Genomic DNA, 71,720 nt, shown 5'->3' with positions numbered 1-71,720 from the left:
TACTTCCTTGGGTTCCAAGTGAAGCAACTCAAGGACGGCACTTTCATCTCCCAAACGAAGTACACGCAAGACTTGCTAAAGAGGTTTGGGATGAAGGACGCCAAGCCCGCAAAGACGCCGATGGGAACCGACGGACACACAGACCTCAACAAAGGAGGTAAGTCCGTTGATCAAAAAGCATACCGGTCAATGATAGGTTCTTTGCTTTATTTATGTGCTAGTAGACCGGATATTATGCTTAGCGTATGCATGTGTGCTAGATTTCAATCCGATCCTAAGGAATGTCACTTAGTGGCGGTGAAGCGAATTCTTAGATATTTAGTTGCTACGCCTTGCTTCGGGCTCTGGTATCCAAAGGGGTCTACCTTTGACTTGGTTGGATACTCAGATTCCGACTATGCTGGATGTAAGGTCGATAGGAAGAGTACATCAGGGACGTGCCAATTCTTAGGAAGGTCCCTGGTGTCGTGGAATTCTAAGAAACAAACCTCCGTTGCCCTATCCACCGCTGAGGCCGAGTACGTTGCCGCAGGTCAGTGTTGCGCGCAACTACTTTGGATGAGGCAAACCCTCCGGGACTTTGGCTACAATCTGAGCAAAGTCCCACTCCTATGTGACAATGAGAGTGCTATCCGCATGGCGGAGAATCCTGTTGAACACAGCCGCACAAAGCACATAGACATCCGGCATCACTTTTTGAGAGACCACCAGCAAAAGGGAGATATCGAAGTGTTTCATGTTAGCACCGAGAACCAGCTAGCCGATATCTTTACCAAGCCTCTAGATGAGAAGACCTTTTGCAGGCTGCGTAGTGAGCTAAATGTCTTAGATTCGCGGAACTTGGATTGAATTGTAGCATACATGTGTTTATGCATTTGATCAGGTTCATTCTGCATTTTGTTGCTTATTGTGGTGCTCAAGTTGTACAATCACTCCCTGGACCTCACAAGTCCGTTGCAAAGTGATGCACATGTTTAGGGGGAGATGTGTTACAACTTGACCCTTTGAGACTAACCATTTGCTTGAGTTTGCTTGATTTAGTCTCGAAGGTGAATTGAAAGGGAAAGGTGAACTTGGACCATGCAAGACTTCCACTGCACTCCGATGAGAGGGTAACTTATTCCAAGTTCATCTCTATGATCTTCTTGCCTTTGTACTCTTAATTGACGATTTTGGTGAGGCAATGGGGTTAAAGGGCCAAGATTGATCCCGTTTTGGTGCTTGATGCCAAAGGGGGAGAAAATAAAGGCCAAAGCGATAAATGGATCAGCTACCACTTGAGAGATTTTGAAAATAGTAGAATAGAGCTTTTGTTTTTAGCAAAACTCTTTTATTGTGTCTCTTGTCAAAAGTTGGCTTCTTGTGGGGAGAAGTGTTGATTATGGGAAATAGGGGGAGTTTTTGAAATCTTTGATCAATCTCTTTTGGAATGACTCTCTTTATACTTCAACATGTGTGTTTGACTTAGAGATAGAGATTTGAATTTGATTTGCAAAAACAAACCAAGTGGTGGCAAAGGATGATCCATATATGCCAAAATTGAATCAAAATCAATTTGAGTTTTATTTGAAGAGTTTTTGCACTTGTTCTAGTTGCTTTATGTTGTGTTGGCATAAATCACCAAAAAGGGGGAGATTGAAAGGGAAATGTGCCCTTGGGCCATTTCTAAATATTTTGGTGATTGAGTGCCAACTCAAGTGCTTAAAATGTGAATTTATGCAATGGATGAACAAAGTGCAAATCAAGAGCAAAGGTATGTTTCTAAGTCTTAGTACATTGGTTTTGTGTACTAATATATTTGTCTAAGTGGTAGAAACAGAAAGAAGAAGAGAAGAGAAGACTTGGCTGTGTACAGCCAAGGGGCTGTCTCGGTCTGGGGCACCGGACTGTCTGGTGGTGCACCGGACAGTGTCCGGTGCGCCAGGCTGCCTCGACCGAAGAGGTCGCTCTCGGGAATTCGCCGACGACGTACGGCTATAATTCACCGGACTGTCCGGTGTGCACCGGACTGTCCGGTGAGCCAACGGTCGGCTAGGGCCAACGGTCGGCCGCGGATTCTGCGCGCGACACGTGGCCAAGGCAACGGTCGGAAGGGGGCACCGGACTGTCCGGTGTGCACCGGACATGTCCGGTGCGCCAACGGCTCCCGCATCTGCAACGGTCGGCTTCGCCATTTAAGGAAAGGAATCGGGCACCGGACAGTGTCCGGTGTGCACCGGACTGTCCGGTGCGCCCGACGACAGAAGGCAAGATCAGCCTTCCAGATTTGCTCTCAACGGCTCCTAGCTGCCTTGGGGCTATAAAAGGGACCCCTAGGCGCATGGAGGAGTACAAAAAAAGCAACCTTAGAGCATTCTTGATCATCCACACTCAGTCTTTGCGCATCCGTTTGTGATTCTAAGTGATTAGAGCTCTGTTCTTGTGAGAAACTGTGAGATAGTCTTTGAGCTCGATTCTTGGCCGTGTGTGTGCGCATTTCGCTGTGGATTTGTGTGTGTTGCTTCCCTCCCTTACTCCGTGTTTCTTTGTGAATCTTAAGTGTAAGGGCGAGAGACTCCAATTTGTGGAGATTCCTCGCGAGTGGGATAAAAATAAGCAAGGCATAACACCGTGGTATTCAAGTGGGTCTTTGGACCGCTTGAGAGGGGTTGATTGCAACCCTCGTCCGTTGGGACGCCACAACGTGGAGTAGGCAAGTTTTGTACTTGGCCGAACCACGGGATAAATCACTGTGTCTCCTCTGTGTTGAATTCTCTGTGATAGTCGTATTGTGCAAGATCTCCTCTTTAGCCACTTGGCAATTATTGTGCTAACCCTTAACAAGTTTTTGTGGCTATAAGTTAAGTTTTTACAGGATCACCTATTCACCCCCCCTCTAGGTGCTCTCAGTACCCTAGGACATTTCCGAGACCAGTGGGAGCGATCTTGTAACGGAATCCCATCGGAGGGAGGCATCGAGCCCTCGGACCCTGTCGCCAGGGGACCGGGTCCGGCAGATCACCCGCAGGTACTTTTGGGCGTGCCTCTGGGCCCCTAGCCGACCCCTAACGAACGGGGCACGGACGTCCACTCGGATTACCCGCTTGCAGCTCACCGGAGACACCATGTTCGGCGCCCATCGAGGGTAACATGGCGCTCTCCCCCCTCCTCCTTGCGGAAAGGCGACGCAGGGGCGTATGTAAAAAAGCCGAGTCTGTCCCTGATCGCCCTCTTGCCCTGTGCAGAGGCTCGGGGGCTGCTCTCGCAAACCCGGCTCCGGCCAAACCGTTGACAGCGTCAACATACCAGCCCGAGAACTTGGGCCCCGACCGTACACCCGGGCTACGGCCAGCTCGCATGAGGGAACAACCAGGCCAGCCGAAGCATTACATAAGGCAATAAGACCTCGAAGGAGTGAAACCACTCCTCCGAGGCCTCGGGGGCTACACCCGGCGGGTGCGCTCGCGCGCACCCATCGGAACAAAATGCAACCGAGAAAGGCTGGTCCCCTTGCAAAAAAGTGCGACGAAAGCCTCCAAGCGAGTGCTAACACTCCCTTCGAGGCTCGGGGGCTACTGTCGGGGACCATAATTAGGGGTACCCTCAAGACTCCTAATTCTCAGCTGGTAACCCCCATCAGCATAAAGCTGCAAAGGCCTGATGGGTGCGATTAAGTCAGAGATCAGTCCATTCGAGCGACTCGATCACGCCTCGCCCGAGCCTAGCCTCGGACAAGGGCAGCCGACCCCGGAGGATTTCCGTCTCGCCCGAGGCCCCCCTCCAACGGCGGACACATCTTCGGCTCGCCCGAGGCCTTGCCTTCGCTAAGAAGCAACCCTGACTAAATCGCCGCACCGACCGACCAAGTTGCAGGAGCATTTAACGCAAAGGCCCTGCCAAAGGCACCATAGGAAGCTCCGCCCGACCCAGGGCTCGGACTCGGGCTCAGCCCCGGAAGACGGCGAACTCCACTCCGCCCGACCCAGGGCTCGGACTCGGGCTCAGCCCCGGAAGACGGCGAACTCCGCTCCGCCCGACCCAGGGCTCGGACTCGGGCTAAGACCCAGAAGACGGCGAACTCCGCTCCGCCCGACCCAGGGCTCGGACTCGGGCTAAGACCCGGAAGACGGCGAACTCCGCTCCGCCCGACCCAGGGCTCGGACTCGGGCTAAGACCCGGAAGACGGCGAACTCCGCTCCGCCCGACCCAGGGCTCGGACTCGGGCTAAGACCCGGAAGACGGCGAAGTCCGCTCCGCCCGACCTAGGGCTCGGACTCGGGCTCAGCCCCGGAAGACGGCGAACTCTGCTCTGCCCGACCCAGGGCTCGGACTCGGGCTCAGACCCGGAAGACGGCGAACTCCGCTCCGCCCGACCCCAGGGCTCGGACACCGTTCTGGCCTCTGCCGACGACCTCCGCCTCGCCCGACCTAGGGGCTCGGACTCGGCCTCGGCCATGGAAGACAGACTCGACCTCGACTTCGGAGGAGCCTCCACGTCGCCCAACCTAGGGCGCAGGCCAGCCACGTCAACAGGGAGCGCCATCATCACCCTACCTCGAGCTGACTCGGGCCGCAGAGAACAAGACCGGTGTCCCATCTGGTTGTCTCCACCAGATAGGTAATGATGGCGCCCCACATGGCCTGTGACGACGGCAGCTCTCAGCTCTCTTACGGAAGCAGGAGGACGTCAGCAAGGACACAACCGCTCCGACAGCTGTCCCTCTGCCAGGCTCCGCCACTCCTCCGACGGCCACGACATCACACTAGTTGGGTTCCAGGATCTCTCCGGCTGCCACATTGGCATGTACTCAGGGCACTAGCTCTCCCTCGCTAGACACGTAGCACTCTGCTACACCCCCATTGTACACCTGGATCCTCTCCTTGTGTCTATAAAAGGAAGGACCAGGGCCCTCTTAGAGAGGGTTGGCCGCGCGGGACGAGGACGGGACAGGCGCTCTCTTGGGGCCGCTCGCTTCCCTCACCCGCGTGGACGCTTGTAACCCCCTACTGCAAGCGCACCCGACCTGGGCGCGGGACAAACACGAAGGCCGCGGGATTCCCACCTCTCTCGCGCCGGTCTCCGGCCGCCTCGCTCTTTTCCCCCCTTCGCGCTCGTCCACGCGCTCGACCCATCTGGGCTGGGGCACGCGGCACTCACTCGTCGGCCTGAGGGACCCCCCGGTCTCGAAACGCCGACAGGTTTCACACCATTTAAGTTATTGTTCGGTGACGAAGCCATAACCCCCGAAGAGGCTAAAGCGGGGGTCAATAAGAACAGTAGCTTTGGCTGAAGACGAAGCTAATTATTCTTTGACAAAAGATACTATAGAAGGGACCAGACTTCAGGCTGTGGAAAATATCAACAAATATCAAGCCGAAACAATAAAATGGCACGATAGAAAAGTTTGATTGAAAGACATTAAGCCAGGACACTTGGTGCTTCGGAGAGTAGCCAACCCTGACACAGTAGGCAAGCTTCAGCTGAAATGGGAAGGACCCTTTCTAGTAGTATCTTCGTCAAGACCCGGTTCTTACAGGTTAAAGGACATGGACGACAACGACATTCCTAGATCCTGGAATGCGGATGAGCTTCGATGATATTATGTATAAATTGATGTAATCTTTTTTCATTTTTCCTATGGCACCCTTTTCCTTTCCAAAGGGGAGAAATTTTTTAATGGGGCCATAGTCTGTAATTTCTCCTTTTTAATTCAGCCCTACGAGGGCAAAATCCCCCAAGATATGTAAATGTAAAATCTGAGCATGCACCATCGAGTGCAGAGAGAGAAAAAAATAGGGAGAAGCTCGAAAGTCATCCCTGAGGGGATGCAGAGCACGATGAAGTTACAAAAAGCCGTTCCTAAGGGAGCGCAGCGTAAGTTTTCTGCTCAAAAGTCGTTCCTAAGGGAATGCAGAGCCAAATACCGCCGAAATATATGGCGAAACGCAAAAAGTCAACGCAAAAAGTCAACGCAAATACCACCGAAATATAAGGCGAAGCGCGAAAAGTCAACGTGAATACCGCCGAAATAGAAGGCGAAGAAGTTCAAAAGACGTTCCTAAGGGGATGCAGAACTTACACCGAAAAATAAGCGGTGCAGCCAAAAAATAAACGGCAAAGAGATTTCAGTCATTCCTAAGGGAATGAAGGTTATGGATGAAGCTTCGAATGTGTGTGTTTGGGCATTCATTGGCACGATACATTACATCATACATTGCATTCATAAACATTCATTTAGACATACATAGGATCATCATCATCATATCATACAGAAAGACAGTTGCTTCGGCTCTAAGAATACGGCTTCGGAAGCAGATTAATGCTTTGTTGCGTACGAAAAGAAGGGAAGGTGTTTTTCGCCTTCGGCTCAAATAATACAAGTTTCGTCCACATCAAAGCAGTTCACACATTGACGGAAAGGTAAAAATATATTACAAGGTATGGACAAATTTACAAAGTAGAATCTTGTTTTCAAATTATAATATTCTTTACAAAGGATAATACAAGAGTTTTTCTAGAGTTTTTTTTCACGGCTAGATTTTCAGCTTCATCATCATCTGCTAAGCTTCGGATTGTCTGCTAGGCTTCGGCTCAATGCTCCTCAGCTTCGTCATCCTGTACATATCGAAGCATTATAAGGTAAATTCAAGTTTCAAGGAAAAAGGTAAGCACAAGGTATGAGTTTATTACCGGTTTAAGGTGACTTCGAGCTTCATCACTAGCCAAGTCTCGCTAGCCCATTACCCACATTTGAGTAACGAATCTGTTTCCGATGCTTCGGGCCAGACCGAGGATGTTGTCCAAGTCTGCCGGTGACAGGCTGAAGTTTGGTCTGTTTACAATATTTCCATGTGTACAGCCAGCCTTCATGAAAGTGACAGTTGTGCCTCGAGAAGCTAGCAGGGCACAAAAGTCACCATGTACAGCTATAATTTCGTCGAGAGCATCAACTTCACCTTCAATATGATCAAATGTGCCCGACAGGTCTTCAACCGAAGGTTTAAACTTTTCGGAGCTGACCCCAACTGAGTTAAAGACTTGTTTCAGCCGTTGAATGCACCGGGTGCCGAAGCCTAAGCATTTTTCCTGAAGATCTTTGAGTGATTTCTGTAGATTTGAACTTTTTTCAGCCTCGGCTTCGAGTTTTATTTTGAAAATTTTCTTCTCTTGCTCAAAGCTTTTTGACTATAGGGAAAGTTCACCGTTCAATCTAGCGATCTCGGCTTGAGCTTCTGCCAGAGAACATTGCATCGTTTGAAGCATGAAGTCTTTCTTTTCTAGGGCAGCTTCATGATCTTTAATCTTCTTCTCTAAACCCTCAATTATAACTTCATTTTTCTTATCCTCGAGGTCTTGTTGCATCCTCAAGGCCTTGCTTAGCAGTAAGCTCTAACAAAATAACCTTCATCAGAAAACATCTTCATATCAAAACAATAAAAAGTTAAAGAAAAATTTTACCTTAAAGTTAGAATAAAACAGGCTACCGGTGATATGTTGTCGCCGGTATCTGCTCAGATCAGCTTCGAGCTTCGGGAAGCCAACACTTTTCGATAAAGTGCTGACAACCTTAGTGCTGACAACCTTCACGCCAACTCGGTCCTGAAGGCATCCTAAGCTCTCTTCGGCAACACCGCCGAAGAGCAGTGCCCCTGGCTGGTACCCGCACAATATGGCATAGTCCTTCAGCTCTTCTTTTTCAGCCTTTGACAATTCTTGCCCAATTATGTTTTGAAAGTTGAAATTTTCTTCTTCCGAAGTATCTTCGACAGGCTCCTTCTCTTTTTCAGGCATCTTTTCCCCTTTTTTAGGCATTGTGGCCGGGATTTCCTCAACAGCTGCAGCAGTTTCTTCCTCAGCCATATTCAAAATCATTTTGTCAATATCATTGAGTGTGTTTTCCAAATCTATGGCTTCGGCTGCTACAGCTTCGGAAGTAGAAGCTTCGGGAGGAGGAGCTTCGACTGCTGCTGTTCTCGGTGCTGAGGCCGGTGGCGGTGTTTCTTCAATAGCCTCAATGACAGTAATAATTCTTCGCTTTTTTGGTTCAGCACGCTTCTCGGCAGCCGAAGGCTTCTTCTTCTTCTGTAAAAGCTTCATCAGTTCCAGTCCCAGCGGACTTAGCTTATTAGGTAGAGATTCAGTCATTACCTTTAAAATTTCTTCTGTGTCAGTGATAGAAGGTGTTGACAGAGCTTCTTCTCCTAAATCAGCTTTCGGCTTCGAAGCTAGAGCCTTTCTTTTCTTCGGCACAGCCACCTTCGGCTCAGGACTAGATTTTTTCTTTTTTGCCAAATTTTCATCCTCTTTTATCATCCTGGTAGCTTGTCTTTGTATAATACTAACAACCCTTTTTCGTTTTGGCCCTTCCGTACCTTTGCTTAACCTTTCATAGTCTGGGTATTCAAATTTCAAAGCGTCCACTACTCGGTTTAACCTTCGTTTTGGCCGGGTGCCTAAGGCTGCAGTCATCAGTTGATCTTCTTTTTTCGTATAATTGCCCAAGATTTTATTGCACATAACTTCAATTGTATCCAACCATTCTTGGCAGGGTTCTTTGAAGTGTTTCTTGAACTTAAAATGATAAGGCAGGCGAACAAGTTCATTCTTTTTCTTCTCTCCTTTAAGCTTCGGCATACTCCATTCCTTTAACATTGAGAATACCCTATTGGCTAAGTATTCCTGAACCAAATCCCTAGTACCATTATGCTCAGACACAACTCTAAATTCGCCCACAGCATCTGGGCATGATGTCCCTGGCGTCATGTTGCACTGAGGCCTAGTCAACCTGAAGGTTAGCTCCAGCGGGCTCTGAACTAGCTTCTCCTTTTTCTCATCAATCTTAACATAAAACCATTTAGTTTTCCAACCGGTCAGCCATTTGGTGCGGTAGCTAACCACCGGTGTCTTCATGTCTTTGCGATAAGCAAAGTTGTAGCAGCCAAAGTTCTCGTGCAGTCCATCTTCTCTAGCCTTCGTCTGATAGTGAAGTTCGTGTACCCGATAGAAGGCTTCGACAAGTGGCTCCGCTCCTTGGCTTCGAAGAGCCCAGATAAAGACACTGAGCCTAACGGTAGCATTAGGAGTCAGCTGATGAAGATAAACTTTGAAATTTTCCAAAACATCTGCAATCATCCCATGCAGAAGAAACCTTAATCTTGCTTTAAAGAAGCTTTTGAAGACTACCACCTCATCGTTTTCTGGCTTCGGAGTGGTTTCTTCCCCGCCAAAGCGAATTAGCTTCTTCTCGGCTTCCCCGAAGTAGCCTAGTTTTGTCATCATCGGCATATCAGCTTCGGAGACAGTCGACTTCCCAAAATCCAAGTGGCTGGGCTTAGATGGCACGACGAAACAATCTATATCTTCCTCGTCAGCCTCACCTTCTTCAATATCTGTCTGCTCGGCTTCGGCAACAGGTGCACCTTCGTCAGCAGTACCCTCTGGCGTAACCAGTCCCGACTGCCTCATTACTTCGGAGATCAGGGCAGTTTCAGCAGCTTTGGCCTCCTCTTCGTCGCGTGTAACCCTAGCTGTTGAACGGACCCTAGCCATTTGATCCTGAATTTCTAGCATTTTGACGAAGTTGAATACTTTTTATCTTTGCCGAAGCTCCCTCTTGTGACAAAGCTTTGATTTGGAATACGGTGAATAGGCTTCGGCTGTGGTCAAATTTTTTGGCAGCACAACAGTGCAATAGTAGTAAATGCTGTGGTAACTTCACACCTACCCGTCTGTATATATAGTGTTGCAGGTGGGAAGGTAAATCGACAAGATGATCGCACCCGTTGAACAGCCGCCCGCACCCACTGAATGGTGGACCATACTGCGCGAGGAGACGAATCACCAGATCGAGTGTACCCGTCTTATGGTGGGATCGCCTTGCACTCGAAATATTTAAATCGTTTCTCGGCAACGAGCTCAGGGAAGGTGTTTTTCGGACCTTCGGCATTCCGAAGCATAAAAGAATTTTTCACGGGTCGAGCTCATTACGAAAAACGATCTGGCACCATGAAGGGGCTACTGTTGGGGGTCTGCTTCGTCGCCGAAGGTCCTGTAAGAAGAAACACCTTTGGAAGGCCAGAACAGGAATGATGCCAAAGCTACCACTCAGGGAGCTTCATAGTATATTTCAAAATGCACCGACTTAAAGATGAGATGACCAATCGGCCCATGATAAACTATGTAATAATTGTAGTCATTTGTATAGGACATGAATGTAAATTCACACAGCTGCACCCTGTGCCTATAAATAAGTGAACAGTACTCCCGTACTGTTCACACTTTCACATCGCATCTGTATCTTCGTATTCAGTCAAGCTCAAGGTACAAATGTTATTTAGTTTAACTTTCATGTATTCATGATTATTTAACAATAAATGTTCATATTTCAATACTATGTAATTGTTTATGTTGTTGTCTTATGTTACATAACCTTCATCTTCTGATTATACATGTCGTATCTATGAAGGTATGACCTTCGTAACCTTCGTCCGAAGATCATTATATTTTAAGGGAAATAATGCTTCGAAGGATGAAGGGCATTAACATTTAACATTTTTTGTGTTGCCTTGTTCTTAATTCATAGCATTTGAGAACAAGTCCCCAACATCGTGATTACTATTGCACCTGTCTTTTTGCCTATTGGGACATTTTATGATCAATTTGATTGTGAACCGTCACAGGTACTGCATTCGTGAATACTAGTCAGATGATCGTGTGTTGCTACAATTTCTATATATCACATGAGTAGAATTTGTTTTAATAAAATACAAAAATATATTTGTTATGTTGGTTAGATAGGTGTAAATGTGGTGCCAACAATCAAGGTTCGAACTCTCACTTATGCATAATTTTACCTTATTTTTATATAAAGCGGAAACAAAACGGGTAACACATGACAATTGTGAAACCATAAAAACTGGTGCTTTATATACTAGATAGATAGATAGATAGATAGATGGATGGTTGTGCTACTGCGGGCTTTTGTCGGTGCAAGAAGGTGGTCAATTTGTGTGTAGTGGTGATGTACGGTACTCGGTATAAAGGGTAAGGGAGTGTTCCGATCTCATGACTAAAGTTTAGTCTGTGTCACATTAGATGTTTGAATGTCAATTACGAGTATTAAATATATTCTAATTACAAAACAAATTACATAGATAAATGCTAAACGACGAGACAAATTTAAATCTAATTAATTCATTATTAGCAAATGCTTACTATAGCATGACATGGGCAGACTAATTAGGTATAATATACTCGTCTTACCGTTTAGTTCTTATTTGTATAATTAGTTTAATAATTAAACTATATTTAATACTTTTAATTAGTATTCAAACATTTGAGACCTGGCAATTTAAAACACCAGAGCACCAACCAAGTTGTTTTACACGAGCGGACTGTCCGCCTTTCGAGGCCGGACCGTCCGTGCCTAGGAGTTAGTACTGTCTAGGCTAAAACCTTGGACAGTCCGTAGTTCAAACGCCCAAAAACACAGTCTCTGCCCAAATCCAATTTGGCACCTGCAGACGATCCGCTGACCCCGACCGGACAGTCCACACAAACACACAAGGACTTGTGTAAACTCAGGTTCTCTCTAGTCAGGACCGCGGACGGTCCGATCTCAAGGCCTAGACGGTCTGCAGTACAAACAAACCGGACCACCCCAAAGTGAACACACTTCGGACCCCTCTGGATGGATCGCGGACGGTCTGCCGACCCCAATACTTAGCCACTTTTCAAACACGCTTTTGAAAAGATTTTAACTCTCGAAATCGGAAGCGCTGTTAGTCCTCTTGCAAATGCAATTACAAGATGCTCTATGAGACACTAAGTTTTACACAGACCAAATTCATTGACCCCTCTTTATAGTACGACTATCTAGCCTACTAATCCAGTCAATTTCTTCTCTAAAACACCTGATGACTGGCAAAATCAAAACCTATGTTATACCTTTGCCTTCACTTGATCCACAACCAATACTTTAAGTCTCCAAGACATACTTTCCTATATGGTCCAACCTGCATTCATATTTCTCCAAGAATTATTAGTCCACAAATGGTTGTCATTAATTACCAAAACATCACTAAGAGGCCTAGATGATTCACAAGGTTGTGCATCTTTACCCACAAGACATGTATCCCGTCTAGCCAGGGTTTGCAAGGCACTTAGACACTTTCGAGGTAAATGGCTAGGCATCCACTGTGAGGCCTTTACAAAGTTCCACTAACATGAGAGAAGCCACTATAGTTTCAGGTAGAAGGGGGCGATATAGGAATCACTCTTCTGAAAAGCCATCGCAGCATGATCGACCCGAGAACTTCCCTATACCGGCATCTTCCCACAGCCCGCTTGCCCCTTTTGGGAAAGGATTAACTGATACTAGCTTTCTTAATTAATTGGTCAAGGGCGTCCCATTCCACCCTTGTGGTAGCACTATTGTCTCGTGTGGTCGCTCCATGGTCCAATTAACAAAATGATCTTATCATGCATAATAATAAATAATCCAGCAACATATCATAATGAAACATGATCATAGTTCAGGTATAATATTAATCTCAAAACCAGGTATACTACCCAATCATTCACTTGTTTGCAAGGTGTAGGGTGAACAAAACTAGGTAACCTATTAGGTCCCATCAATTTAGCCTAAGCATGTCACGGTGATTATTATGAACATTATGAGATAAAATAATATGATCAAGGACACAACTTGCCTTTTTGGTGCAACTCCAGGTACTTCTCCAATGTAGGATCCAGGTGCCTCGCAATCTCTCTTCTATATAGCAATGCATATAGATAGACAAAGAATAACTAAAAATAACGTTACACCAAAGATGGAAACAAACCATACAGTAATATCCTACGCATCACTATGAAACCGTAGGTTCGAGAATTACTAAAATAGGAGTTAAAATGAATTAGTTTTGAAGTTAACAAGATTTCAACTTTATTCCTATACTCAAAAGTCAATTTCATATTTGTTTTATATAAATTATAAAATCCTCGGATGGCGGCCACAATTCTCAAAGAGTTCGGGGTCTATTGCACAAAGTTCTGGGGCAGTTTGCAATGAAACATGAACTACACATGACTATGAGATAATTGCGCAAAATCTCGAGGACTCATAATGGAAAATACCCCACGGCTATCACGTGATTGGCTCTGGGCCATCTGTTTTAGGAGCTAAGGCCTAGATTCCACCACTGAAACGTTATCCGTTACTGCTAATCTCAACCGATCTTATCGTGATCAACGGACATGGAGTTGCCTTCCACACTGATGCCCCTGGGCAGTGGTGCTGGGCACTTATCTGATGGAGTACCGCCGGCGTGCAACTTGCCCGACACCCTGGTGCATGATTCTTAACTAAACCTAGTGAGAAACGATGTGGAGAATGCAATGGACGGGTGAGGTATACTCTCACCAATAACTAAGACATTTCAGAGTCGGGTCACGGCGCATGGCGTCTCAGCAATCGCCAGCGAGCGAACCCCGGTACTCCACCAGCTATCTTCGCTCGACTATCATCTATAAGCATGCATCACGTCTTAGCAAAGGTCACTAGTGCTTCATCCACACTAAATGCCCACGTTGATGAGTCGCCCATGCAGCAGCTCCCTTCTTCCCTTCGACTCTCTCTCTCTCTCTCTCTCTCTCTCTCTCTCTCTCTCGTCGGTACATTACCAACGACGTTCATCTCCCATGGTAGTCACCCATCGCCGGAGCCATCCAACCTCCACTGCCATGCCCCAACCTCGGATGCATCTTCATGTAGGAAAGAGAGGGGCACAACGAAGAAGGATGGCTCACCGTAAACTATGCAGCAACAAACCCTGACGTGTCGAAGGAGACATCCACGATCTATGTGTCACATTAGTCAACGTCCACGAAGGCGACGCAGATAGGAGTCTGGCTAACTCCTCCACATGCATGGTCTTGAATATTCGCTAGAACGTCGGCACTAGGATTTGGGAAGGTGGATACGGGCTTGGGGCTCTCAACTCTCTCTCTCCTCGATCGCTCGGCGCAACGACAATGGCGCCCGGACCTTCAACTCACACGATCGGTGAGGGCTCGAGGGGCTGGCGGTGTGTTGACGCCTTTTCGGAGCGCCAAACACTCAACAAGAACCGGCGGCGGTGCTCTCTGGTCAGGCGCGGACGGTCCGCAGCACAGGGCCGGACGGTCCGCGACCTGGCGCAGGAGCTAAGGTTCCCTGCCTGACGGCCGGACGGTCCGCGCCCTAGGGCCAAATGGTCCGCGCGTGCGCAGGGGCGGCGGAGGATCACCGGCGGCGCCTGGATCTCGCTCCCGGGAGGGACCCCGTCAGGGAGGAGAGATCCTAGGTGGTGTCTAGGCTCAGGTGGACCGACCTAGACTCCTCTAATCGACGTAGAGTCGAAGAGAGACGGAGAATTTGGGGATTGGAAGGCTAAACTAGGGCTAAACTAGAACTACTCCTAATGCATAAGGTAAAACGAGTAATAGACTTGATTTGATCGATTGTTGGGGGGTTCAATCGGTCGTAGCCCTTCATCTATATAAAGGGGGAGGTCTGGATCCGCTTCCAACTGATTTCCGAGTTAATCCCGTGGTTTTAGGTAACCAATCCCGCGAGAAACTAGGAACCCTAACTGATTCTGCGCACGCGCGGACCGTCCGCGCCACCACCGCGGACAGTCCGGACCGCGGACCGTCCGACCTCAGGGCTGGACCGTCCGCGAGACACATTTGGTGTCCAACATATGCCCCCCTGCCTTTTGGTGAAGGTTGACGAACCAAAAGCATATGAACTAAACCTAATGTAAGTCACCGGCTTTTCAATATTGAGATCATTTAATAAAGCACCAATGTATAACGGCCGTTTCAGATTTTATCTTTCTCGGCCATGATCGTTTGATCACTGAATCAAAAGGAATAGAATGGAGGTGTTAACGGCCGTTTCAGATTTTATCTTTCTCGGCCATGACCGTTTGATCACTGAATCAAAAGGAATAGAATGGAGGTGCCCCCCAGTATGGATAGACAAAGGGACTATACATGTACCATGGATTCATCATCGTACCATTCCATGTTTGAACAGGATAATATACCGACGATGAGTAAACGGGTGGAAAGTACCCTGGTCTCATAGGATGAATAGGCGATGCTTGTTGTGTCGCCTTTCGGGCCGTTTTGTTTACCCGTTTTATTTTAGCAGGTGACCGAGGTTTCTTCGTTGACCGATCACGTAGAACGGTCTTCTCGCTAGTATTCTTGGAGAGCAACTGATCAACAATAGAGTCAGCTTTGATCAGCCGGCCATTTGTGCTTCGCCGTTGTGTCTCCTTCCCTTTTAAGGTTTTGTGTGGAGGCTGACGCCTTTGGGCATAGGCGGACTGTCCGTCAGAGTTAGCCGAACCGTCTATCTGAACACCGGACCATCCGCACGTAGGTGCCAGATCGTCCGTGATGCTCAGGACAGGCTGTCGTGCTTGACTCATTAATTGTGCCTGCCCCCCGGTGCCTCCGGACTTTTTAGCCTTATCGTCCGGAGCCTTTCGAACAATCTCCTTTTGTGATATATTTGACATGCGAGGATTGCCAATGATGATGTCTTTGCTTTTGCCTTTATCGGCCATTTCGGGCCGAACTAAGATCTTTTTGCATGCGACATCTATTGTATTAATAGGAAATGGCTGTGTGTCCACTTGCATTTCCTGAAAAGCCAACCGGCCCTCATTTATGGCTGATTGTACCTGTCGACGAAAAACATTACAGTCATTGGTGGCATGAGAAAAAGAATTATGCCACTTACAATAAGCACGTCTCTTTAATTCATCTATAGGAGGGATAGTATGAGTTAATTTAATGTTGCCATTTTTAAGTAGCTCATCAAATATCTTATCGCATTTGGCAACATTAAAGGTAAATTTAATCTCTTCTTGCCGATTCTTTTGAACCGGCTGTAAGGAAGAACATGCTGAAGATTTGGCCTTTGTTGGCCAAATAAACTCAGCGGTATATACATCTGCGGATTCATCATCTGAACTATAACGCTCTATTAGATGTATAGTACGGGCGGCCGATTTTGATGTCTCTTTAAATCAGCTTTCACAGGCTAAAGCCTGCTGATGTAGCTGGGCTATCGAAAAGAACTGGGTCCCATCTCATTTGTCTCTTAAGTAGGATAGCAACCCATTAAAAGCTAACCCTGCTAGCTCTTTGTCTGCGACATGGATCCGAAAGCATCGGTTTCTAGTGTCCCGGAACCTCCGGATATAATCATTAACCGATTCTTCGCGTCCTTGTCGAACTGAAGCTAAGTCAGCTAGTCCTAATTCATATTCCCTCGCAAAGAAATGTTCATGAAATTTACTTTCTAACTCATTCCAGGAATTAATGGAATTAGGAGGCAGGACGACGTACCATGCAAAAGCGGTACCAGTAAGGGATAGAGAAAATAACCGAACACGAAATGCTTCTCCATCGGCCAATTCACCTAGGTGTGCTAGGAACTGGCCTATGTGTTCATGTGTGCTCCTCCCATTCTCACCAGAAAACTTAGAAAATTCTGGTATCCTTGCCCCTTGTGGATATGGGACAGTGTCAAACCGGTGATTATACGGATTTTGGTATGATTGCCCTACTCTAGCTACACTAACTCCGAACTTATCTCGAAATAGTTCAGTCATCTCTTCCCTAAATTTTTCCATTGCACACGGTGGCAGACCACCGGATCCTGGGCTGTGGGGCTCATTTGGTCGGGTATTAGTATACCGACCTTCTTGTCGTGATCGATCGATAGTGTTGATCGGTCTGTGGTTGTATGGTACTATCGGCGTTCCGAGACCGGGGGGGTCCCTGAGCCGACGAGTGAATGTCGCCGCGTGCCCCAGCCTAGATGGGTCGAGCGCGAGGCCGAGCGCGAAGGGGGGAGAGCGAGGCGGCCGGAGACCGGCGTGAGAGAGGTGGGAATCCCACGGCCTTCGTGTTCGTCCCGTGCCCAGGTCGGGTGCGCTTGCAGTAGGGGGTTACAAGCGTCCACGTGGGAGAGGGAGCGAGCGGCCTCAAGCGAGCGCGTACCTCGTCCTCGTCCCCGCGCGGCCAACCCCCTCTAAGAGGGCCCTGGTCCTTCCTTTTATAGGCGTAAGGAGAGGACCCAGGTGTACAATGGGGGGTGTAGCAGAGTGCTACGTGTCTAGCAGGGGAGAGCCAGCGCCCTAAGTACATGCCGTTGTGGCAGCCGGAGAGATCTTGGCACCCAGCTGGTGTGATGTCGTGGCCGTCGGAGGAGCGATGGAGCCTGGCGGAGGGACAGTTGTCGGAGCTGTTGAGTCCTTGCTGACGTCCTCTTGCTTCCGTAAGGGGGGTGAGAGCCGCCGTCGTCACAGAGTATGCAGGGCGCCATCATCGCCTATCTGGCGGAGCGAGCCAGATGGGACGCCGGTCTTGTTCCCCGTGGCCCGAGTCAGCTCGGGGTAGGGTGATGATGGTGCCTCCTGTTGACGTGGCTGGTCTGCGCCCTAGGTTGGGCGACGTGAAAGCTCCTCCGAAGCCGAGGTCGAGTCTGTCTTCCGTGGCCGAGGTTGAGTCCGAGCCCCTGGGTCGGGCGAGGCGGAGGTCGCCGGCTGATGCCGGGGCGGAGTCCGAGCCCTGGGGTCGGGCGAAGCGGAGTTCATCGTCTTCTGGGGCTGAGCCCAAGTCCGAGCCCTAGGTCGGGCGAGGCGGAGATCGTCGTCTTCTGGGACTTAGCCCGAGTTCGAGCCCTGGGTCGGGTGGAGTTCGCCGTCTTCCGAGACTTAGCCCGAGTCCGAGCCCTGGGTCGGGCGGAGTTCGCCGTCTTTCGAGACTTAGCCCGAGTCCGAGCCCTGGGTTGGGAGGAGTTCGCCGTCTTCCAGGACTTAGCTCGAGTCCGAGCCCTGGGTCGGGCGAAGCGGAGCTTCCTATGGTGCCTTCGACCGGGCCTGGCTGCCTGTCAGCCTCACTCTGTCGAGTGGCACTGCAGTCGGAGCGGCGCAGGCGGCGCTGTCTTTCTGTCAGGCTGGTCAGTGGAGCGGCGAAGTGACGGCGGTCACTTCGGCTCTGGGGGGCGCGCGTCAGGATAAAGGTGTCAGGCCACCTTTGCATTAAATGCTCCTGCGACTTGGTCGGTCGGTGCGGCGATTTGGTCAGAGTTGCTTCTTAGCGAAGACAGGGCCTCGGGCGAGCCGGGAACACATTCGCCGTTGGAGGGGGGCCTCGGGCGAGACGGAGATCCTCCGGGGTCGGCTGCCCTTGTCCGAGGCTAGGCTCGGGCGAGGCGTGATCAGGTCCCTCGTATGGACCGATCCCTGACTTAATCGCACCCATCAGGCCTTTGCAGCTTTATGCTGATGGGGGTTACCAGCTGAGAATTAGGAGCCTTGAGGGTACCCCTAATTATGGTCCCCGACAGTAGCCCCCGAGCCTCAAAGGGAGTGTTAGCACTCGCTTGGAGGCTTTCGTCGCACTTTTTTGCAAGGGGACCAGCCTTTCTCGGTTGCGTTTTGTTCCAGTGGGTGCGCGCGAGCGCACCCGCCGGGTGTAGCCCCCGAGGCCTCGGAGGAGTGGTTTCACTCCTCCGAGGTTTTAATGCCTCGCGTAATGCTTCGGCTGGTCTGGTCGTTCCCTCACGAGCTGGTCGTAGCCCGGGTGTACGGTCGGGTCCCAAGTTCTCGGGCTGGTATGTTGACGCTGTCAACGGTTCGACCGGAGCCGGGTTTGCGAGAGCAGCCCCCGAGCCTCTGCACAGGGCGAGAGGGCGATCAGGGACAGACCCGGCTTTTTTACATACGCCCCTGCGTCGCCTTTCCGCAAGGAGGAGGGGGAAAGCGCCATGTTGCCCTCGATGGGCGCCGAACATGGTGTCTCCGGTGAGCTGCAAGCGGGTAATCCGAGTGGACGTCCGTGCCCCGTTCGTTAGGGGTCGGCTAGGGGCCCAGAGGCACGCCCAAAAGTACCTATGGGTGATCTGCCGGACCCGGTCCCCTGGCGACGGGGTCCGAGGGCTCGATGCCTCCCTCTGATGGGATTCCGTTACAAGATCGTTCCCACTGGTCTCGGAATTGTCCTAGGGTACCTCAGGAGCGCAGCCCGAGCCTTGGTTATGTATCGAACGTACCCATGGTCATCCCTCGCTCGGCGTCTGAGGCGGCTGTGAACCCTTCGGGGGCCAGCCTTCGAACCCCTGATCAGTAGTGGGCGCAGAGCCCGAGTAGCCTGAGGCGGCCGTGGAACCCTTCCGAGGGGCCGGCCTTCGAACCTCTGACCAGTAGTGGGTGTAGGGCCCACGCGATTTGAGGCGGCTATCGAACCCTTCCGAGGGGCCAGCCTTCGAACCTCTGATCAGTAGGGGGGGCTCGGAGCCTGGTTCCTTCTCGGGGAAGGATCCTTTTCGGGGTATCCCCCTTTCCCGGTCCCTGTTGCAAGAGAGAGAAAGAGGAAAAAAGGAAAAGGATACGAAATTGAACGACGCGGCGTACCTTTTTTGACGCGGTCATTATGGCGAAGGCGAAGCGTCGCCCGCTTCTCCTACCAGAGGCGCCGCCTGTCACGCCGCGGAGTTAATGCGACGGGGCGAGTGGTTGGCGAGGCGGCCGTGGCGCGTGCGCGAGCCGTTCGGGGAACGGCTGTTTCGCTTTGCGTTTTTGAATCCGGCGTCCGGTCCGGGCGGAACGTTTGGACCGGTCTCGCCTGAGTCCTTATATACTCAGGAGAGGGTCTGGCGATGGTTCTTTGCTCCTCTTTTTGCCTCCCTATCAGGTTTTCGCAACCCGAGAGACTTAGCCAGAGAAGAGGAAACCGCCCTCCCTGTCCCTTGCGCCGCCACCCCTTCCGCTCGGTGATGGCTGACCGGGTGACCATCATCTCGCCGCGCGACCCATGGCCTTTTTCCACGGTGACGGCGAGTGATCTGGAGGATCTTGTCGGCGAGGGTTTACTCCGCCCTCTCACCGATGAGCAGCGGCCGGAATGGATTCCCCCTGTGGGCGGAGCCGCTCCGTCCCCACCGCCGGGGTACATCGTGAGCTTCTACTCCTTCCACGAGCGGGGATTTGGTGTGCCGGCGAGCCGATTCATGCGGGCAATCCTGCACCACTACGGGGTGGAGTTGCACAACCTCAGCCCCAACTCCATCTCGCAGGCCGCCATCTTCGTAGCGGTGTGTGAGGGGTACTTGGGGATCGCCCCCCATTGGGATTTGTGGACCCATCTCTTTTTCGCGGAGCTTTTTGCTTCGCCGACGGGGGAGAGGAAGGTTCGCGCGGCGGTGCAGGCCGGCGGCTGCACCCTCCTGTTGAGGCAGTCGCACTGCGGTATATTCCCGCAGTCCTTGCGTCCTCGAACAAGGGGTGGCAGCGCCGGTGGTTCTACCTCCGGAATGACGGCGAGTTGCTCCCGCCGTTCTCCCAGCGAGTAGTCACCACCGCCGCCGATGCTTGGCGCCACAGGACCCCGCACGAGAGGCAGAAGAACCTTGAACCCCTTCTCAAGGCCTTGGAGGCGTTGCGAAAGGGGGGACTCACCGCTGCGGGAGTGATTGCTGCCATCCACCGCCGGAGGGTGCTTCCCTTGGCGGAGCGACGGCTGCCGCTTTGGGAGATGACACCGGAGGCTGACTTGGAGGGCTCGCGGATGTCCTCTGATCCTCTTCCCTTCGACGTTCTCCACGGGCGGGTGTCTGTTGCGTTGGGGAAGCCGGACCCCGGCGCCTTCTCCCAGCCTTTGATGCGCCCTGACCAAGGGTGCGTGACCCTAGTGAGTGTCCCCTCCTTCTTTCTTCTTGCGTCGGGTTGCCCCTGGTTTTTACGGTCAGGATTTCCATCCGTCTTCAGAAGGTAGGGTGGCACAAGCCTTCCCTGCCACGGGTCCCGCAGGATGCGGCGGACCGAGCAGCGCGGCGGGTCGCCGCGGAGGAGAAGAAGAAGAAGAAGGACGCGGAGAAGGCCCGGGCCCGCGAGCGGAGGCGGGCTCGGGACGCTTTGGAAAAGCTTCGTCGCCGGCAGGAGAGGGAGGGGCTCCCAAGGGAGCCGTCGCCGGAAACGCCCGATGACAACGACGATGATGAAGATGATGACGAGGAAGACGACATGGGTGTCCGCCTTGGACTCAGCCCTGGCTTGGGGTCAGGCCAGGAGCCGTCAAGCCAGCCCCCGAGCGGGCTGATGCCGTCAGTCCCTGGAGTCGGGATGCCGGGGTCCCGACCCGAGGGACTGGGGCAATCCGAGGGGGTACTTGACCCCTCGGCTGGAGGAGTTGAGGCGACCCCGGGGGGCCAGGCCGAGGCGTCTGCTCCCCGAGAGCCGCCGCCCACGCGGGCAGCGCAGGGGAGCGACCCTCAGGTCGCCGTGGCGGTGCCTGGGCAGTCCGCCCCTGGGTGTTCAGGGCGCCCAAAGCAAGGGTGGTGTCGAAGCTGCCGGCGAAGCGGACCTCGGCGGTGGCTCCGGGGATCGAGATCTGAGAGACCTCCCCCCAGGCTCGGTTGGTCATGGCCCGGAGCGGGTAAGTATCTTGGAATGTCTTCGTCCTGGCTCTTCATTCGCATGTCTCGGTCGTGATTTTTCTTTTTTCTCTCAGCAAGCGAAGTCATGGCCTGACTGACCTGGCACCCCGGAAGGCCCTTAAGACGGCGCCGGCTTGCGTGGCCAGCGCCGCACCGGGCCTTGCCGTTCAGCTGACCTTCTCGCAAGGTGCTCCACAGCAGGGGGCTCAGGCGGCGCCAGCCGCCATGGAGCGGGTTCCCGAGGCTGGCTCTTTTGTTGAGGCGGTCATTGTGATAGGGGAGGTGGCTGACGCGGGCACGGCCCCGGGCCCACCGGACGTGCCGGCGATGTCGGCACATGTCGCTACTGAAGTCGCCGCCGTCCCGGTCGGGGAGCGACCGGTTGCTGCCGACGTCAAGACGGCTGAGGCGTCGGCGCTCGGTGCCTCGGAAGAGGGGGGCGTGGAGACGCGATCCGTCCCACCGGGCGGCAGTCTTGTCGCTGTGCGGCGGAGCTCCGAGGGCCGGCGCCAGTTGCTCCGGTTCCGGACCCGTGAGGCCTCGGATCCTGACTTCGTTCTTGACGATGAACGGGAGGACCAGTCCTGGGACGAGCTCCGCGAGTGTGCCGAAGCAACGGTGGGGTCGCTCCGGTCGTCGCTGGAGGTTTTCTACAGGGACGTCCCCAAAATCCTCCAGGTAACGGTTTCAGGCATACCTTTTCTCTTTTGTGACCAAGGTGTCCTTCGTGACGCCCCGCTTCCTTCCCTCAGGATCTGACGGATCGGAGCGCCGCCAAGTCGTCGTTCATCCGGCGCGAGGTTGACGTCTGGGGCTCGTTGCGATCCCTGAGGACCTCGCTCGTCGGGGCTACTGCGCGCCTCTCTCAGCAAGGTGCCGAGGTAGCGGACCTTCGGTTGCTCTGCACCAATCTGATAACCGAGGCGGCAGCGGCGCGCGCGGAGGCGGCCGCGGCGGGCGCAGAAGCGCGACGACAGCAGTCGGAGTTCGACCGGGTCATCAAGGAGCGGGACCAATCTCGGGGCCGGGCTGCCGAGGCCGAAAGTCGGGCCGAAACCCTTGCAGCCGACCTAGCCGTAGCCCAGGTCGCAGCCTCGGAGCAACGTGCCCGAGCCGGAGGTACGCCTTGGCCATCTTCGGTTTTCGTTCCTACTTGTTTCCTCTGCTCGTGTTTGAGGTCTTTCTTCTGGCTGTTCGTAGAGCTCGAGTCCGCCCTCGATGAGTCCGCCAAGGCGCTTGCCGAGGCGCTTGCCGAGGCGCTTGCCGGGGCGGCCGAGCAGAGGGAGGCCGACCACGCGGCCATGTCTGAGGCCGTCTCGGACGTTTACCGGGTCCTTGGCTCCGGCGACGTCCCCTCAGGAAGCTCCCCTCACAGTCGCCTTCAGGTCTTGGGCGATCATGTGCGCGACAGACTCCGCGAGGCGCTACACCATGGTGTCAGGCGGGCCTTCGCCGTGCTCGCTTCCCACTACGTTGTGGACCTGGAGCGGGTTAGCGAGGGGTATTGCCTTCCTGACGAAGATGAAGCCGCCCTGGCAGAAGTCCAGAGGCTCGATGCGGCCGCCGCAGGTCCGAGCGCAGTGCTGGCGACCACCTTTGAGGCAGAGATCCTCCCACCTACGCCGTCGCCGGAAGCCGTGATGGACTTTGCCGAAGGTGGGGACGAAGCTGAAGGCGCGGCTCCTTCCCAAGGCGACGCCTAACTCTGTTGGAACAGTTTCTGTTGGATGCACGTGTGTCTTTCTGCGGCCGCTGAGGCCTGAACACTTTGTTACCGTCGCATGAAGTCGTACTCCTTTCCCTTTTATTTTGCGTGTCCGGCTTCGCCTGTTAGTAACAGGGTGGCTTCCCCAAGTAGGGGTCACTTTTCGTGGCGGGTGACGAGTGAGGTGTCCCTAACCCGGAGGCATAGGAGTCCCTCGGCTCAGTCGGCCTTGCCACTTACATGCACCCGCGTTCGCTCCTTCGGGTCCTGCTTCCGACATAGCCGGGGGAACGCAAAATCCTTTTTGATTGAAAATTTTGGACGCAGAGAGGTTCCCCAATCTTGACGCAGAGAGATTCCCCCCTTTTTAGCCCCCGAGGGAGGGTCGGGCTCTGCCGAGGCGAGGCTGACCCTTCCTTGACGACTAAGGCTTGCGTGGGAGCGAGGTATACGAACAACTTGAAAACATCTTAAGGGTAGAAGTGACGTAGCTGTTGGATGTTCCAAGCGCTGTCGTAGACCTCGCCTTGACGGTTGGCCAGCTTGTACGTTCCGGGCTTCAGAACTTTGGCGATGACAAGCGGCCCTTCCCAGGGGTGCGTGTAGCCCCCGAGTGCCCCCAACAAGGGCTCGGGGTGCTGCGCGATGGTCGCGATCTTCTCCGGGTTGGCTTCGATGCCCCGCTTGGAGACGATGAACCCCAAGAACATGCACTGGGGCATCCCGAAGACCCACTTTTCGGGATTGAGCTTGACGCCTTTTGCCTCTTCGATGAACCCCGCCGCCACTAGCTTGTGGATCTCCTCGCCTATGGCTCTGCGCTTCTTCCCGTCGAATCGGCACAGAGGCTTCTTGACAGGTCGGGCTCTGGCTCGGATGTCCAGCGAGTGCTCGGCGACATCCCTCGGTATGCCGGGCATGTCCGAGGGACTCCACGCGAAGACGTCGGCGTTCGCGCGGAGAAAGTCGACGAGCACTGCTTCCTATTTGGGACCAAGCTCGGAGCCGATCCGGACTTGCTTGGAGGCGTCACTACTGGGGTCGAGGGGGACGGACTTAACCGTCTCCGCTGGCTCAAAGTTGCCGGCGTGACGCTTCACGTCTGGCACCTCCTTCGAGAGGCTCTCCAGGTCGGCGATGAGGGCCTCGGATTCGGCGAGGGCCTCGGCGTACTCCATGCACTCCACGTCGCATTCGAACGCGTGTTTGTACGTGGGGCCGACGGTGATGACCCCATTGGGGCCCGGCATCTTGAGCTTCAGGTAGGTGTAGTTGGGGACGGCCATGAACTTCGCGTAGCATGGCCTCCCCAGTACCGCGTGGTAGGTTCCTCGGAACCCGACCACCTCGAACGTCAGGGTCTCCCTTCAGAAGTTGGAGGGTGTTCCGAAGCAGACGGAAAGGTCGAGCTGTCCGAGGGGCTAGACGCGCTTCCCGGGAATGATCCCATGGAAGGGCGCAGCGCCTGCCTGGACAGAGGACACATCGACACGCAGGAGCCCGAGGGTCTCGGCGTAGATGATGTTGAGGCTGCTGCCTCCATCCATGAGGACCTTGGTGAGCTTGACGTCGCCGATGATGGGGTCGACGACGAGCGGGTATTTCCCCGGGCTCGGCACATGGTCGGGGTGGTCGGCTTGGTCGAAGGTGATGGGCTTGTCGGACCAGTCTAGGTAGACTGGCGCCGCCACCTTCACCGAACAGACCTCCCGGCGCTCTTGCTTGCGGTGCCGAGCCGAGGCGTTCGCCGCTTGCCCACCATAGATCATGAAGCAGTCGCGGACCTCAGGGAACTCTCCTGCCTTGTGATCTTCCTTCTTGTCATCGTCGCGGGCCTTGCCACCCTCCGCGGGCGGCCCGACCCTGTGGAAGTGGCGCCGAAGCATGACGCACTCCTCAAGGGTGTGCTTGACGGGCCCCTGGTGATAGGGGCACGGCTCCTTGAGCATCTTGTCGAAGAGGTTGGCACCTCCGGGGGGCTTCCGAGGGTTCTTGTACTCGGCGGCGGCGACAAGGTCCGCGTCGGCGGCGTCGCGTTTCGCTTGCGACTTCTTCTTGCCCTTCTTCTTGGCGCCGCGCTGAGTTGACGCCTCGGGGGCATTTTCCGAAGGGCGGCCCTGGGGCTGCTTGTCCTTCCGGAAGATAGCCTCGACCGCCTCCTGGCCGGAGGCGAACTTGGTGGCGATGTCCATCAGCTCGCTCGCCCTGGTGGGGGTCTTGCGACCCAGCTTGCTCACCAGGTCACGGCAGGTGGTGCCGGCGAGGAACGCGCCGATGACATCCGAGTCGGTGATGTTGGGCAGCTCGGTGCGCTGCTTCGAGAATCGCCGGATGTAGTCCCGGAGAGACTCTCCCGGCTGCTGTCGGCAGCTTCGGAGGTCCCAGGAATTCCTGGGGCGCACGTACGTGCCCTGGAAATTGCCAGCGAAAGCTTGGACTAGGTCGTCCCAGTTGGAGATCTGCCCCGGAGGCAGGTGCTCCAACCAGGCACGAGCGGTGTCGGAGAGGAACAGGGGAGGTTGCGGATGATGAGGTTGTCATCGTCCGTTCCACCCAGTTGACAGGCCAGACGGTAGTCCGCGAGCCACAGTTCCGGTCTCGTCTCCCCCGAGTACTTTGTGATAGTAGTCGGGGGTCGGAACCGGGTCAGGAACGGCGCCCGTCGGATGGCCCGGCTGAAGGCCTGCGGACCGGGTGGTTCGGGCGAGGGACTCCGATCCTCCCCGCTGTCGCAGCGTCCCCCACGACTGGGGTGGTAGCCTCGGCGCACCCTCTCATCGAGGTGGGCCCGACGGTCGCGGTGATGGTGCTCGTTGCCGAGGCGACCCGGGGCCGCAGGAGCGGTGTTGCGCGTGCGCCCGGTGTAGACCGAGGCTTCCCGCATGAATCGGGAGTCGAGGCATGAGGTTTCGAGGGGTACCCCTGCCTTCGGGAGGCAGAGCTCTCGGCCCGTCGGACCGCGGCGCCTTCCAGGAGATTCTTAACCTCCCCCTGGATTAGCCGCCCCTCGGTGGTTGATGGCTCCGACATCGCGCGGAGAAGCATCGCTGCTGCTGCCAGGTTCTGGCCGACCCCGCTAGATGCGGGTGGTGGCCTGACCCTGACGTCGTCGGCGACGCGGTGCTGGAAGCCCTGGGGTAGATGACGTATTTCTCCGGCCGGGGGTTGGCCCGCCCATGCCTGCCCGACGTCCCGGTGGATTGGCTCAAGCGCTCCTGCTCCCTCGTCGAGCCCGGCCTGCACCCCGCGGATTTGCTCAAGCTGTGGGTCATGGCCCCCCGCCTGAACGTGGACCACAGCTAGCTCCCGTGGGATGTCAACGCGAGGCACCGGCCTAGGGAGATCACCGTCCTCCGGCATGCCGAGATGGTTGCCTTCGGAGGGACCCCCTAGATCGACGTGGAAGCATTCGCGACTTGGGCCGCAGTCCTCGTTGCCGAGGCTACGGCTACCGTCGGAACAGTCGGAAAGGCAATAGTCGCATGCGGTCATGAAGTCCCGCATGGCACTGGGGTTGCCAAGTCCAGAGAAATCCCAACAGATGCTGGGCTCGTCGTCTTCCTCGGACCCAGAGGGCCCGTAGGTCGAGACGTCCGTCAGCCGGTCCCAAGGTGACCGCGTACAAAACCCCAGAGGGTTTGGACTTGCCTCTACGAGAGCACCCGCCAAAGCGAAGCCGCTAGGCGGGTCGAGGCTGAATCCGAAAGACGTGGGATGGGAATCGGTCGGTACCTTCTGGTCGACGGGCGGCGATGAGGTCACGTCGGGGACTGACTGCACCGTCGTCTCAGGTACGAGGGTGACGTCCAGCAAGCTTTTCGCGAGCGTGCTGGCGTCGTCCGCTTGCCCGGGATTGGCGTGTCGCGGGGAGATGGCGCTCGCCTTCGTCTCAAATGCGGGGTCGATGCCCGACGCGCCCCCCGTTGGGGCGCTGGGGCCGTCGACTCGCTCGACAGCCGACGAGGCGCTGCCTCCTGCTTGGCCTTGGTTGCCCCGCCTCCTCCTTCGTCGGCGGGGGAGAGGACGGGGTGAGCTCGAATGTTGTTCTTCCACCACGCGGGGAAGACGTCGTCGATTCCGCCGCCGGCGGGCGGGCTGTCGGCCGCCATTGTCGTTGCCGCACGGCGGTGGAAGGAGTATCATGTCGTAGCTGCCGTCGAGGGACATAAACTCAAGGCTCCCGAAACGGAGCATCGTCCCGGGTTGGAGAGGTTGCTGGAGACTGCCCATCTGGAGCTTGACGGGAAGCTATTCGTCAACACGCAGTAGGCCCCTACCTGGCGCGCCAACTGTCGGCGTTCCGAGACCGGGGGGACCCTGAGCCGACGAGTGAATGTCGCCGCGTGCCCCAGCCCAGATGGGTCGAGCGCGAGGCCGAGCGCGAAGGGGGAGAGCGAGGCGGCCGGAGACCGGCGTGAGAGAGGTGGGAATCCCGCGGCCTTCGTGTTCGTCCCGCGCCCAGGTCGGGTGCGCTTGCAGTAGGGGGTTACAAGCGTCCACGCGGGAGAGGGAGCGAGCGGCCTCAAGCGAGCGCGTACCTCGTCCTCGTCCCCGCGCGGCCAACCCCCTCTAAGAGGGCCCTGGTCCTTCCTTTTATAAGCATAAGGAGAGGACCCAGGTGTACAATGGGGGGTGTAGCAGAGTGCTACGTGTCTAGCAGGGGAGAGCGAGCGCCCTAAGTACATGCCGTTGTGGCAGCTGGAGAGATCTTGGCACCCAGCTGGTGTGATGTCGTGGCCGTCGGAGGAGCGATGGAGCCTAGCGGAGGGACAGCTGTCGGAGTTGTTGAGTCCTTGCTGACGTCCTCTTGCTTCCGTAAGGGGGCTGAGAGCCGCCGTCGTCACAGAGTATGCAGGGCGCCATCATCGCCTATCTGGCGGAGCGAGCCAGATGGGACGCCGGTCTTGTTCCCCGTGGCCCGAGTCAGCTCGGGGTAGGGTGATGATGGTGCCTCCTGTTGACGTGGCTGGTCTGCGCCCTAGGTTGGGCGACGTGGAAGCTCCTCCGAAGCCGAGGTCGAGTCTGTCTTCCGTGGCCGAGGTTGAGTCCGAGCCCCCGGGTCGGGCGAGGCGGAGGTCGCCGGCTGATGCCGGGGCGGAGTCCGAGCCCTGGGATCGGGCGAAGCGGAGTTCGTCGTCTTCTGGGGCTGAGCCCAAGTCCGAGCCCTGGGTCGGGCGAGGCGGAGATCGTCGTCTTCCGGGACTTAGCCCGAGTTCGAGCCCTGGGTCGGGTGGAGTTCGCCGTCTTCCGAGACTTAGCCCAAGTCCGAGCCCTGGGTCGGGTGGAGTTCGCCGTCTTCCGGGACTTAGCTCGAGTCCGAGCCCTGGGTCGGGCGGAGTTCGCCGTCTTCCGGGACTTAGCCCGAGTCCGAGCCCTGGGTCGGGCGAAGCGGAGCTTCCTATGGTGCCTTCGACCGGGCCTGGCTGCCTGTCAGCCTCACTCTGTCGAGTGGCACCATAGTCGGAGCGGCGCAGGCGGCGCTGTCTTTCTGTCAGGCTGGTCAGTGGAGCGGCGAAGTGACGGCGGTCACTTCGGCTCTGGGGGGCGCGCGTCAGGATAAAGGTGTCAGGCCACCTTTGCAGTAAATGCTCCTGCGACTTGGTCGGTCGGTGCGGCGATTTGGTCAGAGTTGCTTCTTAGCGAAGACAGGGCCTCGGGCGAGCCGGGAACACATTCGCCGTTGGAGGGGGGCCTCGGGCGAGACGGAGATCCTCCGGGATCGGCTGCCCTTGTCCGAGGCTAGGCTCGGGCGAGGCGTGATCAGGTCCCTCGTATGGACCGATCCCTGACTTAATCGCACCCATCAGGCCTTTGCAGCTTTATGCTGATGGGGGTTACCAGCTGAGAATTAGGAGCCTTGAGGGTACCCCTAATTATGGTCCCCGACAGGTACATTATGATTTAAATATGTAGAGGGCGAAACATACTGCTGCTGTGGTGTGTAATAATTTGGTGTATGGTGTGCAACAACAGGTTCTGCGTATGCGTATCCAGCTTGTCCGGTGGTAAATCCGAACTGACGGTTGCGTTCGCCATTATCGGGACGCCATGTGGTAGTCCTGGTGCGGGCCCGGACTGTCCGGCAGGGAAAGCCGGACGGTCCGCATAAGGGCCGGACGGTCCGGGCAGAAGCTCGGATGGTCCGACCGCGTCCAGGGTCACCGGTCTGCCAAGCAGGGACGGCAGTGGTCCTAGGGCGGCCCCAGACTGTCCGGCAGAGCAAGCCGGACGGTCTGCATATGGGCCGGACGGTCCGGGCAGAAGCTCGGACGGTCCGACCGTGTTCATGGGCGCCGATCTACCAAGCAGGGATGGCGGTGGTGGTACTTGCCCTGTATATGAGTTCATCGGCATACCATATAATGGCTGGGGCTGCAAATCCCCATTTGTTGCCGATGTATTAGACATAGATATCCTGTTACTAGTCTCATATGATGGAAAACTAGGAGCAACAGACTTCTCCAACGTACGCGTTAATTTTCTAATTGACTCTTCTAACCCTACAATCTGTTGTTTCATTTGATCCTGCTGCTGATCTACATAATATTTAATAGATTGGATATCGTCGGGTTTACTAACGTTGGGGACTTGAAGCGAAGACAGAAGAGATGCAACGTCAGTCTCTCCATGTTTGATAACCTTCTGGTGGCGATCCACCGTGTATTGCGACAAGAATTTCTCCTTCGCTTGGCGCATGTAGTCCTCGTATTGCTGTTGCTCATCGGCTGTTAGATTTTCGACAGCCGTCTTCAGGATATTATCTGGGGAGATATCGGTGTGATCTTTAGAACCGGCCATTTGAGGGCCTGATTTTTAGTAGATCTAAATACCTGTCCCCAGCGGAGTCGCCAAAAAGTATGTTGATGCCTTTTCGGAGTGCCAAACACTCAACAAGAACCGGCGGTGGTGCTCTCTGGTCAGGTGCGGACGGTCCGCGGCACAGGGCCGGACAGTCCGTGACCTGGTGCAGGGGCTAAGGTTCCCTGCCTGACGGCCGGACGGTCCGCGCGTGCGCAGGGGCGGCGGAGGATCGCCGGCGGCGCCTGGATCTCGCTCCCGGGAGGGACCCCGTCGGGGAGGAGAGATACTAGGTGGTGTCTAGGCTCGGGTGGACCGACCTAGACTCCTCTAATCGACGTAGAGTCGAAGAGAGACGGAGAATTTGGGGATTGGAAGGCTAAACTAGGGCTAAACTAGAACTAGACTAGAACTACTCCTAATGCATAAGGTAAAACGAGTAATAGACTTGATTTGATCGATTGTTGGGGGTTCAATCGGCCGTAGCCCTTCATCTATATAAAGGGGAGGTCTGAATCCGCTTCCAACTGATTTCCGAGTTAATCCTGTGGTTTTAGGTAACCAATCCCGCGAAAAACTAGGAACCCTAACTGATTCTGCGCACGCGCGAACCGTCCGCGCCACCACCGCGGACCGTCCGGCCTCATGACCGGACCGTCCGCGAGACACATTTGGTGTCCAACACGGTGACCACGAGTTTGATGGGGGTATACCTCGGTTGCTTATATAGGGTGAGTACGAGTCCAGATCGTTCGTTCCGTCAGTGTCTCCCAACAAACCATGGCTTCAAATCTAGGTCGGTATCAGGGTGGGACAAGGATCCGAACAATAGGGTCCACACGACAGCGGCACAATGAAACGTGAGCGCGCACAAGACCACTGGCCGACGGTCCCTCCTGCAGCATATGACGATGGCATAGGTGATCGCATCCCTGATGTGGGCTGCTGCCTCCACGGACCCACGCGTCTAGGTGCTTTTGGGCTGGCCGCGCTGAAACAGGGGAGTGGGCTGGGGTGTGGGATTCGGGCCAGGTAGGTTTAGGGTAACTTTCTTTTATTTTCTGTTTTCTTTTATTTCCGAATCCATTTTTCAAATTCCTAATTCAAATCCTAGTTTCAAGTTTCAATTTAAATGCTCAATAAAAAAACAAAACATGTATGCAAAGTTTCATATATCAACTATTTATTCATGTATTTAGGTACATGTTTCATAATGCAATACAGAATAGGCCACACCATTAACTAATTAAAGATGCCATTAATTTAGTCAATAAATTTTTAGCCACATTTAAAATCTAATGTTCAAATCTTTAGAGAATATTTCTAAATCCCAAAATTAGGTTTTTGAGGTGTTACATTATACCCATACACTTGCCCGTGGATAATAAATTCCACATACCCATGCCCCGATGGATAATTACCCATAGCTATTTACCCATACACGTACCCATTGCCATCCCTATATGTGAGGTCTAAGAATGCTCATGCATTAGACCTAGTGATGTTGTAAGGAAGCAATATACAATGTTTTGAAAATGCTAACTATAAGTGCTAAAAGGTGTTGTTGTCCACTAGGACACATTTGGAGTTACCACATTAAAAAGGTTAAGAGAAGGGCTTACAGCAGGGTTTCCACGCTCATTGAATTTCTCTAGTAACCCTATGGAAAAAGAACTAGAGTTTAGGCTCCATAGAGTAAGCATGTGGACTTAAGTGTTTTAAGGGTAGCGGGTCCTCCTATTTTTTAGGGATGATCCAAGAAATGTCACAATGAAATACCCCTAATACATTGTGGTGAGTGGTGATAGAGTAGTTGTGCGGGAGTTTTTCAAATGGGTGTCGCCTTGTCTAGTGATAGGCCACAATTTTTTTATGGTGGCTCCCTAGATATTATGTAGAGAGCTCCCAGACCCATCAAAGCAAAGATACAATGGTGTTATTCTCTAGAGTGAGTTCCTAGACTAATTGTCTAGTGGGTCACCGAAGAAAATAAAAAATTTAGTTCACTATGGTTTTTCCTAGGAGCAAGAACTTTGCATCAGATTCCTATGATGTTTTTAGGGGAGAACTATAGCTTAGGGTACTCCAATGACTAGATTTGAATAGAGTTAGTGCATATTAAGCTAGCCATTGGGGAAACTCAAGTGAACTTCACTACTAATCAATGGAGTTTTCCGGTGAATGCACAGAAAGTGGGTAACGACTAGTCCTTGAGAGGACCTTATAAACAGACGATGTTGCAAACATAATGTTGATATTGCTAATGTGTAGATGACTGATTGGACTAACTATGTTGTGAGTATGGAGTTGTGTAACATATCTCTTTATGTGTGGTGTAGGTGTGGAGCATAGAAATGGTTGATGGTAATGGAGAAGATCAAGTGAGTTCATGCTGATGGACTAGGAATGGTGAAGGACATACATGAAGGCTTTGATGAAGGGATCGAGTGCCATAGGATAGACTATGGATGGGTAACTCTAGGAACATTGACAAGCAAGTGTACATGTGGAGCTACATAGATCATGCTCACCAAGTAAAGATGGTGGTTAACCAAGTAAAGAGAAGATAAAAGGACTTAGTGATGGAGTGGTTAAGCACAAACGATGACACATGTCGATATCATGAAAGAAGTGTAGTAGGTGTGCTTCTCAAGTTGGATTCAGGTTTGGGCCATTGATGGACTTTAGGGTAGCATGTGGCATCATCAAGATGCTTGCATGATGCGAAGCAATCTCGTGAAGGGCTCATGGTCATTAGATGCATGTATCTCTACTTGCACCATTTTTCTCCTAGGGTTAAGTGCCTTAGGAAAAGTATCTTATGGCAAGATTAGGAATGTGTAATAGCTATATAAATAAGAGAATGGATATCCCAACCTAGCTATCTCATTGAGTTTAGTCTTTAATCTCTAGGCATTTAGTTTTCTTAATTCTATACTATTGTAGGAGATCTATAAATGAGAGAGTGCCTCTATGTTCTCATCTAAGAAAATAACTTGAGGCCTCTATAAGAACTAGGTCTTATAGAAATAAATATGTTTGATTTGGTTTTTACCATCTAGGTTCCCCTCTCTTAGGATTTTGTTCGATTTTTTTAATTCTGAGGCTTTTGAGGTGTTTTGGTTAAATAAATTCATGATAGAACCTCTAAGGAAGATCCCTACCAAATAGATTGGTAGATTTTGCATATATGAGCATGAAGATTCGTCATTTCAAACAAATTTGAGGAAACCCTATCCTCATAAATGAATTTCTAGATTTGCTTTGATTCAGAGAGTTATGTGTATCAATACCCTAAGGATATCTTCTAAACATCCCTTTTAACCACTACAAAAATAGGAGTCCATTTGTGTTCATTTTATGTAGTTTTATCTTTTGGGAGGATTGGCTTGAGGGCTATTTTTGAAAAACCAGCTAAGCCATTTTATAGACCCAAACTAGCTAAGCTAGCTTAAAAACTAGCTAATCCGGTTTTGCATATGTGTGTTAACTCCCTATCACATTTTCACTTGTTGTTCAATGCTTTGCATGGCTTCTATGGTGGTTTCACTATGATCTTGGCTACCTCTTGATCACATACTGCCACATGTTGGCTTGCATGTGCTCACTTTGAGAGCTTTGGTATTCTAGGCACTTCAAGGATTGAGTGGAGAAGGTATCCAAGATCACATAGTGAAAAAATTTATTTTTGTCGTCCCATTCACCCCCTCTAGTAACCATTTTGGTCTTTTAATTAGTATCAAAGAGGTTTAAGTATCAACCCACCATAACTACTTCTATGATCCATGAAAGGAAAAATTCACTTGTAGTGGGAAAGGTCCATTCTTTGATGGGACTAACTACCCATAATGGAAGTTATGTATGTATAGATATATCTAGAGAATAATTAAGCTCTTGGATTTGGGAGATTTTCATGGACTTGACCATTGTGGTTCTTGTTATCCAGTTTGGTTAGGAGCAAATTGACCAACATGAAGTCAACATCAAGATCATAAATGATTTGTTTGCATGTCTTTCACTTTCTAAGTTTGAGCATGTTTCCATCCTCAATACGACTCAAGAGATGTTGTTGACCCTCAAGTGATGATATCATGATGGTTCTTCTCTTATCAGAACTAGAATACTTGAGAAGCACCATTGTGAGTACAAGAACTTTTTGCAGTTGGCTAAATAAGTTTTTATCACTTCTAGTCTTTTGTAAATAAGATGCGGCAAACAAGCCTTATCTTCCTTATGACAATCATGACATGGACTTTGTCAATAATATGTATCATATGTATCCAAACCAAGCTTCTAAAAGATGAAGACTAGAGCAGATAGGTCCATGGACTCGTTCGGCCAAGAGCCCAAGGACTCAAATGGCAAGACCAAAAGGAAGGCCTGCTACTAAGAGGCTAAACATGGAAAAAATCTTATCAGACTAGAAGACATGGGCCCCGTTTGGATCCGCTTATTTATAGATTCCAGTGGCCAGAAGCTGCTTTTGGGGTCCAAACACTCAGCTTCTACTGTGGCTTCTTGGAGAAGTGCTTCGCCCATAATCTGAGTTTCAATGGCAACACAAAAGCGGTCGAGGGCGCGCGACTAGGACAAGCCGCATGATTCTCGCTCAGCTTTACCCCATACCCACTGGGCCCCCTTGTTTTTTAACTATAGATGAACTATTGCATGACATTTGAGTTGAGTTCTCATAAAATTATTTGGCCGGTTGATTTTATCAACGTGTTGGTACAGTTGCAGAAACTGTATAAGCCTTGTACTCTTTCTCGTACGTATTGTGAGGTAGCATGCACCCTTTTATTCGAAAACCAATGACAAGTTAGTTATTAAAAAATGATGATTAACAGATATGTTGTAATGGACAACTCATGGGACAATTTCCAATTAGGTGCTCATTATTACGACAATTTACATTTTATCATATTTATTGTTAGAATCTGTTCTTTAAAAATCTGACCATCTAAACACCAGAAATTGCTAATGCGTTAGTGTCGTAGTTACTTATGTGAACCAATGCATAGTTATGGTGTAATAGACATATATGTCTAATTGTAGTCAAGTGTTGATTATTATGTCTTTCTCGGTTCGTCCTTTTTTCGCTCTATATCTATAATCTTAGAATCTGCGTATCCAAACACCTAGATTCTAACCACCAGCTTCTCCTTACAGCAACTGAACCAAACACTCAGATTCTTCTCAGACAGCTTCTCACCATAGCCAACTTTTCAGAAAAGCTCCTCAGAAAAAAGTCGAACCAAACAGGCCCATGATATAGATCTTTGTAGATATGGCACGATTCAGACAGATAATGAAAAAAGAATTTTAAAGATAGAGTTCAACTACCTATTGGATGGGGATAGACTTGGTTTCCCTATTGTTGGGGACTTGTTCTCAAATGCTATGAGTTAAGAACAAGGCAACATAGAAAATGTTAATCGGTAAAGTCCTTCGTCCTTCGAAGCATTATTCCCCTTAGGATATAATGGATTTCGGACGAAGGTTATGAAGGGCGTACCTTCATAAATACTCTATACACACTACAGGAATTCTACTGATTCCCGTCGGCCAGGGTAATTCCCGTCGGCCCGAGCGAAAGCCGACGGGAATAGACTAATTCACGTCGGCCAAAAAATAGCCGACGACCATTATTATAATTCCCGTCGGCCCCGTCTCTAGCCCACGGGGATTAACTAATCCCCGTCGGCCCTGTGCTCTGGCCGACGGGAATAAGTTAATTCCCGTCGGCCCCGTATATTAGCCGACGGGGATTAACCTGTTTAGAGCCAGGCCGCAGCCGCGCGGGCTCATTTCTTCTCTTCGCATCGCTGCCCGACCGTCGCCCTGCTCAACTGCCGCCCGATCCTGCCCCTGCCCGAGCGCCGCCGGCGAGGCCGCCCCCGCCCGCCCCACCCCGCCCGAGCCCGCCCCGCCTGAGCGCCGCCCCCGCCCGAGCCGCCCCGCCTCAGCGCCGCCGCCCTGCCCGACCGGCGCCATGGCCGAGCACCGCCGCCGCTTGAGCGCCGCCGCCCTGCCCCCGAGGCCACCTTGCCCGAGGCCGCCCCGCCCCAGCGCCGCCGCCGCCCCGCCCGAGCGCCGCCGCCGCCGTCGGCCCGCCCCGGAGCGCCGCCGCCGCCGCCCGAGTGCCACCACAAGCTCCTGAGCTCCTCGTACCCCGAGCGTCGTCGTCCCCAGCCCGTCGTCGTCCACCGTCCGCTCGTGCCCCGACGGGAATCAGTAACTGAGGTATAATTATATATATATGTAAATAAGTATTGATTATTTTCATCGGTTTTTTGTGGCCGACGGGAGTTAACTTTAATGTGATTATAGTTAGTTTAAAATTGTTAATTTATAGTGTTTTTAGTTTTTATATGACTTTATGCATTATTGAATGTAAATGCGAGTGCGATTGTTAATGTAAATGCGAGTGCGATTGTTAAATTTGTGTATACATGCTTATTTTCGTCGGTTTTTTATGACCGACGGGAGTTAACTTTCATATGATTAGAGTTAGTTTAATATCACATGTGATTAGAGTGTGATTAGAGTTAGTTTAATATCACATGTGTGGCTTGATGTTAGGTAAGTATTAATTCTATTAGTATAATAGATTTAACTTATGCTATTGAATTGTTGAATTTGATGTTATTTAATAATTAGATTTAACTTATATAATTTGATGTTATTGAATTGTTGAATTTCGATATTTATGTATATATATAGTTATTTATGTATATATATAGTTTTACTACTTACCTATAGATGTATGTGTGACGTGTAGAAACGTGATTGTCTCACACACACTCTTTACTCGTACACACAGCCGCAATAATGGGTGATAGACGTGATTGGATGTATGAAGGTTTCAAGAAGGGTGGGTGTCACACAAGTGAATGGTTTGCCAAGACGCAGATATTTCTGGACCATGCAGCTGCTTTGTCACAAATAGATAATATTAGGTGTCCATGCAATAAATGTAGAAATATGACGAGCCACACCAAGAGGCAGGTCACACTACACCTGTGCTCACATGGTTTCGTGCCAGGCTATAAGGTCTGGTATCTCCACGGTGAAGATGTTGAACGAGCAACAGAAGTAGAAGTTGATGATGGTGAAGATGATGTTGATAGGATGGACCAGATGCTTGAGGATCTGCAACCTGAACTGGCACCAGATCATCATGATTCACCTACACCGGAGGTTCAGAAGTTTTTCGACCTACTCAAAGCGTCAGAAGAGCCTCTTCACGGGCACACTGACGTGATCGTACTGGAATTCGTGACCCGGCTGATGTCAATCAAGTCCAAGTTTGCATTCTCAATTAATTGTTACAAGCAGCTTGTGGATTTGATTAGCGAGGTTCTTCCTACGGGTCACAAGATGCCCAAAGACATGTACCAGTCCAAGAAATTGCTTGAAGGTCTTGGTATGGAGTATGAGAAGATTGATGTTTGCCAAGACAACTGTATGCTTTTTTGGAAGGAACATGGCAGAGAACAGAAATGCTTAAAATGTGGGAAGTCGAGGTACGTGGAGCTTGTAAATGAAGATGGGGAGAAGGTGGTGACAAAGGTTGCACATAAACAGCTTCGATACATGCCTCTCACTCCTAGAGTGAAACGTTTGTTTCTCTCGAGGAAGACCGCTATGCACATGAGGTGGCATAAAGATTGTACGGACAGACAAGATGGGTTAATGGTGCACCCATCAGATGGTGATGCATGGAAGGCTCTTGACAAATTTGATCCAGATTTTGCCAGCGATGCAAGAAACGTTCGTATTGGCTTGGCAACTGATGGTTTCACGCCGTTCAATATGACCGCTGTGTCGTATTCATGTTGGCCTGTCATTGCCATACCGTACAACCTTCCACCTGCTCTTTGCATGAAATATGAGTTTATGTTCCTATGTCTTGTTATACCTGGTCCTGAGCATCCTGGCGTACGCCTCAATGTGATGCTTCAACCACTGATTGAAGAGTTAAAGAAGCTATGGCAAGGTGTGGAAGCCTATGATTGCTTCAAGAAGCAGAAATTCAATCTTCGTGTTGCATATCTGTTTTCGGTTCATGATTTTATGGCGTATGGTATTTTCTCTGGATGGAGCGTGCATGGTAGATTGACGTGTCCTTATTGTGCTAAAGATACAGATTGTTTTCGTCTTAGTGCTGGTGGCAAGATATGTTACTTTGATTGCCATAGATGTTTTCTACCCTTCAATCACCCCTTCAGAAGGCAGAGAAAGGAATTTAGGAAGGGCACCATCGTCACGAAGGGACCGCCCAAGCGACGTAGTGGGATAGAAATTACAGAAGAGCATATGAAACTTGTCCTAGACGAGAGTGGGAAAAGGTATCAAGGTTTTGGTGAGGAGCATAACTGGACTCACATATGTGGCTTGTGGGAGCTTCCTTATGCTAACTCATTGATTTTGATGCACAACATCGACGTCATGCATCAAGAGAGTAACTTTTGCCAAGCCCTCATAAATACATGCATGGATTTCCCTGATAAAACGAAAGACAATGACAAGGCACGCATGGACTTAGCAGTGATATGTGATCGTCCAACCCTAGTGCTTAGAGAAAACGGACGCAAACCAAAAGCTGACTATTGTGAGGTTAGTATTCAATTTGTTTTACCCTTTATATTTATTGTTGTGATTGATATAATATGTAACATTGTGTGTGTGCAGGTGATGGTTCCATGGATGGCGCCCGTGCCTGATGCGTACTATGCTTGGTGTCGATATTGGGCTTCCGAAGGCTTCCAGAAAGCGTCAGCGCATCACAGACAATGTCGAGGAACCAATCCTAACCACAAGTTTGGCGGTGACGACATGATACGAAAAGCTAAAAGAATGGTAAGTTTGATCTTTCTATGTCGATCAACAAATAATACGATTGCTTATGAATGTTTTTTGTTTATACAGGAAGCTACGAGTGGCCAAAAGCCTAGTGACATTGAGGTGTACCAGGAGGGCCACAAAGGACCAGACCCGAACAACCCTGACCAGCTCTGCAGCCAGACAGCCACGGATCGCTTGGTGAGTTTTGGCTCAAAAGTTCAAACGTTCAAAGTATATAAATTCCTGCATTTGTAAGGTTGTGAATGATGTATAGGCGGCATATGGGGAGGAGATGGTTCGTCGCCATGGCCCTGACTACGACTGGCGCCATGAACCGGTGGATCCCTCGGTGGTGTACGCAAGTGGTGGTGGCAAAGCGCATGGACGGTAAGCTCTAACTTATGAAATTATATGGTTGACACTAAATTGATTATGCAGTAATAACATTTTTTGAATCACTTATAGATACGCACTCTTCGACGGATTCATCGACTCGTCGTCGGTGAGATCTCAGAGGACGGGTTCATCTTCCCGTAGCTCATGCTCTCGTCGACCGAACGAGCAGGAGTTGGAGATTATGAGGATGCGTGAAGAGATGAGACAACAACGCGAATTTATGGAGGCTTGCAATGCTCATAATCAAGCGATGTATCAAGTGAGTACACATAATCCGAAATCTAAATTATTATATTTCAATACAACATCTTCAGTAGTAACACATATGTGTTTAACAGTTAATGCAGCAACAGGGCATGACATCAAATTTTCCACCGCCACCACAATGGAGCCAATTTGCAAACACACCAGTTCCACCACCACAGTTCACCACCCCTCCGACACATATACCTGCACCTGGAGATAGGGTACGTTTGATAACTCTCCATTAATTTATACACTTGTATAGTTTTTGATATTTGCATTTAACGTGTTGATATTTGCTAACTTGCATAGGTTACGCCTGAAGCGGGTGGCAGTGGGTCTGATCCAGCAGCAGGGACTGGATTTGTTGACTCGCTTTTCGCGTTCCCTCCTCCTGGTGGTGAAGGCGGCAGCGGTCAAAGCTCTAACCACCCAAGTGGTGGTTACCTCTAAACACTTAAACTTATGTTTGAAATGTCGTACTCGTTGGTGGATGTTATGTTTCAATACTATGTCGTACTCCTCGTTGTTTGATGTTGGTGGATGCTATGTTTGAATACTATGTCGTACACGTTGGTGGATGTTTTAATTATAAATGCAAGTGTTTATGTCTAAATGCATGTGTTTGTGGATGTCGTATCTCTATATGTGTTTGTAATGTGGCTGTTATATGTGATTTATATATTATGTTTGATATATGTTATGTGTGCAGAAATAGTGACATAATTTAGTGTTGTTTTTGTAGCAGTATAGAGTAATTCCCGTCGGCCCAGTTAATTCCCGTCGGCTATGGTCAAACCGACGGGAATTAAGTAATAACTCCCGTCGGCCCAGTTAATTCCCGTCGGCCACGTAAGGCCGACGGGAATTAATTAATAACTCCCGTCGGCCTGAGGAACCGACGGGAATTAATAGGTGACGCCCGTCGGCCAGCAAAACCGACGGGAATTAGCCTTAATTCCCGTCGGCCACTGTATAGCCGACGGGAATTACTAATTCCCGTCAGCCGCCGACGGGGATAACCTTATCCCCGACAAGGGACGCCTGTCGGTCTGAAACCGACGGGAATAAGCCCTAAACCGACGGGAATAAGTAATTCCCGTCGGTTTAGGGCTTATTCCCGTCGGTTTTCGGCCGACGGGAATTAAGTGAATTCCTGTAGTGACAGTGACGAAGGGTGAATTATAAAGAATATAAAGGGTAACATAGACAATTGTATATTATTATTATGTATAAACAAAAATAATGTCGAATTACAAATGTACCTTCAACTTGAAGGAGATGAAAGTACAAGCGTGACGCAAAAGCGAATGCCAAATCAGCGTGAACAGTACGGGGGTACTGTTCACCTATTTATAGGCACGGAACACAACCCACATAAAATTACATCCATATCCTTTACATTTGGTAGTAGTTCTATAGTAATCCACCGGGGTTTAAATAGCCTTTTCATCTTTAAGTCGGTTTCCTTTTCTGCAGTCACGCCGAAGCTTTCCTGCTCACTTCTTCGGCGCTGTATCAACCTTCGTATTCTTTGAGCTTCTCCCACTGTGGTACCGATTCGGGTCCAAAGATACCTGTTCACACATTATACTCCAGAAATACTGTTAAATCCTGTTTTTGAGGACCTTCGGAGCCGAAGGCCCCCAACACCTATCATGTAATGGATCCAGAAACACTTCCTATAAATTGCGGCCTCTCCTTGGACTATAAAAGGAGGGTCGAGGTGCCCTTGAGAGCAGAAGAGATCATTAGATCATAATACAAACATCAGTAGTAAACATGGCATATGGTATTATCTCATTCCAATAACTCGAACCTATATAAATCTTCGTGTTTCCTGTGCCTTTAACCTTAGCTTTTGATTAAACGATTCACCCCATAAATTCACCATCGAATAATCTTCGACGGTTGACGCGCTAGGTAGAGTAAGTCACCTTGATCATGAAAAGGTCGATGCCAACCGCGCAAGGAGAAGAATTAATGCTGAACACTCTGAGTGTCTTCAGGCTATGACGAATAGAAAAGAGATAAAAAAGAAAGGGGAAGAATAATGAGGGAGACACCGGTTTAATATGTTATAAACCGACGGTGAAATTAGCGGTAGAAAAATAACTCATGTGTAGGGTTAGTTTGAGAACCCTATTTTTCAAAGAGATTTTTATTGTTCTAAAGGAAATTAATTTATTTCCCCTTTAGAAAATAGGAATATCTTAGAAAAATGGAGTTCCAAACTAGTACGTAGCAGTGAAAACCATTTAGACAATTTATTATGCCAATTATATTAGAAAATGAACAAAACGAAAAAAAAAGCTTGCGACCTAATATATTGTGGATCGGAAGGGCAGCAGACATCACGGGATGGGGAATATGCATGACAGACACATTTCTTTGCATTGTGAGCATCAGCCAACAACCGACGTCAAACTCATTGAATTCCTATCCTTCATGAGAGGCAGGCAGATCCTGAGAGAGACGATCAAGTGCGCTGGAGCCGCCCTGCCGGTGCAGATCTTGGTGCTGCGCCGATGATCACTGGTGCAGCACTGCAGCCATATGAGCTGCATGATGCCTGCATCCATATGTGCATGCCTGCATGGGTGAGCAGGTCGCTGCAGGCGGAGCAGCCATATATATTAGGCGTCTGTACGTAGTCTCTACTACTATTATGTACATAGTGTAGACGTCCACAATAGAATGGCGCACGGTTCTGCCAAACCCAGACGCGTCCACCCCCGCCCCGACCGTCGCGCCGCGAATCGCGGCTGCCTCATCCTCCAATCAATACCGCGGCCGCCGCTTCCTCCATCCGCACGGTAAACCTGGTGGCCTCTTCCTCGCCCTGCCCGCCTGCCTCTTCCCCACCTCGACGCCGCCCCCGCGCCACCGAGACAACGCCGTCCTCACCGTCGCACGGTTCAGCGACGAGATGAGCGAGCTCGCAGCGCCCACCGACCCACCCTTCCCCCAACATTGCCGCACACCCTGGCCAGAGTTCAGTGACCCTCGCCCCCCGAGATTACCGCCATCTCCTACCCGCCATTATCGCGCTCCACCACCAGGGCCACGACTTCACCGAGGGTCGCCAGGGCCACCTCCTCGACATCAACCCATGGGTGCATGCATTCGTCTCTCTCATCATGTTCCCATGCTTTTTAGTTCCTCACATGGTTCATGCTCGTCGATTGATTCACTGTTCTTGCCTCTCTGATGCCATAGGAGGACGAGGAGGTGGCTGACAGCCCTCCCCCGGCCGCCACCATCACCTCCCCTGATTTGTGCCCAATCCTCCGATGCAGAGCTCTGCAAGTACGCAGGCTCTATGTTGCTTCTCCTTGGCTGTACCGTCGCAACTGGCCCTCAAGGGCGCGCTTGTCGCCGCTCGCAAGGAGCGCCACAATCTCAGACCCTCGACAGCGACATCCCCACTGTCCACCACCTCCCCCACATCTGCGCCCCTCCCCGCCCTCCCTTCCCCCTCCCAGATTGCCTCTAATCCAGAACTTTGCGCTCTCCTTCGTAGTCGCGCGCGACTCTCCCGAGATCCAAGAACCGTGAGATCTGCTTGCCCTTGTTGTCGGTTAGATCCTAGAGCCCCCATCCCTTGATGCAGGCGGAGCGCTGCCTCCAGTTGTTGGGCTTCAGGACACTAGCACGGTGATGTATAAGCCGCAGCGGGCGGGCGCAGATGCATAAATGCAAAGTTTCAAGATAAATACAAGGATAACAAATCAATAATATTATGTTTAAGGTCTGTTAGTAGTTCATAGTGTGGGCTGAATTTTTTATTTAGAACTCAGACACATGTTTAATTTTAGATTGATATGTGATCAACTGACAACTGGAGTAACCAGATAATTGATAAGATTGGCACCAGTAAACATCTCTTTGAACCAAATAAAATATCAAGGAATGCATTAAAGTTGAAAATACATTGATCACACAGCCAAACTCCTTGGGATATTTTTAAGTTCCACTTCAATTTTCCTTGCAGTAGTCTGTTTTCTTTGCAACAAAAGTGAACATCATTCCTGACAGTACTCTGTTTTCTTTGTATGTTCTGATATAATATTACATCATTCCTGAATTTCAGAATTAGATAAGCAAACTTTAGCCTTTTTCAATTTCCTGTTTTATTATGTTTTAAAACTCCATGTAGTCAGTACAGTAACAATTCCTGACTTATGAAACTTTATTCATCTTAATTTTCGAAATTCTGTTCTGGATTCTTGATTGCCTGATATATTGCTATATGCTCATTTGAGATAAGTCAGATGCCATGTTCACTTTGTAGAAACCTGCACAAGTTCCTACAGGTGTGTAACAAACAAAATGATGGTTTGTACCTTTATGAGATATGATAGTGAGCATCTGAGCGGGTGGAACGAGCCTGCAACAAACCGAGCTTGGCTCAGCTCGCCCATCTGACGAGCTTGAAAAGGCGGCTCGACTCGCTCCTAGCGTCGGCTCGGTCCGAGCGGAGCGTGTTGCGAGCCCGAGCCAGCTCGTTGCGCTCGAGTTTTTTTCCAGCCGATAGTTGTTCCTTTCTATAAATTCACCTTGTTCTTTCTCAACATGTATGTAGAAATCTATGTTGTATTTCTTAAGCCAAATTAGCAAATATTTTGTCAGTAGGTGTAATAAGTCCGGTCGCACCTACACCGATGGCCATACCCAACGTGAGTCAAGCCAAGTCCATTCCCCTCCCTTGCTTCCTCAACTTGTTGTCTTGTGGTCTGCTATTTGTCTCAGAGAAGGTGGTGCCATCATCATCAGTTGTGATTATGAATTATATTCTACCGATAGGTATTCAATCTCTCTATTCGGCAACACCTTAAAAATATGTACTTCAAAATATTGACAAGTGGATTGCAGGCTTAGATAATTTTTGGAACACAACATTGCTCCAAAAAGTTTTTCTGAAGAAAAGGTATCAATCTGCAGTTTGGTAAGTGAGTCTGAATCTGCAGCACCAAGGACTTCAAGAATTAGTCTGAACCTGCACTTACAGTTCCATGGGTCTTCTCAATTATTAATAATATTATTTTTAATGAATAATTGAATATATATTGAGTCTGTATCATAGATTCAGTCGCCTTAACACCCTTTGCTGTTTTCCCACTTAAGTTAGTTAATGAGATGAATGGATGTAAATTACGTAGTGAATGTATGATAAGTCCAGGCTACATGTTAAAAGACACACTTGGCTACTTGAGCTCTGTATTGCCATGAAGAAATCTTACTGACGGGTGCTTTCATCTGCTATTTGGATCCGTTGCTGATGGATCTTATAAAGGTTAGTATGTAACTGGTACCTTCGAGGTTGTTGGTGGGGTTTGTGCTGACAAGGAAAAAAATTTAGCAGGTTGCGGAGACAAAAACAAGGAGCATGGAAGAGGAAGTAATCAAGCTGCAGAAATGCTTACAGGACAAGGATGAGCAACTGTGTTCATCCACAAGTAGCACGGAACAGGTAAAGAGCTTTCACAGCAAAATACACCACTTCTTGCAATTTATTGGAGTTATGGCATTAAATTGAACTTTTTTCTTTACTTTAATTTCCTTATGGTAAAATTTGGATACTATGTATAGAGCCCCCAAAAGGTTGACTATAATACAACAACAATAATTTGGAGTCAATATTTTTTTCTTGCAGAATTGTTGCCTTTGGTTATAAAAAAACTTTTGGTCAGGAAATAAATTTTAGCTGGACTTACATTGTTTTCTTGGTTCGCTTCTTTACTAATCAACTTGATCGAATGTTCATGACTCCTAAATTCCTACCGTGTGTGTCAGGAAATAAATTTTAGCTTGACTTACATTGTCACGCAAGCCAAATGCAGTTCCTTAATAATATGTTTTCTAATTATATACAGTACCATCATGAGTTGGATGATCTTAGAACACATCTGTCATTTACTCAAGCTACAGGAGAAGCAGGTGTTGCATCAGCTAAGTTAGCTCGGATGTAGTGCATGTCATTGCTGAAAGAGCTGAATGAGAAGGACAGCTCACTCAAAGACCATAGACTTCGAGTGAACAATCTAGGTGAGCAGCTTGATCTTCTCCAGAAGGATGTACAAGCAAGGGAGGTCACACAAATGCAACTTAAAGATATAGTTATAAGGATCGAGACCAACATCATGGATGAAGTTGCCAAAGCTTTTGAAATTGCGATGTTGAGAGGGGGAATCGGAATATTGTCTACTCACTGGACGAACAAAACCAAGAACCTTGAATCACAGGTATGATATATTTCTTTTATTTGTTCATAAGAGGCCCCAATAACTTGGTTACAAATGCTTTGTTTCCTATAACGTTGAACTGAAGTATATTTACATGAGATCTATTGATATTTGATCAGTTAAAAAGCACCAGAGAACTGATCAGGAGCTGAAGAAGAGGGTTCTGAAGCTTGAATTTTGTCTCTGGTCCTGTCATCCCCTGGTGTGTTCGCCACCGCACCTACCGCTGTTACTAGCTCCCTTGCTCTTCTCTTGCTGCGACTGGGATATAGCATCGTGGATCTTGAACCTAGGCCAGAATTTAGGCAGGTCTAGAACCACCATGATGCCTGGAACATAGTCCTATTTTATCTGACAACTCTTTCTTGTCCTGATTCTTGGCGGGGTTTCGGCATCTTCTGATAGGACCATGCTAACAGGATGCTCAACTTTTACGCTCCAGGTGAGGGCTACAATTCGAACACATGCTAATGATAATACTCACTAGATATTATTATGCGCTCTTGTCACAACAATTGAGAACATGAACCTGGGGGCATGGCGTGGAGGGGCACCCACGGTAGCTGATTTGTTTCTCTACGTCCAGTTCTTGGAAAAGGCTACCTGCACTAATTCAGCATTGGGAAGTGTCATGTGATGACACCTTAGATCCAACAGTACCTCTTATAAACTATCAGACCTTCCCAATAAAAGATGGTTGAGTTTCATGGTAAACTTATTTATATACTACACTAAACAAGCTAACTGGCTAAGCTTAGCAGAAAATGTTCACTACGATCTGCCAAAACCACTTATAATTTGTGCCAGATGGAGGAGAAACTAATCTTTTAAACTGAAGCATATGCATAGCTGAAACTAAATTCTTATTTGAAGCATAATTTTAGTTAAGAAAACTAACTTTTTGTGTGTTCGCGCTCTGAATCCGCACAAACAGTTTCCTGTTTCTCTATGAACCCTAACCCCCCCAATCTCGGCGGAGATCAAGTGCACCCCCTCGCCCCTCCCCTGGTTGGTGGATGTTGGATATAGAGGCGTTGCAGAAGGTATTGTGCAGGAAAACATAGCTTCTGCTATTCGTTGGTTTCCCCTGTTCACGTGTCATTCTCTGTTTCTCTTTTCTCTTAAAAAATGGAAAACATATTGTCCCTTCAGTTCACCACTTGCTCGGTGGCAATTGCAGTTACTTATCTTGCAGTTACTTCAAACATGGTGGCCACATCTTTTGATCTGTGTGTGCTTATAATTGTAGATTTGAAAGATGCAACCCATTGCGATAATGATTGTTTTATGTGATATGATTAGCAAAAATATTAGATTAGGCATATTTGAGCATCCCTGAGAACTGCCGGTGAGTTGGGTCTGTGATAGATTTCTTCATCTCCGAGAAATGGAATTTTACTCATTCAATTTATTTCCAGGAACCCAAATGAACCTTCAACTTGCTTATTCTGTGAGATCTGTGAGCAAGCGAGTTGTCCTAGAACAGTTGGCTCCTCACAATGGGTATTCGACGCTAGCCCCATCCCTGCCACAGACTTGGGAAAGGCACAGTGATTTTTATGGTGACATGAAGACATTCCTCTTTAAATTATATCTTTAAGCATCCATTTTTCGCCCTACTGGTGCATACAAGAATTTGCAATGGGTATGTTTTGTCCTGTATGACATATCTCCTTATTTTATTTTCTTCCTTGTTTGTGTTACTACTAATCATCTCTAGAATATAAAGGGTAGTTTACACCATTAGATTGCTTCTGTTTATCGATGCCTGGATATTAAACTTATTACCCATCCAACATACATCCAGTTTCCTTAAATGTATATTGCCAACACTCTTAATTCATGTAAGCATAGATTCTAGAGAATATAGATAGGAAAAACGTATGCAAAAAATATTCCAGTTGCTGCATGCTTTACTTTTTGTGGACCTGGAAGGCATGTCTTTGTATAAAGTTGAAGTACCTTGAAGTGCTGCTAACTGGAAGGCTTCAGAGACCTTATTTTCTTCACAGCATCCAAGACAATGTTCATTTCATTTCAACCCCACCATTACTCCTTTCCTACCATAAAGAACCATGTGTTCCCATGAATAGATGTGACACAACTCACAAAATATCAGTAAAGCCATACTACAGAACGAGAACTGTTAGGATAGTGATTACATGCTTGAGAAATGCAATGTCAACATAAAGAGCTTGACACGAGATCGATTGTCGAGGCACCATCTATTGGGACTGCTATACCCAAAAGGTAGGCTGCATCATGTTTGATCCCCCTCCTCTCTCTCTCTCTCAACCTTGGGAATAACATGTCATGTTTCTCTGTGCTTAGGTGGATCAATGCCAACATATTGTTGAACAAAGGTCATTCTGCACTTTGGAAGATAGTAATCTAATCGTAGATTTCATGGTATCCTTCAAAATATGATTTCTATTAAATATGGAGAAGATACACCTTATTGTTGGCTTGTTGATGTGGCTATATCCTGTTACTTAAACGACTTTTAGAAATGTTAGGCATTGTTCATGTCCTCGGGTCCAGTTATTGCTGATTTAAGTCTTAGGATAACTGCAGTTGGTGAAGGAATCAAACCAAGACCAATGTGGCCATAGAAAGAGACCTCCCAACCAAAGTGAGGTTTGGTCTTGTACATTCCAACACCAATGACAAGTATGAATACGTGATTTTCCATACTGAGCTGGATAAAATGGTCACTTGTTCTTTATTGTGTTCTTGGAGAATGGCGGCAGTAGTGGTGGAACGCCTGACAATCATGGTCAACAATATTGCTCGATTCTCTTTTGGCATACTGTTCTGGTAGATCATACAATATGTTCAAGGAAGAAACAGGCATGTTGGTTTCATTGACTGATGGGTGGTGCTAGCTGGTCACCATTTATGATCAGTGCCAAGCGTGCCTTGCTGGACTTGACTATTATTTTATGTCTGCTTATTTGGTTTTTTTGGGAGGGGGCGGGGGTTGGGGGTCTTTCATGCTTGTTATTATTTACTTGTGCGTCAATCATAAGATCTGGATTTGTAGTCATTCCTTCTACCTGTAAAGATGCCAGTATTTTTGTTTAGCCATGTGTTTTGCAATCTGCTCATAACGAATGGTTTTACATTCTAGGATTTCTATTGCTTGCAGGTAGGTTACTGGTTGCACTTGTTTGTGAATACTTGGAGTGACCACAACTAAGTCACACAATGAAACTTTAAGTGTAACCTGGTGACCGGTGACCATTCATAATATTTCATTTTTACATTTTGGATATCAATATCCATTAATATGTATCCCTATTTTGTTTGTATATCAGCTGAACTTCTGATAGAATGAACTGAAAGACTTCTCTAACAAAAGTGGAGCTGAGGGGAGCAAGAGTGCTGAAAGCCTGAAAGTGGTCCAATGTTTTTAGATGTTCTCGAATGTTATCTGAAATATGAGGTTTATCTCTTGCTTGATCAACAATAGAAGCAAACAATCATCCTTTTGTTTATTTATGTTTCCCAATATAAAGGAAAAAGGGGAAATATTTTGGTGCAGTGTGCCCAATTCTTTTGTCCCTAGAAAACTGTGTAGTCGCCTATAGCAGGCACTATAGTCAGTTTTAGCTATTTTAGACACCACTACTATTTGTACACACATTTCTATTAGCCTATTTTAGCCTGCTATATCCATGTATGGGCCTTATGGGAACTCTGCAATTACTATGGATCCTCTTATACATTATGTTCGACATAGAGACAAGGTAGTATATTGAGTTGGACCAATAATCCTTCATATTTATTTATGTGAATTATGTTGTACTGGTGTCCTGTCCTTTTGTTTGTGCTTTATAATTTGTAATTCCTAGCTGCTGATATGGTCTGATGGATGGGAGGTGGCTGAAATCGTTCAGATAAGTGCCAATTTGTTGTTTTCTTTTTTAATGAATGGTTTTCTATTTCAGCTGATGAACCTTTTATAGTTCTTTTATTATATGCTGCCACTGATTGCTAATAGGGTGCATGTCTTCTATTTCTAGGTATGGTGCATAAAAAAGTAGGAACCACAATGAGATTGTGATGCTGCACATGGCACATCAAGGTGCGCAAGATATGTACCGTAGAAATTATCGTAAAGTGCACACAGCTGTATGTATAGATGTTTAGAAGTGGCCGAAGTTAGGCTTGCTCAACCGGGGCAATGATTTACTTAGCCTGCTGAAATGTACTATAGGTAGCATTCAAGTTTGTGACCATCATGCAAGTACATGTGGGTTTGTTGAAATTGAGTGGTCATCGGAGATGTAGCAAAATGTTCCCTATCGAGAGCTCGTGTACTATATTTGTTTTATGAACTTAATTTTTATTACAACATAATATGTGGTCATACATATGTTATTGCTACAATATTTTTTCCGTTGCAACGCACGAGTATTTACCTAGTATATGCATATACGCGCATGCGTGCGTGCGTTTTAGCCAGCAGTGGCTGTGTCTCTGGTGTGTGCGTGGCCTGTGTATAGTGTGTCTCCTCATCACTAAATAAAAGCACACACATGCATGGTTGATTTTAATTTTCGGCAGGACATGGACGCCAGGTATTAATTCGATAAGATGTGTGTAGTTGCGCCAGGTTTTGTTAGCGGTTGACGCTTTGAAAAGGAACGACGGATCGGAACGTGGTTGCATTGGCCTCTCGGTGGTATGCCCATGCCGTTCTGGCTGCGTTTCATATACTAACTAGATCATAGCTTTATCTATATATACTCGTCGTAGAGTACGTACGTACTACTGTGATCACCTTCTAGCTGTGTGTGTGTCTTCTTCAACGTCCTTGGCAACCAAACCATCATCATCGTACGTCGATCGTCGTCATGCAATCGTCCTTGTTAGCACGCGACAGCAACCACGCCGCGGCTGCCACCTGCCCGTCCGGCGACGGCCTCGCGTGTGTGCTTGGCGTCGGCACAGCCAACCCAGCCAACTGCGTTCAGCAAGACGAGTACACCGACCGTTACTTCCGTATCACCAACAGCGACCACCTCACGCACATCAAACCCATCATGAAGAGAGCATGTACGACGTGATTATTATATATATTAATTAATTAGCAACTTCTCCATTAATTCTGAAAAATATCGTCAGCACCTGATCCAGGCGTTCGTTCGTTCTCTACATGCATGTCCATGTCCATGTCCCAGGCGAGATGACGGGGGTCAAAAAGCGCTACGTGCAAGTCGACGAGGACCTCCTCCGGGAGCACCCGGAGTTCCTGGACCCTGGAGCGGCAAGCCTTCCCAGCAGGCTAGCCGTGGTGGCCGCCGCCATGCCGGGGCTGGTGGCGGCCGCCGCAGCGAAGGCCATCGCCGAGTGGGGCCGCCCAGCGACAGACATAACCCACCTCGTCTTCAGCACCAGCACCAGCGTCCAGGTGCCCGCCGTCGACCTCCGCGTCGCGTCCCTGCTGGGGCTACCCCCCACCGTGCGGCGCACCACGCTGTGCTCCCACGCCTGCACCGGCAGCTCCGGCGCGCTCCGCGTCGCCAAGGACGTCGCCGAGACCAGCCGCGGCGCGCGGGTCCTCGTGGCCTGCGCCGACATGCTGAGCGTCCTCGGCGTCCACGCGCCGCACGACGACGACGACGACGCCGTGGGGATCGTCGCCCACGCCCTCTTCGGCGACGGCGCCGGCGCGGTGCTCGTCGGGGCCGACCCATGGGACCCCCGCGAGCGCCCGATCTTCCAGATGCTGGCCGCGTCCCAGGCCACGGTGCCGGGCACCGACCACGTGGTCGCCCTCGAGCTCGCCAGCGCCGGCGTCGCCTACCGGATCGAAGCCGGGGAGCTGGCGGCGCTGGTCGGCGCCAACGTCGAGCGGTGCCTGAGCGACGCGATGGCGCCGCTCGCCGCCGTTGGGTGCGTCGGCGCCTGGAACGACCTCTTCTGGGTGCTGCACCCTGGTGGCCCCATCATCATGGACAGCTTCGCGGCGGCTCTCGGGCTCCAGCCGGGGAAGCTGGCCGCCAGCCGCCGCGTGCTCAGCGAGTATGGCAACATGATGGGCCCCACTCTCATCTTTGTCCTCGACGAGGTCATACGCCGTCGCCGGCAAAACCATCAGGATAGGAGCTGCGGATGGGGGTTCATGGTGGGGCTCGGCCCCGGGTTCACAATCGAAGTCATGGCGTTACGTGCGTGCGGTGACATTGACAATGACAAGTCCACTCTGCCGCCGACGCCACGACTCAAGAGTTCTCTGTAGTACGTGGGGGGCTGCAGAGGGAGTCTGGGAAATCGAGAGACATCATTTCAAATCGATTGTTGTAACGGAGTATAAATTTCAGCAAGAATTCTATGAAATCGATCAATAATCTCTACTACTCGTATTATAAATTAAAGCACTAGTTGTCACGGTTTCTACCATGCATCATCTATTTTATAAAAAGAAAATTACACTTTATTACTGAGCTTCAGCTATAAACGACTGCTGATGGTCCTCCACGGTTAAGACTCCTCCCCGTTCAGGCTCGCCGCGGTGGCTGCCTTCTTCTCCGTAACACTGTGCACCATGCCTCCCTCTTTCATCTCCCTGTTTCCTTGCGTGGCCCATGGCGGTTGCTGGTCGCCACCTCCCCTCCCACTCCCCGCGCGGTGGGGATTTACGCTTCGAAAGAGATTATAGGTTCGTTCCCTAGCGGAATCGCCAAAAGTATGTTGACGCATTTTTCGGGCGTCAATCACTCAGCACGAATCGTGGCGGTGCTCTCTGCGCAGGGGCGGACGGTCCGTGACCTGGCGCAGGGCTAGGATTTCCTGCCTGATGACCGAACGGTCCACGCCTTGGGGCCGGACGTTTCGCGCGTGCGCAGGAGGCGGCGCCTGGATCTCGCTCTCGGGAAGGACCCGTCGGAGAGGAGAGATCCTAAGAGTTGTCTAGGCTCGGACAGACCGATCTAGACTCCTCCAATCGACGTAGAGTTGAAGAGAAGCGGAGAATTTAGGGATTGAGAGGCTAAACTAGAACTACTCATAATTGTACAGAAAATAAATGCGAGATAAAAGTGTTATTGATTTGATTGATGATTACAAATCGGTCGTATACCTCTCTATTTATAGAGGAGGGGGGCTGGACCCTTTACAAACTAATTTCCAAGCCCACGAATCTAGCTAACAACCGTAGCACAAAACTCAGAACTCTAATCTTCTCTGCGCACACGCGGACCGTCCGCCGCTCAATTTAGTGCTCAACACCCACTGTAAGAAAAAATAGAGGTATATTTGGTATTATGTTATATAATTTTACCTTTGTAGATTTTTTAGGGATATGTTGGTACTTTCTCAATCCCAAATTAAAATTTGTTTTATCTTTTTACTAGATTCATACAATAATTAAAATGTATTATATATATTCATAATCATCCATAGGAATATGGACATAAAATATAAATCTAAAACGATTATTATTTTAGAACAGATAGAGTATTAGATAACATAACTTTACCCTTTATATGTAGATCTATACAAAATAAGCTGAAACCGAATTAACCATGAGTAAAAAAACCGAAATAACTGACCGAAATATAATAAAAGCCTAATATACCAATAAAAATTTAGGCATGATTTAATATAGCCTTATCAAATCCTAAATATATAAGCACATAACCCTCCAAAACGATCCATTGCAAAACCACAATCCTCCATTCTCCCATCTGCACAACTTTATTAAACTCTAAAATTGTGTTGGTTTGCTTTTTTTACTAGAGTTTGCTCAAAAAACGGAAACCAAAATTTCCAGTTACACTTATCTAGATGTAATTTTTTGTTGTAGTTTTCTAGGATCCGATTTTCCTAAAGAACTAAACTGAACAAAAGAACATAATATATAGGCCTATTTATAGATTCCTTCGTAGTGTCGTGAAAAAGCTCACATCCAACAGGCCTTCTCTTTCTTAAGAAAAAACTCTGAGTGGTTGTAGACGGCTCACGACGCGAAGCGCGAACTAAGACGAGCCGACGATACAGGATGGATCTATAGGGTATGTCGAGCATGGGCCACGACATGCATACCCTGTAATCTGTGCCCAATCTAATCTATATCTATAGAGTTTTGATCCATTATGTCTTATAGTTTTCTACGAACGATTCTTGTTTTCCGCCATCTGACGGTCGCATGCGGGCAACACAGTGTCGACGGTATAGTCGGATGTCTGGGTGAGCTGATGCCGGGTGGTTCCCAACTTCCAGTGCATGCGAGCTAGGAATTGTTTAGTTTGTTGCCTAAGACGCCACAATGTGCCTAACTCTTCTGCCTAATCTTAGTTCTTCAATTCGAGCGACTAAGGTTAGGAAGGTTATGGCGCATTAGGTAGGAAACCAAACATGCTCCTAGTGTCTATAGACTCCAGTCCTTGGACTGTTGTTGCCTGACGATTAGTGAGATACTAGGAAACATAGAGGTGTACATTTAGGCCGAGCCTGACCCGAAGCACGAAAAGAAAAGCACGGTCCAAGTACGACACGTCTCGAAATTATGTACCAGGTCGTGCTTAGGCCAAGGTTGCGGCCACGAGGGTCACGTGCACGACCCGTTTATGGATCGGAGGCACGAAATAGCCCATTTACAAGCACGAAAAGGTCCATATTCATTTGGTCATATGCTTTTAATCATGGAATACATCCACTCTAATTTGGCTAGTTGCATGCTTAATCATGGAGACGAGGTGTCAACCACCAATCGGTTGTGTTCTTTGATTTTTTAATTATAAAGCTTGAAATTTTAATATCTACTAAATGATATATGTTTTGAATTTCGGGCTTTGTTATGAATTTCGGACTTTGGCGTGAATTTCGAGCATTGATATGAATTATAGGCTCTAGGTGAATTCCGAGCGAGCCGCACGAAATAAGCCTGGCACGTTTAACCAATAACGTGCTGGGCCACAGGCCGAGGAAGCTCATAGACCGGTTTGGTACCACCGTAATAATTATGAGTGAGGCCGGTCAAAATTCAATTATGTCGGACTCTTTTAGGTTTAGTCTGGACTAAACGACCTAAATGTACACATATAAGTAAACACAAGAGCTGCACCTGCACGCTACAACCTACAAGCTATAAAGGCTACACCTGCACGCTTGCTTCAACGAGTACAAAACAGTAGAAAAGAGGTTAATTACTTGATTATTTATCTTGCCAAGTTACCATTTCGTTTTAGTTGTCGCTTGCTTCAACGAGTACAAAATAGTTGAATCACATGTTCATAAGTTAATCGATTGATCTCACTATGTTGTTCAGTGTTATTATATACTCCCTCCGTTTCGTTTTAGTTGTCGCTGGATAGTGCAAAATTGAACTATCCAGCGACAACTAAAAAGAAATGGAGGGAGTATAAATTATTAGTTCAGTTCAGACACAACCAAGATTTAGTTAGGTGATTTTTATTGTTATTTATCGACATTAGCATCAAATTACTGACTTTGTCATACTCAAAGGCAGCTTTCTAGATCCGTCACCGTGTCTTGGCGTGCTCGCTTGGACAAGGGATCGCCATGAGGGGTGACGTAAGCTCAGACACAGTTCCCTCGTGACGGTCATGGCACGGGGGACGGTCGGACATGGACGTTTTTTTTCTCTCTCGTTCATGCCATCCCGTCCCCGCTGGCCCGCTGAAGCCGGATTTGTTGGCGAATCCTTTGTTTTCCTAGTGCGCGGCAGCATCTTCCTTCGTCGCCGTTGAAAGTTCAGTAATTTATAGTGAAATACCGCTACGAATACGATTGATTGAGAAAGGGTGGCAGAGTGATGTGCTGTTAATATATGTACGTACACCATGCTCACACGGATATTTTATCTGTACTACTATAAGACTGTCTTCAGCGGTTCCCCCTAAATTTGTCCCCCTATATCACACTCACGTGCCACGTCAGCAATCTCTCTCCCCCTATATCTCCACGCTCTACAGCGGTTCCCCCTATAACAATCCTCTATACCCCACCACACCAATATTATATGCTTTCCTCATCAACTAACTCAACTACCATGAAATCTTAAAAATATTTTTATTTATTATTTGCATAGTACACGGGCGAATTTAGGTCCACATGTAATTAGCGAACTTAATAATTACTATTAATACGTTAGTATAAATACGGTACGCTTTTATGTTTTTTAGAAATACAAATTCTCATTCTTCTAGTACACGACACGAGTGGCTTGCACGACACGACTGGCTTCTACCGGAAGCCACGACCGTCTGCCTTCCTTCACACACCTAGGGCACCTATAAATAAGGTACCCTGGGGACATGTTCCACTCATCTACACACTCACCTCTTCTATATCATCCGCCATTCCATAAGAAGTCCGTAGTACGACTCGTAGTTTAGGTCGTCATGGAGTCATTGAAAAGCCTTGTGTTGTTCTCGTCATCCGACGATTCCGACGATGAGATCGATACCTTGTTGCTTGCCCAACATGTTGAGCACCTTGTAGTAGGAGACACGAGCATGCGGCGTAGGCGCTCCTCATTGCCTCGCCGAGTTATCCATAGGGACCACGCTGCTGGAGAAAATCTCATCAAACATCACTACTTCGGACCTAATCCTGTGTATCCATCACATGTCTTTCGTCGAAGGTACATTTCGTAAGTTATGATTTTACTTTCATTTCTAGGTTTGTTTTGTTAATTTTTTGCTTTATTATCGTTTATAGGTTTCGGATGCATCGTCCTTTGTTCCTACAAATCCTTCGTGCCGTTCAGCGAGAAGATGAATACTTCACTATTCGTTGTGATGCAACAGGTTTAGCAGGGCTTGGTCCATTGCAAAAAGTTTGTGCTGCATTGCGTATCCTTGCGTACGGGTTACCAACCGATGCGGTAGATGAGTACATACAGATTGGACAGACTACCGCTAGGGACTGCCTTATTCGTTTTTGTCGCGCAATCATCTCTTGCTTTAGCGAACGATACCTTCGTATCCCTAACCACGACGACATTGCTCGCATACTACGTGTAAACGCCGACAGGGGGTTTCCGGGTATGCTAGGCTCTATCGATTGTATGCATTGGGAATGGCGCAACTGTCCTACTGCATGGCGCGGACAGTTTTGTGGGCGCAATTCGAGGCCAACAATGATACTAGAGGCAGTCGCTGGGTACGATTTGTGGATTTGGCATGCCTTCTTTGGAATGCCTGGTACCAACAATGATCTCACGTGCTTCATCGGTCACCTGTGTTTGATCCGTTACGTAATGGGACGATGCCACCAGTGCAATTCACTATTAATGGGACCACTTACAATTTCGGATACTACTTAGCAGATGGCATATATCCAAATTGGCCTACCTTTGTTAAAGCTATTCGCCACGCATTTGAGGAAAAAAAGGTTCACTTTACTACCAAGCAAGAGAGTTGTCGAAAAGACATTGAGCGAGCATTTGGAGTTTTGCAGGCTAGGTGGGCTGTTCTACGTGGACCCGCTTATGGTTGGGATCGTAATCACCTCGCAGAGATGATGACTGCTTGCATTATTATGCACAACATGATTGTCGAGGACGAAGGAGATGGTGCAGCTAATGTGGACTTCATTGGCCCCTCTGGGCCACCTGAGCCGTGTAACAATACTCCTGAGGTCCGCAACGAGTGGCTGAACAATCATATCCGCTCAGAGTTACCCAACGATCCCGACCAGGACATCACATGTCAGGCAACATACTTGTCTTTACAGCACAACCTCATAGAACACCTCTGGGCTCGTCGAGGCTCCATGGGTTGATGCCTTTTATCCAAAGGATGTGCTACACCAATGTTGTTCACTTTCAATTATGAACTAAATGTTGTGTACCAGGACTAGTTGTCGTATGTGGTTTGTATGTCCCTGGTAGAGAAGTGATAGTTCCTTCTAAGTGTAATGCCTCTGGTACAAATAAGTTGCATAAGTTTCCAAACTTGAAGTCATGTATCATAATCCTTATTATGAATATCAATAATGTGAAAATAAACAATGTTCAAAAACCAAGCTGATGAACTCAAACAACTAAGGAATTGTTCAACCACTCTAAAATAGACATGTCCAAACTCATAGGACCACGGTAAGCCGATACAAAGGTGACAAACACCTTATGAAATACAGTAGTACTCGTCACACAGGATTGTTGATGAAATATTCGATTAAACCTTTTCTCCTTGCGATGTAAACAGCTCGCAATTCATCAGGTAACGCATCCATGTCCATAGCATAAAGTTTGTTGAGCTCTTCGTCTTTTTTCTTCCAATCTTCCATCATCAATTTTTTTTCTTGTACTTGTATTTCCTTGGATTGAACCTCCAACTTCTTCAGTTCAACTTTCTTCATGAACTCAATGTTCTGCTGCTTTAGGTCTGATTTTTCTTCACTTTGCTTGAACCTTGCTACTTGCATGTCATGGATTCTTGAAAGGTAGTCAGTAGACTGAGATGAACTGGACATTGACTTCTTCCTTGAAGCTTTCGCGGAGTCACGTCCTAATGGTCTCTTCCCTCTTGAACCACCTTCATCATATTCAACTTCATTAACAGAGCCTGTTGGTGTAAGACTACGGCCAGGCTCCGTCCCCGCAGTGGCTCTCCAGGGGCTTCCATGAACCATGGCATCCCATTTCGGTTCGTTTTTAAGGCGCGTCCAGCAATGCATGAAATGAAATGGCTTTTTCTGTGAGGTTGCATAAAGAGTTGCAGCTTTTGATGTCTACACAAGATTTACAACCCCACATCAGTGAACGTAGAACAGTACGATTACAGAAACCTTCACATACAAAAAGTATTCGAAATGAATATCAGTGTACCTTGTCGTTATCTGTGAGGCCACTCTGGTTTTCCCTTAAGACTCTAGCATAGAATCCAGCAAATTTTCCTGTTTCTGCTCTTATTTTGTCCCACCTGCTGCTGAGAGCCCTATTCAACCTTAAAGGAAACTCACCTCTAAGTTCATTGTACCTTTTCTCAATTCTAGCCCACAAACCCTCCTTCCTCTGCCCTGTGCTAATAACTGGGTCACTACTAATCTCTAGCCATGTTTTGCAAAGCAACAGGTCTTCATCAGGTTTGAAGTTCTGTTCCTTTGTCCTCCTAAAAGTCCCAGGTGTATCAGAAGGTTTGGTAGGGCTGTTCACTTCCTGGACACTGTGTTCTGCTTCGGATTTAAAATTTATAGGGTCAGTCTGGTTTGGAACATGGGTCGAAACCTGTGGACATGGAATGGGTGGTACCAGCTGTGGTTGACCGAAGGATGTTTGTGTTGGAGGACCCCCAGGATTCGTCATACCAAAATATGGGTTCCATGGAGTACGAAAGGTATATGGAGATGGGTCATTATGTCCCTGGGACCAGTTAGGATTGGTCATATGGGATGTAGGATTACTAAACATATTAGGCTGTGTTGGGTCTAAACCTTGGGCCTGCCACATTTGAGGATCCCACAGGGGTGGGGGGAACATTTGGTTACCTGAATTGGGGCTGGCAGCAGGTGGTCGAAAAGGTGTGTTTGAGTTGTTCTCAGCCATTCTGGAATGAAATACATAAATACATTAAGTTGGACAACAGATAACAAACTTGGAGTACAAAATAGAAACTCGAATTATTTGGACATAAGGGTGAAAGAAAATGATCATAAGGATGCACACATTCGCATAAATTCATATAAAAGGGTGTACCATTTGACATAAGGTTCTTACAAAAGGAACATTAGCTTGAAGCAGTACTACATCGGTTACGCATGCATCACAGACATAACACAGAAGTTCATAATTTATTTGGATGCATTTCTAGCACTACGACAAAGGTCGAGGTACCACAATTACAGGTTCCAAATGCTATACCTAGTGGACCTGTCAGAGTCGTACGAGTCATTGTCACTGGCCTCATACAATTCTGGTGAGGAAGGGGGGGTGAAAGTAATTTGTCTAGGCACTGGCTTCACAGGCTCCGCAAGGTTAATTTGTTCCTTCATCCTCTCCTTTTCTGGGTCAGACCTTGCTTTGCTCTCTAATGCGTCCTGCTCCATCAGGTCTACCTCCTTTCGAATTGCAAGTAGAGCATTCAGAAGGTAATGCTCGTCACCCAAATGACGAAATGCCTCTTCTAGAAAGCTTCTAATATTGAAAGCACCAGATTCCACAGAGGATGCAAGATTGACGACCAAGTGTTGCAACACTTTGGCATCATGGGTGCTCATCTTGATTCGTATCCTCAACCAGGACCTCCTTGGCTAGACAAGGTGCATACATGACAAAATTAGGTGCAGTCTTGTTCCTAAGTGGTCAAATTAAATTGTTAATGGCAGTTAGGAAACATCAGTGGGTTGCAATATAATAAACTAATATTTCAATGTAGTGAACTAATCTGCTGATGGCTGTTAGCAAAGTACTGTTGCTTGAAATGTTATGCACTGGTAAAGTATTTGTACACATGTATCGTGGCTTTCGGACGTATGTGGGTTGCATCTAATAACCTAAAGTTGCACATAATACATGAAAGCACAGACAGAACTCATGGAGACAGACTTATGCAATTGATAAAAAACTATGTACTATAGCGAAAAAGAATTTAGAACCTTAATTATTTGAAGAGGACGTGAAACAATCAAATAATTTAATCAAGCTGCATAATAAGTAAAGGTTTCGTTAGTTGCATACAATGGTTGGTCATGTAATGAAAGACAAATACAAATGAAAGGGTCACTGAGTCCAATTCGTAGACACACGAACTAAGTCCAATTGAAAGTACTCGATATGGAAGGAACAAGGTGTTCTGTTTGGGTCTTTCAACGGTAACGCTACAGAGTTCTTCGAATACCAACATTAACATGCAATTCTGTCCCACCAACATTCAGCAAACAACATACAATCCACAGCTATCTTAATGGAATTGAAAATGCACAAATGGGTGGGTACACAATCTTAAGTAAACCAGGACGACGAAAACAATAATGACACTATAGTCTAAATATTGTTTCCTATGAAGCGTAGTATAAATTTGTTACTTAATTACCACGGATCAGTTACCAATACGTGATTCAGGTTAGGTTGAGATCTATGTGTACATAAACAATATGAAACTTGGTTGGTGTACATAAACAATAGGCGAATCGGATGTCGGCCTTAACCACAACCCTAACTAGTTAAAGTAGGCGATGAACACATCAATCGTAGCGCAGAAAGAAGTACAGTACATGTAAACCCTAATGGTAATCCAAGGTACGGTTTTAATGGAACTCGGATCAATCCGAGGTGTAGACCTTGGAGATCGGACGAAGCGTACCTTGGACCGTGAAGCTCGAACGACGCAGATCGGCTGAGCGTAGATCTATCGGAGAATGGATGACCTCCCTTCGACCTCGACCCCGCAGCTGACGTCCCGGCGGACAGAGACGAGCGGCGCCGGTGTCTTCGCACGGATCGGCCGGGTCGCCGGTCCGGGAAGGATGAAGGCGGATTCGCGTGGACGAACCCGACTTCTTGTCGCCGGCCGGACGCAGACAAACGATTCGGGGGCGACGGCGGATCGACGCGTACCTTGTCCGGCGGCGGTTGGTTCGCCCGCGGATCGCCTCGACCTCCTTCGTCGGAGTATTCCGAGCGCGCGCGCTTGTGTGCCAAGGAAGCCGAAGGGGGGAAGGTCTCCGCCGTAGCGTCCCCATCCATTTAGCGGGAGAGAGAAGAAATCGGGAGGGGAGAGGAGGAGGAAGAGGAAGGCGGTGTAGGGGATAGAGGGCCACTGTAGCCCCTATCCGTGCTACAGTAATAGGGGAGGGGGACGCAAGCGTCCCCCGTTGAACACAGTCTAAATAGGACCGAGCAGAAAACCCGATATATGAAGCCTGGATCCCAATAATCTGAACCGAAAAACTCAATAAATATTTTGGTACGAACTTCTGGTAACCGAATTTTTTAAAAACAAATTTCGGGTGAGACATACCGATCCTTCAGTATATTTCACGTTGCCTCATCCTCATGGGCTAGACAAGACCACGGCCCTCAGCCCCTGTTCTCTGAATATCTGCACTTGTTTGGCTGTTTGACTAGTGCTGGTGCCTACTGCCTGCTGTAGCGCTGTACTGCTGTCTCACCTGTTTATATTTGGCTGTTTGTTGCCTCTAGCGGTCTCTTGCCTGCGGGGCAGCCTGCCTTCTTCCTGCTTGCTGGCTTGCTGCAATGCTAGTGGTGTGCCTGTGCAGCCTCTGCTGTGCTGCTGCCTGGTGCTGGTGCGTGACAGCGTGATGCCTAGGCGCCTGGCTGCCTGCTTGGTGCTTGGCTGCTTAGACTGCCTCCAGCAAGAGACGGTAAAAGACCATGTATGCTAAACATACCGAATCTAAACGTTCGCTACGGCTCCAGCAAGAAACACTAAAGCCTCCGCTAAAACATAGCGTACGCTTCTCGTCCGCCAAATGTGGCGGTGTAGCGATCGCTCCCTATGCACTGTTCGCTCTCGCACGTAGCCTCCTTCCGTTACCTCCCGCACTGTCTCGGAAGCTATTGCAGCCATCCGTGCAAACAACTGGAGGTAGAAGAAGAGGTGGGGTGGGACGAGGAGGAGCGCACGCGCGCCAGGGACGAGGAGCAGCACGTGCGTCGGATTGCCGGGGAGGAGGACGAGCTCGCCCGGCCGCCGGCGAGGACGACACGCAGTCGTCGAAGACGCGAGCGCGGTAGCTCGCCGGGGAGGAGCAGAGCGCGCGTGGCCGCCGGCGAGGAGGACGAGCGCGCACCCGCAAAGGACCTAGGCGCAGCAGCTCGCTGGAGAGAAGGAGGAGAGCGCATGCGGCCGCCGGCGAGGAAGACGACCGCGCACCTGCCAAGGACCAGGGCGTGGCAGCTCACCGGGGAGGAGGGCGACAACACGGGCAGCTGCTGGCGAGGACCACGAGAGCGCGTTGGGGCCGAGCTCCAACGCCGGTGGCGCACAGGGAGCCAGCAGAGGCACCCACGTGCAGCCCCTCTCGTGCGTTTGACGAGGTGCTCTAGGAAGACGAACCGGAGAATTGGGGATTTTGACTTCGTGCATATTTTCGTTAGAAATAAAACACGTTTCTAGTGTAGTATATGGTAGACAAGCTGTACAAGATGAAAATTAGAGGACTAAATTATATGAAAAAGAGAGAATAAATATTGTAGTTAATGGATTCTGTTAACACTCTAGATATAGAGGACGGAATTTACGGGACGTTGCTGGAGATGGAGAAGATATAGAGAATATAATTTTTTAGAGTGTTCTGTAGAGGACGTAGATTATTTTTTTAGAGAATGGAATTTAGGGGACGTTGCTGAAGACAACCTTAGCCGACTGTCCAGTGTAGCAGGAGCAAGACTACAGGAGCCCAGCCCAGGTCCAAGTGCTGATGTGCAGTCGTGCAGAGGAAACAGTCAGGCATTAGAAACTATCGGGTAGTTTGACTATACCCGAACCCAATATCTTGGGTATCCGAAATTTCAGGTATCCAAAAAACTCGGGTCGACGTCCTAGATACCTGAAATATATAAAATCCAAACTAACCGATCCAAATTTTCGGTTATATCCGAACTCCTAGATTATTCCTCCTCTATCATTAGACCATCGATAGGTCGTAAAAGCTTTATTTGTAGACTGTTATATAGACCATAAAAACCCACCAAAATCAATACTACATAAAGCCAAGCTATACAAAAAGACCGGACTTGTTTTAAACCCATACCTTTCTAAATCTTTTGCCTAAAATAAAATATAATATTTTAATGTATTTGTATTGTACTACTTTGCACGTAACTATGAGTCGATGAACTCCTCCAAATGGCGGATCCTATGTGAGCTAGTATATGCTCCCAGTCTAAATCTTTCTTTTTTTTTTGAAAAATGTCCAAATTACTTTCCTTGTTTATAACCTCTAAAAATATTTTTCCATTCATTTTATCCCTCCAATCCTCCGGGGGAATCCATGAAACAACACTAGTTTGAGACAGTGTTCAGGAAATAGCACTTGTTTTTAAACAATTCAAAGAACAACACCAGTTTCATCAAATGAATTCAGAAAACAGCACTAATCTATATTTTTCATTCTTTTATTTCTCACCTCACAAGCAAATGGACCATATTGCCCCTATCATTTCATAGCCTTGTTTTATTATCTATTCTTTCAATAGGAACAACATAAATGCATGCAAGTATGTGAGCTCTATTTTTATATTGGTAAGCATAATGTTGAACATAAAAATAAACATAGATGTTCTATAAAGGAAGAAGTCTAGATTTAACCATTGAACTTCAAAGATATATTTTGGGGTGGAGAGAGTAGTTTTTAAAGAACATACAATTTTTTTGAACATGACGGGTGATTGAAGTTTTTTGAAAAAAAAAACAACCACTTCAAATAAAAAAGAACGGAGGATATACAATCGAAGACCTTTCAGTGAACCAAGTATGTCTAATTTCAACAGTTCGATAACGAAGATACCTAGGTTTGAAGTTCATGTTCAATAGTTAAATCTAGACTTCTTCCTTCATAAACAATGTGTGTCTGTTTGTATGTTTAACACTATAAAAATGGAGCTAATATATTTTATCTATTTATGTTTTTCTTATGGACAGAAGAGATAAAAAGAGGGTTATGAAATGAATAGGTGTACTTTGGTCCACTTGTATGTGGTATAAGCAATGAAAGAATGCAAAATATAGATGAAGTGCTGCTTTCTAAATTAATTTAGTGAAACAGGTGCTGTTCTACGAATTACTTAAAAACGGATGCTATTTTCTGAATGTCGTCTCAAACCAGTGTTATTTTGTGGATTCTCCCCCAATCCTCCACTCTTTTGAGTTAGTTTAATTTATCCCTTAACAAAGTTTATCTTTTTCATTTTTTTATTTTATGGTTTTCAGTTCAGATTTTATTGATTAATATATAATAGCATAATTGAGTGAGTTATTTTATGGATTATCATAATATAGGTATCTAAATTATATAATACATTTAATAACCTGTTTTGTTTGTTTGCCTATTAACTTATTTAAACTGGATTATATAATATAAAGGATAAACAAACAGGCCTAAACTGACATGAAGAACCCAAACGTCTACGAAGATACTGCACCCTGCTCCTGTGCCACCCGCGCCAAAGATAGTTTGGCGACGAAGTTGGTCGCGAGGCTGCCGAGGAAGATGTCCCCGTTGAACTCAGTCACCGACGTGACGAAGTTGATCACCTTCCCCTGGGAGTCGTCGAGCACGTACCTGGTGCTGGCGTCGCTGAAGTAGACCGTGCCGTCGGAGGCCTCGATCGCCGCGTCCGCGAACCTGGCGGCGGAACGGCCGGCGGGCGGTGCGCGAGAGAGTGATCAGAACGGTCGATCACTAGCATGATGAGATAGGGAGAGAAGCAGCTGTGGTGCGATTTGGATTGCGAACCTGATCGGGGAGCTCTCGACCTCCGAAGCAAGAAGGGTCACTCCCTCGTCACCGACCCTCAAAAGACCCTGGTCAATCGATTTGTTATTCTTTTAGCGGTTGGTGATCCGTGATCCGTACACGTAGACTGCTCCTATATGTACTAACTACTACACAACCGAACCAACAAGTAGCCTGTCCGATCGGTGTATACCTTGTCGGCGTCGCAGACGAGCATGGTGCCGTCGGCGGACGGCGCGACCCCGAGCAGGCCCGTGCCGCCGACGAAGCGCCACCGCTCCCAGGAGCCGTTGTTGGGGTGCATCATCCGCTGCAGCCAGCCGTCCCTCGTGGCCGTGTCCAGCGCCCCGCCCGCCGCCGCGTCCACGTACACGTCCTCCGAGCTTCTCCAGCCTCTGCACGGCGGCACGCGCGTAACAATTTAATTTGTTTCCGCACGCCCCCAGCGTCACTCACGTACGTACGCGCGCGAACGGAAACGTAATGGCAAGAACGATCAAAGGCTTTCGCGGGACGGTTCGTTAACCTGGAGTAGGTTGTTGGGCGGCGGAGTGGGCGGCGGGCGATGCGACGGCACCGGCTGCACGGGGCAGTTGAGCGTGACGTGGGCCGCGAGCGACGCCGCCACCGCGGCTAGCACGGCGGCGGTGAGGAGGCCAGGCGCCATGGTCACCACGACACCACTTCACCGATGTGGCGATGTACGAGTGAGCTAAGCGCAGTTGGCCGGCGGTCGAATACCCACCTCAAAGCCTGGAGCGTAGACAGATAGGATATGAATATGATCACGGCTGTGGCTGTTGGAGCTTTTTACCCTGCCAAATCGCTGTGTTTTCCGGGCTTGCACTTATAGATGTCCAAACGGTACGGACCGCCCATTTGGCCCGAAACCCGACACGATTTTGACCCGGTACCAACCCGACCCGACCCGCTATCCACCGTGCCCGGGCTGGGCCGGCCCGACGGCCGGGCCGTGTATGGGCCGCCCCCTCGGCACGACGTGCTTGGCACGGCCCGGCCCGGCCCGTTTAAACGGTCGGCACGGCGTTGGCCCGTTAACAAAAAACGTCGTGGCCAATCCACAGAATCCGTTCGACCGCTCCCCCGACCCCAGCCCAGTCCGCACTCCACACTTCCGCAGTCACTCCGCAGCGCCGTTCCCCTAACCCTAATCCCCTTCTTCCTTCGCTCGCTTTCGCTTCGCACGACGGCAGTGGACCTCAGCGGTGTCGGTGGCGTGCTCCACTCCTCTCCACGCGGCCACCGCCCTGCTCACCGGTGGTAAGTCGTCGACGTGGGCCACCGCCTCACCGAGTCACCGGTATGTCACCGGCTCACCCGTCTTCTTCCCCTTCCGGCCTTCTGTGGTTCTTCCTTCGCTCGCTTCTCAGACCTCCAGTGAGTCACTGTGTTGGTTACTTGGTGGCGTTGCGTTGCGCCGTGGCGATGATCCCAGTTCCCAGATCTGAAATCCGGTAAGGCGCCGATAAGTCCCCACTCCCCAGATCCGCTCTGTGTTGGATCCTTGGCTTCCCGTGCTCGATCCACTCCTCGGTTGCGCGACTCCGGTGCTCCCTGCTCTGGTTTTCCTAATCCTACATTCCTACCTAACCCTAAATCCTTAATACTCCCTGCTGCTGCTGATGGAAGCAGTGTTGGTACTGGTACTAGTGGTAGCATGGGTGCCAATGCCTCCAGGAAGAGATCCAAAGTCTGGAATGACTTTGAGGAGCTGACTAATCTCGTCAATGGTAAGAGGGTAAGGTATGGTGCCCTTTGCAAATACTGTAAGCAGACCTTCAGTGCTAAATCTAGTTGTGGGACTGGCCATTTGCTTCGGCATAATTGCAATGCTAAAAAGGAACAACAACGTTGTCGGCGTTTCGAGACCGGGGGGTCCCTGGGCCGACGAGTGAGTGTCGCCGCGTGCCCCAGCCCAGATGGGTCGAGCGCGAGGGCGAGCGCGAAGGGCGGAGAGCGAGGCGGCCGGAGACCGGCGTGAGAGAGGTGGGAATCCCGCGGCCTTCGTGTTTGTCCCGCGCCCAGGTCGGGTGCGCTTGCAGTAGGGGGTTACAAGCGTCCACGCGGGAGAGGGAAGCGAGCGGCTCCAAGCGAGCGCCTGTCTCGTCCTCGTCCCCGCGCGGCCAACCCTCTCTAAGAGGGCCCTGGTCCTTCCTTTTATAGGCGTAAGGAGAGGATCCAGGTGTACAATGGGGGGTGTAGCAGAGTGCTACGTGTCTAGCGGAGGAGAGCTAGCGCCATAAGTACATGTCGTCGTGGCAGCCGGAGAGATTTTGGCACCCAGCTGGTGTGATGTCGTGGCCGTCGGAGGAGCGATGGAGCATGGCGGAGGGACAGCTGTCGGAGCGGTTAGGTCCTTGCTGACGTCCTCTTGCTTCCGTCTGGGGGCTGAGAGCCGCCGTCGTCACAGAGTACGCGGGGCGCCATCATTGCCTATCTAGCGGAGCTAGCCAGATGGGACGTCGGTCTTGTTTCCTGTGGCCCGAGTCAGCTCGGGGTAGGGTGATGATGGCGCCTCCTGTTGACGTGGCCGGCCTGCGCCCTAGGTTTGGGCGATGTGGAGGCTCCTCCGAAGCCGAGGTCGAGTCTGTCTTCCGTGGCCGAGGCCGAGTCCGAGCCCCTGGGTCGGGCGAGGCGGAGGTCGTCGGCTGAGGCCAGGGCGGAGTCCGAGCCCTGGGGTCGGGCGAAGCGGAGTTCGTCGTCTTCCGGGACTTAGCCCGAGTCCGAGCCCTAGGTCGGGCGGAGCGGAGTTCGCCGTCTTCCGGGACTTAGCCCGAGTCCGAGCCCTGGGTCGAGCGGAGCGGAGTTCGCTGTCTTCCGGGACTTAGCTCGAGTCCGAGCCCTAGGTCGGGCGGAGCGGAGTTTGCCGTCTTCCGGGACTTAGCCCGAGTCCGAGCCCTGGGTCGGGCGGAGCGGAGTTCGCCGTCTTCCGGGACTTAGCCCGAGTCCGAGCCCTGGGTCGGGCGGAGCGGAGCTTCCTATGGTGCCTTCGGCAGGGCCTGACTGCCTGTCAGCCTCACTCTGTCAAGTGGCACCGCAGTCGGAGTGGCGCAGGCGGCGCTGTCCTTCTGTCAGACCGATCAGTGGAGCGGCGAAGTGACGGCGGTCACTTCGGCTCTGTCGGGGGGCGCGCGTCAGGATAAAGGTGTCAGGCCACCTTTGCATTAAATGCTCCTGCGATTTGGTCGATCGGTGCGGCGATTTAGTCAGGGTTGCTTCTTAGCGAAGGCAGGGCCTCGGGCGAGCCAGAAATATGTTCGCCGTTGGAGGGGGCCTCGGGCGAGACGGAAATCCTCCGGGGTCGGTTGCCCTTGTCCGAGGCTAGGCTCGGGCGAGGCGTGATCGAGTCGCTCGAATGGACTGATCCCTGACTTAATCGCACCCATCAGGCCTTAGCAGCTTTATGCTGATGGGGGTTACCAGCTGAGAATTAGGAGTCTTGAGGGTACCCCTAATTATGGTCCGCGACAGTAGCCCCCGAGCCTCGAAGGGATTGTTAGCACTCGCTTGGAGGCTTTCGTCGCACTTTTTTGCAAGGGGACCAGCCTTTCTCGGTTGCATTTTGTTCCGGTGGGTGCGCGCGAGCGCACCCGCCGGGTGTAGCCCCCGAGGCCTCGGAGGAGTGGTTTCACTCCTTCGAGGTCTTAATGCCTTGTGTAATGCTTCGGCTGGCCTGGTTGTTCCCTCATGCGAACTGGCCGTAGCCCGGGTGTACGGTCGGGTCCCAAGTTCTCGGGCTGGTATGTTGACGCTGTCAACGGTTCGGCCGGAGCCGGGTTTGCGAGAGCAGCCCCCGAGCCTCTGCACAGGGCGAGAGGGCGATCAGGGACAGACTCGGCTTTTTTACATACGCCCCTGCGTCGCCTTTCCGCAAGGAGGAGGGGGGGAAAGCGCCATGTTGCCCTCGATGGGCGCCGAACATGGTGTCTCCGGTGAGCTGCAAGCGGGTAATCCGAGTGGACGTCCATGCCTCGTTCATTAGGGGTCGGCTAGGGGCCCAGAGGCACGCCCAAAAGTACCTGCGGGTGATCTGCCGGACCCGGTCCCCTGGCGACGGGGTCCGAGGGCTCGATGCCTCCCTCTGATGGGATTCCGTTACAAGATCGCTCCCGCTGGTCTCGGAAATGTCCTAGGGTACCTCGGGAGCGCAGCCCAAGCCTTGGTTATGTATCGAACGTACCCATGGTCATCCCTCGCTCGGCGTCTGAGGCGGCTGTGAACCCTTCGGGGGCCAGCCTTCGAACCCCTGATCAGTAATGGGCGCGGAGCCCGAGTAGCCTGAGGCGGCCGTGGAACCCTTCGGGGGGCCGGCCTTCGAACCTCTGACCAGTAGTGGGTGTAGGGCCCACGCGATCTGAGGCGGCTGTCGAACCCTTCCGGGGGGCCAGCCTTCGAACCTCTGATCAGTAGGGAGGCTCGGAGCCTGGTTCCTTCACGGGGAAGGATCCTTTTCGGGGTATCCCCCTTTCCCGGTCCCTGTTGCAAGAGAGAGAAAGAGGAAAAAAGGAAAAGGATACGAAATCGAACGACGCGGCGTACCTTTACTGACGCGGTCATTATGGCGAAGGCGAAGCGTCGCCCGCTTCTCCTGCCAGAGGCGCCGCCTGTCCCGCCAGAGGCGCCGCCTGTCCCGCCGCGGAGTTAATGCGACGGGGCGAGTGGTTGGCGGGGCGGCCGTTGCACGTGCGCGAGCCGTTCGAGGAACGGATCACGGGCGCGTTGTCTTCACGCCGTGAGAGGGGGTTCTCTCGCTGCCCCCGGATGGGATGTGAGCCTGGCTGACGACGTGACTGCTGCTCCTGCCCGCCTGCCACCGTCATTATTGCCGGCCCATTTTTGGCTGCACTGACCGCCGCGCCAGGCTGGCGCTGCTGGGTCGTGCGCTGGGTCGCCTCGAGTCGCGGTATTGGTTCCGCAATCGAGGAGGCGCGGTGGTGGCGCAAGTGGCGGTGCAGTTGCATGCATGAAACATTCGGCGCGCCGGTCGCATGACGCGTGGGCCTGGGCCTCCAGGCTGGGCGTGTTGGGAGTCGGAGAAGGGCGTCCACTTGGCGCGGTTGCATGCCGCCTGCATGGCTGCCCGCCCCTTTCGCCCGCTGGTCTGGGCAAAAGTGGAGGGTCACTTGTAACCGCTGGGCAGTTGTGCGCACCGCGCACGGCGGTTTGGCTTCTTCTGCTCTGAGCCGGCTTGCATGACATGTGGGACCCAGCCCCCGTGCCACAGGGGAGGGCCTTGGAGCGTGTTGGAGAAGACTCAGCCCGTGACGGCTGGGGACACAAGTAGGGCTAGTCGCCTATAAAAGGAGGGTGACCCCCTTGGAAGGCGACCATGTCTTCGTGCTCCCTTATGCATCGTGTCTTTCCACCTTCCAAGCCCCCGGATGGGGGATACCCGCCGTCTTTCCGCCTTGTCATCGGGGGAATGCAACTCCGCGGGAGTTGGTACCTTTCAGCCATCGTTCGGCTTCAAGGATTTTCATCATGCAGCCCGGCTGCACCCCTCCGCCGGCGGTCACCCAAGATGGTGACCTCCAGCTTGATGGCGGGGGAAAGCGAGCCGGGCTGCGGCCTCTGCCCCTCCCTCAGCCTCAAGGATTTTCATTACCAGGGCTGGGGAGGGGAGTGTGCCGAGTTGGGGTCGGCCCCAGCGTGGGCGGTGGCCCGCTCCTTCACTTAGTGATCGGAGGGAGGGGCGGACGTCGTCCGTGGCGCTGGCAGCTGCACCGTGCCTGGCTCTCGGACGCGAGTGGCTTCGGAGCCGCTCGCGGCGCCGGTGTCTGCCACGGCAGCTGGAAGAGGTTCTTCCGCCGACGAGATAGCCAGGGCCGCCCACGGACCGACCTCCAACTCTACGGCCTTCTGCCCGTCCTTGCCTCACGAGTTTGGGCATGGGCGGGGGCCTCTTGGCAGCAGCATCCGCCCTGAGGTCAGTGCTGCCGCTGTTCGGCCCCCCGGAGCAGAAGTCGTCGTCGTCGCTGCTGCTGGAGCGGGCGACGGCGCGCCGTTCGTCGGTCTTCTGTTGCTCCGCAGGCCCTCCCCCATCGAGTGGGGTTGTTCGTACCTGCGGTGGGGGAACTGGAGTTCCGTTTGTAATGGCACTTTGAATGCCAGTGTTTTTGTTCATTGTGGCTGTCGAGGCCTGAACGTGTATGTAATTTTGGCACGGAGCCGTGTTTTTCCTCATTTTTGAGCACTAAGACTCGCCTGTTGGTTGTCTGAACCGCTTCACCAAGCGTGAGTCGCCCCGTGTCAAGGTGACGAGTGAGGTATCCGTATCCCGGAGGCGTAGGAGTCCCTCGGCTCGATCGGCCTTGTTGTCTGAGGCTCCTCTAGCTTAGTTAAAGGGACCCCTTGGCCGCTCTTGGATGAGCCGAGGCCAGGGGTAGCGATATCAGCATGAACAGGGGCAGAGTTGGCTCAAAAATGAAACCTGGTTGGCCGGAGCCTAGCCGGGTCGTCCGTTGGCGGGATGACGCTGGAGTTGACCCGCTGAAGCCTCGGGTCGGGCTGGCGTCCTCTGAGGACGGCTGGCCGAGGCCCCGGGGCGACCGGTCGAGCCGCCTGCTTGGGCCGGGTTCCCGGAGGAGATCC

The 71,720-nt window shown here is 50.2% G+C and overlaps 2 protein-coding genes and 1 pseudogene across 2 annotated transcripts; 2 read left to right on the top strand and 1 right to left on the bottom strand.

Annotated features, from left to right (window-relative positions):
• Positions 1–42,206: 42,206 nt before the first annotated feature.
• On the top strand, positions 42,207–50,075 carry LOC109944094 (nuclear envelope-associated protein 3-like; annotated as a pseudogene).
• A 447-nt stretch (positions 50,076–50,522) lies between these two features.
• LOC103648034 (bisdemethoxycurcumin synthase) lies at positions 50,523–52,058 on the top strand. The gene is made up of 2 exons (XM_008672543.3): positions 50,523–50,774; positions 50,900–52,058. Exons 1-2 carry the CDS (start codon positions 50,573–50,575, stop codon positions 51,958–51,960), a joined length of 1,263 nt encoding a protein of 420 aa, XP_008670765.1. The 5' UTR covers positions 50,523–50,572; the 3' UTR covers positions 51,961–52,058.
• A 12,637-nt stretch (positions 52,059–64,695) lies between these two features.
• On the bottom strand, positions 64,696–65,775 carry LOC103649381 (uncharacterized). The gene is given in 4 exon segments (XM_008673664.2): positions 64,696–64,997; positions 65,109–65,176; positions 65,302–65,494; positions 65,603–65,775. Coding segments are annotated over 4 exon segments (654 nt in total). The 3' UTR covers positions 64,696–64,777.
• Positions 65,776–71,720: the final 5,945 nt, after the last annotated feature.

This window comes from Zea mays, chromosome 2 (genome assembly GCF_902167145.1).
Source record: "Zea mays cultivar B73 chromosome 2, Zm-B73-REFERENCE-NAM-5.0, whole genome shotgun sequence".
Classification (NCBI taxonomy): domain Eukaryota; kingdom Viridiplantae; phylum Streptophyta; class Magnoliopsida; order Poales; family Poaceae; genus Zea; species Zea mays.
This window is presented reverse-complemented; position numbering and strand designations above follow the sequence as displayed.

Excerpts from the sequence above, each read along its gene's own strand:
- LOC103648034 (XM_008672543.3), top strand. The coding sequence starts at position 50,573 with ATGCAATCGTCCTTGTTAGCACGCGACAGCAACCACGCCGCGGCTGCC. Across the intron at positions 50,775-50,899 it reads ACCCATCATGAAGAGAGCAT|GCGAGATGACGGGGGTCAAA; the intron begins GTACGACGTGAT and ends TCCATGTCCCAG.